At 40.9% G+C, this 72089-nt stretch overlaps 1 long non-coding RNA gene across 1 annotated transcript; it reads right to left on the bottom strand.

Moving 5' to 3' along the window:
* Nucleotides 1-36748: 36748 nt before the first annotated feature.
* On the bottom strand, nt 36749-67771 carry LOC138762755 (uncharacterized). Its single transcript, XR_011357120.1, has 4 exons — nt 67709-67771; nt 39478-39584; nt 38602-38683; nt 36749-36836 (listed from the first exon to the last, which is right to left on the bottom strand). It is a non-coding gene; the product is annotated as an uncharacterized lncRNA (long non-coding RNA).
* Nucleotides 67772-72089: the final 4318 nt, after the last annotated feature.

The raw sequence follows: 72089 nt of genomic DNA, 5'->3' as shown, positions 1-72089 counted from the left end.
CCCAACTCCTAACTGGCCCCTGGGTCAATCTCCTCAGGATACATTAACAACATTCTGAGGATTGTTGATGTTAACAATGCTCTTGTTGAGGCATGAGGCCAATGGTGCATGTGCACTGTACTTACTTGAGCAACTGAGAAAACCAAAATAATGTTCTAAGTTTTGGTGCTAGAACAGTCTGGCAGGGGTAGTGGTGGAAGCAGATAGGACAGTAGCCTTTGGAGGGAACAGAGGGATATGTATCATATGCAAGCAATAGAGTTTTAGATTAATCTACCACAGATATGTGCCATATTCTTCTGTTGTGGGTGTCATGGTTGGGGTAGCAGTTAGTGCAATGCTGTTGCAGCGCTAGCGATCAGAACCGGGGTTTGAATCCCGTGCTGTCTGTAAGGAGTTTGTGCATTCTCCACAGGTCTGCGTGGCTTTTTCCTGGTGGGTTCCAGATTCCTCCCACCATACAAAACATACTGGGGATGTAAATTGGGTGGCACAGACTCATGGGCTGAAATGTCCTGTTACCATACTGTACATCTAAATTTTAATAAAAAATAATTTTATAAAAGGCCCATCCTGATTTTCAAAAGACTTTAAATGACAGCTCCATTCAGTTCAGAAGGATGCCCTGAAATTCCAATTGGCTATCACTTGAATCTGCCACCCATTTCCAATCTGACCTCCTTGTCTTTGGCATCCCAACACTGTTCCAGTAAAATTCAATGCATGTTCAAGTAACAGAACCTCACCTTCTGACTTGGCACATCATCATTGTCTGATCTCAATTATTTCAGATAATTAACTGTTCTGATTTTGTATTCCCAGCATTCTTTTGATATTTCAGATATATTTTTATCCTCCTATTTGCATCTGTTCCAGGTATCCGCATCTGTCATCCAGTCCCTCCTCACCCTACACATTACTTTCTTTATGTTTTCTCTGCTCCATCCCCTTTCTCTGGTCCTTAAAGCTGATTTTATTTCTAACCTTTCCCAGTACTAATGAAAAATCTCAACATCTCAACACCCTCGATACATTCTGTGAAATAGGATATTATGTGATTTGGACATTGTGCAAACACCATATTATGTACTTAGCAAAGCTACATAGGATACTGTAGTGCACTAGTATTGACTAAATAGCCAAGATACTGTACACATACTGATCTGTGTTTCAGCTAATGTATCTGGCAAGGCAATATGTGAGTTAAGAGGGCTAATACTGTAGAATATTATAAACATTTTATTTGTAAATAGGGATAGTTCACATTAAAATAATGACAGTAGGACACTACATACATAGGAGAGTAACATAGGTGTTTATTATGACTATCAAGACATATATCATAGGTTATATATGTACTGTACCATTATACCTGAGGCATAAACAAGATACACGTGATGCATGAGGGAAGCTGTTGCATTCATTACATCCAGTTACGTCCACTATGTCCCATTCTCCGATTGGGATTTCTGAACTCTATTGTAACCTATGGGACCACGGACATATATGCGGTTGGCCATTGTCGAAACGGACATTATGTGGCATGTGACTGTACTGAACCAAAGGTGGCACTTAATCTGATAATATTCTCACCATTTTCTGTTTTAATTCCAGATTTCCAGCATCAATAGTGTTTCCTTTTGTACTATTTACTCCTATTCCACTGAAATTACCAATAATAATGGTCATATATTCTAACGAACAGCATCAGCAAATGTTAGCAGGAATAAAAGAAAAAATGCATGGTTATAATAGCAATTACCGCAACGCTATCACAGCACCAGCAACCCAGTGCTGTCTGTAATGAGGTTGTACCTTGTCAGCGTGGCTTCCTCAAACATACGGGGACTGGAGATTAATTGGGGCATTTGGGTGGTATGGGCTTATGGGCCAGATGGGGCTGTTACGATGCTGTGTGCCTAAATTATAAAATAAAATAAAAAAAGGGATGGTATACATTCCAAAACAATGATCATGGATAAAAGAAAATAGTAACGGGGGAAATCACATGACTCGGAGGACATAAGACGTGGTATCTTAACCCTCCCTGGGGGAAATAATAAAAAAGAATATTTAAATGAAGTACAACAAAATTTAACAGGAGGAAAAATTGAAAGAAGTCTATATTTACCTTTTGAGACGGGGGCAATGGGGTCGGGAAACCTGCATGGGCAGCAGGCGACTGGCTCGTGGGGACTAGGTGTCGGAACCAGGATTCGAGAGGATGCTGAAGGCAAAAGTGGCTCCAAAAGGGCCTTAGGAGCTGAAGGCTTACTGATTATGATGGAGCTTTGGAACTGGAACTCAGGTTGCCTATAGATTGAGCAGGAGTTTGTGTGGCTGCAGAAGTTACAGGAGTGCTAGAGATGAATCCATGGTTACTCTCTGGCTACTCTTTCTCTCTGACTGTAAAGGCACCAGGCAACACTAATGGCGACTCTTTGTCTGCCTTACAGTAGGCAAAAGGCAACTTATTACATGTTCTGTACCATTACATGACAATTAAAGGATCTTAAATCTATCATTTTGAAGGAAAACACAAGCCCACGTTATTCCTTTGGTAGATATATACAGGTTGTAGATCGTAATCTGTACGAGTTTGGATGCTCCTTTCTCCCCTGGGGCTCCCTATTGGCTCACCTCTGCAGCAGGCAGCAGCAATCCTTTAAATCCATGCTAGAAAATGCCATGGAGCTGTCTAGGATGTGAAGTACTGTCAATATGTTTTGGAGTACCAAATGAAATCTTTGAAACATAAATTCAATTTATGCATTTATATTAAGCAATGAAACCCTATATAAAACTTAATTTATGAAACCTGATCCTCTTGGAAACATATTATAATTATCTACAATTCATTTATTTCAATGGATTGAAGGGAATTGCAGTGGCATGAGAGAGGAACTGGCAAAAGTAGATTGGAAAGGGGAAGACACCAGAGCAGCAATGGATGGAGTTTCTGCAAGAAATGAGGAAGGTGCAAGATACATAGCAAAAAGAGTATATATTCACAGGGAAAAAGGTCACAACTGTGGTTGACAAAGGAAATCAAAGGGCATACAAAGAAGCAAAACTTAGTGGAAAGGTGGAGGACTGATAAGTTTTTAAAAACTTGCAGAAGGCAACTAAAAAATGCATAAGGAGGGAAAAGATATGAAAGTAGGCAAGAAAATAATATCTAAGAGGATACAAAAAGTTTCTTCAAGTATATAAAGAGAGGTTATAATAGATATAGGATCACTAGAAAATGACGCTGGAGAAATAATAATGGGAGTCAAGGAGATTGTAGAGGAACTAAATGAGTACTTTGCCTCAGCCTTCACTAGCAGTTTGCCAGACGTCAAATCAGGGAAGGAAAGTGAGTGAAGTTGCTATTTCCAGGTGCAAGGTCCTCAGAAAGCTGAGTGGTTGAAGGGTGGATAAGTCTCCAGGACCAGGTGGATAGCACCATTGGGTTCTGAAAGAAGCAGCAGTAGAAATTGTGGAAACATTGGTAATAATCTTCCAGGAATCAATAGATTCTGAAATGGTTCCCGTGGACTGGAAATTCGCAAATATCACCTCACTAAATCAAGAAGGGAAAGAAGTAGCAGAAAGGAAGTTGTAGACCAGTTAGTCCGACGTTAGTGGTTGAGAAGACACTGGAGTCAATCATCAAGGATGAGGTTACGGAGTACTTGGGGGCACATGACTAGGCCAAATCCAGCATGGTTTCCTTAAGGGAAAATCTGGCTCGACAAACCTATAGGAATTCTTTGAAGGTGATGTGAAGCACACAATAATCACATCGACATGATGGAGTGATTAAATGGCTGAACAAAAACCTGAGCATTATTGATACACTACTTGGTCAGGTTCCAGGAACAGGAACAAGAGGGGGTAAGTCCAGGCATGGCAGGCTTTATTGGGAAATTCAGGGAGGAGCCAAGGAAGGAATTAGGGAAGGCCAGGGTGGTTTGGACTGGCCAGTCCATACATCTATGCAAATACCTTTCACCACAGGTGTCAAGCAGGCTGGATAAAGGATTTGCAGTGGATGTTGTGTATTTGGATTTTCAGAAGAGATTTGACAAGGTGCCTGTATTGTGTGAAAAGGGTTCATTTTTGGTAGCAGCAGGCACAGTCTGGACACAGTGCGATGCAACAATGCATATGCTTTATTAAAATAGTACATAATAAAAGGGCTGTGGGCCTGCCCCAGAGCAAACACAGTTAATCGACAACAACACCTACACACAGGTTAAACTAAACAAGTTCAAATACAAGCAGCTTCACACCCCCTCTCCCCCCCACCCCACCCCACAGACAGGTAGAGGTTACTAGCTCGCACCCAACCTTGGAATCCCAACTGAGAGAAGGGACTAAGTGACAAAGGAGTATGCAGGAACCCTCACCCAGCTTGGGGGTAATGACCCACGGGCAGGGGGTTCTAACTCCTGATGAGGAGTCCTAACTGGCTACCTACGGGGAAGAAACGCAGTCTCTAACCCCAAGTAAACAGAGGACTGTGGCTATAATGCCGGTATCTACTGGGTTGCTGGTGATACCCTGATCGGCCTAAGTGTTGCTAGCCCCTTACCTGCATTCCTGTTGCATTCACCGTGGCAGCAACAACCTGGAACGAGTGCAGGACTTGACCACATGCTCAGGTTTAAATATCCCGCTCTGCTGAGCAGGGGCTGTGATGTACAGGACAAGCCAATGACAGTGTGTGTTCCGACTGAAGGGCAAGCACACACCTGATTGGCAGGCTGGAGAGGCTGGGCAGTGCCTAAGAGATGATGGACAGTTCTGTGTGGCTTCCGATATCAGAGGTATGGTTACTTATAATGGAATGTGAGTGGAAAGAAAAAAGGTTGAGAACTACTGTACTAGATATTAAAAAATGATTAAATAATCCCATCCTTTTGAGTATCTAAGTATTTTGCCTTTATGTGATTGAGGATGCTTGCACTCGTGTATTGGTTCTGAGGCCAATGCACGAAGCACAGAATCTGCCATAGCAGGAATAGTGGGTACATAATGGGTTGAAGGGCTGATTCAAAGGTGCTTTTATGTTGGTATTCTCATAGCCACCACAAGTGGTCTCAAAGTTCAGCATGTCATGATGAATGCTTCTCCTTGATTCTGAGCAAACTAAGGATTCTCACAAGTCAGTGGGGAATTAACATTTTCTCTTTGAGAATGTTTTTGTACTTTGTCCTCTGTCCACCTCGTAACCTCTTGCAGTGCTGGAACTTGGTACAGAGTGACTATTTTGGGAGTCTTGCATTGATCTGTGAATGTCATTTGTCCATTGGAATCTAATGAGTGGAAACAGACCATCGCACCTGGGGTTAGCCTAAGAGAGGTCACACATATTGGTTTATTTATCTTACCAGTGGATTTAGCAGATTTTACAGAAGCGGCATTATTGGTACCTCTCCAATTCATCAAACTGCCTGTTGTAGGTAATCCATGTCGCAGAATCGTATCACTGCTGCCTAGTAAACAATGTGATCTGTGTAAGTTTTAATGTCTGATCTCAAAAATATTATTTTTCTCAGATGGTGCACAATTAAGCTGATACAGTGAAAAATGTGACAAATTGTCATATATAAATTTCAATGTGTTTGCTTTGTGGCGATATGACTTCTGAGGTAGTGAAAGTGGTTCAGGGTCCCATCATAAACCTTTATTGGGGGAAGTGTTGTTTGCAGTGACCAGTACAGATTCATTCTCCAAAATGATTCAGGGAACAATTCAATTATGACCTGAGATTGAACTCTGAAAGTGTACATATGAAAGTGTCAGCTGAGCACCTTCATTCCGTCCACACCAGAGACAGAATCTTCCCAGTCGTCAACCATTTCAGTTCTATGCCACACTCCCGTACTCATTATCTGTCCATGACCCTATGCACTATCCCACCAAGACCACCCATAAACTGGAGGAACAACACCTGATTTTCCATCTGGGCACTCTCCAGCCAGATGGCATGGTTTCTACTAACCTGCTCTCCTCTCCCCCTTCCCTTTCAGCTCTCCTCCACCCTTACATCTTTATTCTCCTAGCCATCCCTCCTCCCCTCCCTCCTCAATCTATTACCTCCTGCCTTTGCAACCACACCTCACCCCTACTCTTTGTCTGGATGGCTGCCGACGCTTTTGCACACCTTGATGAAGGGCTCAAGCCTGAAACATCAGTTTTATATTTTTTACCTTTGCTAAATAAAGGACAATGTTTGACCTTCTGAGTTTCTCCAGCATTGTGTTTTAACTTCAACCATTGTATCTACAGATTTATGTGTTTAAGTATCATCTACTGCCTTGTGCTTGATGATGTAAACTGGGGTGACCTTGAAAATAATTATATATTGCAAACACTGGAAATCTGAAATAAAAACAGGAAATTGTGGAAACACTCTGCAGGTCAGACAGTAACCGTGGAAAGAGAAAGAGAATTTGTGTTTCATTTTGACGAGTCTTTATCAGAACTGGGAAAAAAAAGAAAAAATAAGTTAGTTTCATATTGGAGAGAAGATGGCGGAAGAGACTGATAGGATAAAGGTTCTATCTCTGATAGTGTGAGACCAGGTTGGTTGGGAGGGACAAGATGTAGAGGCCCACTGGTTAAGTTGGCTAATGGGGCCTGTTAGAAGATGATCGGACATTCAACGAAGCATGATGTGTTGCAAATAGAAGGGTTGTGGGGAGTGATCATGTTGCTGAGGTGGAGCTAATGTAGGCTGAACAGTGTCCTACTGTCTTAATTAGTCTGACAGAGTAATAAATGAATCTATTAAAAAATATTTATATATACATCCAAAAGGGATTCTTAAGAGTCAAACTGCATCATCTCTGAGCTTGATCTTGCAGTTCAATACAATGAGACATTTCTATTTACTGACACAATCTATATAACCAAAGGATGTATATTGTTAACATAAGTGGCAAAGAAAAGCAAGTTACCTCTGGGTTATTCAAAATCATGGAATTCCTGTGAATGCAGTAGATAATTAGACACACCAGAAAACCTATTAAACACAAATGAATATTAGGAAGAGTATCACAAACTTATAGAAATATATGATCTTCTATATACTCCATATTATTTTCCTACTTTCACATATGCTCAATATAACCTCTACATGTTTGTGATTCAGAAGTAAGATCAGCATAGACAAAAGTTGATTATGCTCTGAATTAAATATTTAACTCCAATTTATAGAAGTTTGAAATCTTAGATTACTTTGAGTGGGAGCATTGACAGCCAACATCAAGGTTGAAATAGAACAGATGGGCAACAAGTAATGGCAACACATTTTTCAAATCATACCTTCCATTTGGATGTAATTGGAATGATGGGCAAGTGAAAGGTACCCACATCCTGTCTTCATTATCAAAGTACTAAAATGATACAGGATGATCCTTGTGCCATGAACGTAATAAAAATGATAACATATTTATTGTCATATATACAAGTGCAATGTACATAAGCAACAATTCTTATTTTCTGCAGCCAAACAGGTACTTTGCTAATAAAAAAAAACATTAAATAGAAAGTATGGAAAGGGGTAATGTATAAAAGAGAGATACTAAATATTCAGTTCAATAATGGAAGAAAAAAAGGCCTTTCAATAGTGAGGACAGGCATTTTTATTGTGCTGGAGAGGTTCATGAGTAGAGTAGTCAGAGGAAGTTCAAGAGCTTGATAATTGTTAGGAAAAAAAAAGTCCTGAACCTAGGGGGGGGCTGATCTTCAGGGTTCTTTCTGTACCTTCTTCCATTTGAAGCAGGTGGTGACCTCAGCTCATAGTAGTGAGAGGTTGCAAATGTCTGCAAAATCTACAGCCAGTTAGCTGGCACAAGTTTTCAGGATGTGACTAGGTGCACCATCTGGGCTGGAAGTTTTCCAAGGATTAATTCATTCTCCTGAAGTTTCTTTTCACGTCAAGTTCAAAATCAACGTTCAAAGTCAACATTCAAATTTATTATCAGAGTACATACATGCATCATGTGCAACCCAAGAATCTTTTTCCTGCAGGTCAGGCAGAATGTTTAATTATCAATAACTGTTAACTATACTTAAGAAGAAAGAAATGTATACAAAAGGGAGAAATGTAAACAAACTGACTATGCAAATACAGAAACCAAAGGTTCAGTAATAAATAAGATGCAAAGTTAGAGTCTTTAAAAGAGTCACTGAATGAATCTGTTGTTCAACAGTCTGATGGTGGAGGGGTAGCAACTATTCCTGAACTCGAAGGTCTGAGTCTTGTGGCACCTGTATCTCTTTCCTGATGGCAGCAACAGGAACAGAGCATGACCTGGGTGGTGAACCCTGATGAATGCTGCTGCTCTCTGATAACAGCACTCCAGGTAAATGCTCTTGATCGTTGGGGAGAGATTTGGCTGTGACACACTGGGCTATTTCCATGACTTTTTGCAGGGCTTTCCACTCAGAGGTATTGGTTGCCTCCATGCCAGGCCATTATGACTCATGATGCAGCTGGTCAGCACATCTCCTCTACACACCGGTGGAAGTTTGCCAAGGTTTCCAATAACATACTGAACCTCTGCAAATCCTGAGGAAGTAGAGGCACTAATGAGCTTTCCATTTTTTTTTTGAATATTTTATTTTTGATTTTCCAAAGACACATGCAAATCAGATAAACAAAATATCATATTCTCTTTCCACATAATATGATTTACAGAGTCCTTTTATCCCCTCCTTACACCCTCCCCTCCCTAAACCTTAAGTTATACAAATACCAAAATATATAACAGTTTACAGCATGGAAACAGGCCATATCGGCCCTTCGAGTCTGTGCCAGTTATAAAAATACAAACATACAAAAACCACCTAAACACAGGTACCGACAAAGACAACAATCCTCCTCAAAGCTAGAGGACCTCGGATATTAAATAAAAACAGGTAGGGGAAAAAACACATGTTGTCTGAATTGCATTCCCCATTTCATACTCTTAATCCTTTACCTGCTGGGATGGATTGTTTCTATTCTCTTATTCAGGGAGGTGAGGACGGTGTAAATTCTATCTGTGCACCTATGTGCCTCAGATACAGTTGCCACACTTCAACGAATGTGTCATATCTCTTCTGTAAATTGTAGATGATTTTCTCCAGTGGAATGCAACATTGCATTTCCGTATTCCATCGTGCGATATTTAGCTGGGAGTTGGACTTCAACATAACTGTTATACACTTCCTGACGAGCTTTCTTCATGATGGGTCCAGGAAAGGTCTTCCGAGATTGTGTCTCGCAGGAATTTTAATTAGCTCACCCTCTCCACCTCAGATATCCCAATGATCATGGAATCATATGCTTTTAGTTTTCCTTCCTTAAAGTCTACAATCAGCTCCTTTGTCTTGGTCACATTTAGTGCGAGGTTGTTGTTAGTACACCATTCAGCCAAGTTTTCAATCTTCCTTCTCTATGTTGACACATGGCCCCTATTTATACAGTTCATTATGATAACTCCTGTACTGAGTATAGGAGTTGGGATATTATGGTAAAGTTGTACAAGACATTGGAGAGAATAAATTTGGAGTATTGAGTGCAGTTTTGGCCACCCATCTACAAGAAAGATATCAATAAGATGAAAAGTGTGGAGGGGTGCAGTGAACTGAGATTCACTGGTGAAGGGTTGTGCAGATGACTGGCTCCTCCCCGGGCTATGCCCCCATCTACATATAAAACCCAGGTTTCCTGCCTAAACCCAGAGCCCTACTGAAGACCCTACCCTTTGTTTTAAACTAATTAAAGCGTGTGTTCTCTCTCCAGTCGTGAGAGCTTTTATTTGCACTAAAATTTTATTAGCTTATTAACAAGAAGATGGAGGTGTTGCTCAAGCTGTGTATGCTTCTGATCGACCTTCTGTACCCAGAGTTTGCTTACTGGCTGGACTGCTTCCACACCTACCTGAACATGACCAGGGACATGTTCAACATGAGGTCAGCCCTCATTTCCAGGTTAGGGACTAAGGGGTATGCAGTCATTTGGGACTGTGCAACCTATGGTGGTGCCATTAAGGCTTTGAAGGCTTGGTACCTGAAGTCGCAAAACGAGGTTCTAGTGAGGCATCGACTTGCTCTACGTCGACAGCAGCCTGGAGAGACCATCAACGACTATCTGCTTGACATGTAGACTCTTGCCAAGAAGTGCCGGTATGAAATGGCTACAAGCCATGTTCATGAGGAAAAGCAGATCTGGGATACCCTAGTTGCGGGGGTCTGCTCGAGATACGTGAGGCAGCGACTACTTGAGTTGGATAAGAAAGACTTGGCCAGGTACGTTGAACTGGCCAAACACTTGAACAAGCCCAGCTCGAGACCGACGACCTTGAGGCCAACAATAACGCTCTCCCCTGCGAACTCTTCCCACTGTCCAGAAGCCCCCACTGCCCTTGCCCTAACGGCAGCCGACTCCCATGCTAGAGAGTACTCACATGCTAGGGAGTGCTTCTTCTATGGTAGAAGCCAGCATCCTCCTGCTCAATGCCCAGCTAAGGACTCTGTCTGCTCCAGCTGCGGTAATAGGGCGAGGGTCTGCCGCGTGAAGGGAAAGCTGGGGAAATCCACAGCCTGCACAGCTCCCGACTCCAACTCCAGCCCCAAGCCATCACCCTCAGCCCTGAACTCCCCAAAGCCTACCTGCTGTGCTACTCACTGAAAGAGGGTGGCAGTGGGAAAACGGCACAAAAGGTCTCGGTGGCCATCTTGCCATGATTCGAATTTGAATTTAGTGTCATCATCAAGATCGGAGGAAGAAGGGCGGTCCTTTTGCTATGCCACGAGGTCGATGCCATCTTGGCTGCCGGCGCATCAGGAAGAATGGGGCTGCTTGAGCGAGGAGGACTAGGGAGTCTCCAGGGTCTTAGCATCGATGGTTCTGGACCAAGACAGACCACATCAACTCAGCAACTCTATAGTGACTGTCAAGGTAAATGGACAACAAACTAAGTGCTTAATTGACACTGGCTCTACAGAGAGTTTTATAGACTGTTCGGGAATACAAACTTAAATGGTATCCTTCCCATTACCATATATTCTGGTGTCTCAATCGCATTCTCCTCGGATCCAAGAACATTGTGCTGTACATTTGTCTTTTGAGGGGAGGAATTTTGTAAACTTTGGTTGTATGTGATTAATGATTTGTGTACTCTGGTACTGTTAGGTCTTAACGTCTTGTGTCACCTTAAAGATGTGACCTTGGCCTATTCTGGTCCCCTTCCTCCCATAACGGCTCAGAACAGAGTGCCATTAAAATCGGAACCCATATGCAGCCTTTCCACACTTAATATCGATCCCCCCACCCCAGTTCTCTATCCATATTGCAAGCCGATTGCTACAAAGAGCAGGCGGTGCAGTACTGTTGATCGGGAGTTCATAAAATCTGAGACTCAACGCTTGCTCAATCAGAAAATCATTGAACCTAGCCCTAGCCACAAGTGGTGAGAGTAAAAGGGGAAAATAAGTCCAGGCTAGTAATTGACTATAGCCAAACAATTAATCATTTCACACTCCTGGATGCATACCCCCTCCCTTGAATACTGGACATGGTGAATGATATTGTGCAGTATCGGGTCTATTCAACATCAATGAAGGCTGCTTATCACCAGCTGCCAATCTGTTCTGAGGACCGTCCCTATACTGCTTTTGAAGCAAAAGGCCATCTCTATCAATTCCGGAGGGTCTCTTTCCGTATCACGAATGGGGTTTCTATCTTCCAGAGGCAGATGGGCAGAATGGTGAATGAGCATAGGATGAAGGCTACCTTCCATTACCTCAATAACATCACCATCTGTGGCCAGACCTTGGAGGGTCATAATGCCGACCTTTAGAGCTTTCTCCATGTGGCAAAAGCCCTGAACCTCATTTAAAACTCCCACAAGTGCGTGTTTAGGACTAAATGACTGACTATCCTGGGCTATGTAGCACAGAATGGTATTATTGGTCCTGACCCCAATAGGATGTTACAGCTCCCTATTCCAAGGACCATGAAAGTTTTGAGGAGATGCCTGGGGTTTTTCTCATATTACACCCAGTGGGTCCCTCAATATGCCGATAAGGTTTGCCCCCTCTTAAAATCCACAACTTTTCCCCTCTCAGCTGAAGCTCAAACGGGTTTTACCTATGTCCGAAGCCACATTGTGAAAGCTGCCATGCACGCGGTGTATAAGAATGTACCTTTCCAGGTGGAAAGCGATGCTTCGGACGCAGTCCTGGCCACTACTCTCAACCAGGCGGGCAGGCTGGTTGCATTTTTTCTATTGGATATTACGAGGTCATGAGCTCCAGAACCCATTGGTGGAAAAGGAAGTCTTGAGCCACTGGAGACACTACCTGGCTGGTAGGAAATTTACACTCCTCAATGACCAGCACTCGGTCGCATTCATGTTTAATAACATCAAGAGGGGAAAAATCAAGAATGACAAGATTGCTAGGTGGAGGATCGAGCTCTCACCTACAATTATGACGTTGCCTATCGGCCAGGAGCCCTTAATGACCCTCCAAATGCCTTATCCAGAGGAAGCGGTGCCTTTGCACACACCGGCCAACTGTGGTCTCTACATAATGAGCTCTGCCATCCAGGGGTTACCCACATGGCTCATTTTGTCAAGACATGCAATCTGCCCTGCTCCATGGAAAGTGTCAGGGAAATTACCAAATCCTGCCAGGTCTGCCTGGAGTGCAAGCCATACTTCTACTGCCACACAAAGGTGCACCTGATAAAGTCATCCCAGCCCTTCGAAAGACTCAATGTTGATATTAAGGGTCTTCTCCCCTCCATGAATGGGAACACATTCTTTCTCTCCATCAATGAATAGTACTCCAGCTTTCAGTTCGCTATCCCATGTCCAGACATGTCCACTTTGTCAGTCATAAAGGCACTCGACTCTATCTTCACCCTGTTCGGGTATCCTGGCAATATTCATAGCGACCGGGGCTCATCATTTATGAGCGAGTAGCTATGTCAGCACATGCTGGTGAGGGGAATTGCATCCAGCAGGACGACTAGCTACAACCCCCGGGTGAATGGGCAGGTTGAAAAAGGCAATGCCATGGTCAGGAGAGCCATCAAATTGGCCCTCAAGCCAAGAGGCCTTCCAGACTCATGCAGGCAGGATGTCCTACCCATGGTGCTCCAGTCCATTTGGTCACTACTTTGTACTCCTCTTGACTCCTCATGAGCTTTACCTCAATTTTGAATCTAGATCGGCATTGGGATCCACACTCCCAACCTGGCTCACCACACCAGGTCTGGTCCTTCTAAGAAAACATGCGAGGAGAAGCAAAACCGACCCCCTGGTGGAAAGGGTGAGCCTGCTCCATGTCAATCCCACATATGCCTATGTGGAGTACCCAGATGGCAGGGAAGACACTGTCTCTATCAGGGACCTGGCACCCGCCCAAACAGGGAATCCGTTGCCTCAGGTGACCCACGAGTTCCAGAACTCTTTCTCACCAGCTCCAATCTGGGCCTCAGGAGATTCAGTTAAGGAGGAAGAATCATCCCCCTCCATCATAGAACCAGAGACCCTACCACCCATCGTGCCTCCCCTATGAGGGGACCAGGAGACCCAAGGAGCCCAAGGCCCAATGGTGCTGAGGCGGTCCTCCAGGATTTCCAGACCCCCGGATTGTTTAAATCTATAAATAACTATATAATTCTAATTATTTTTGTTGACTCTGTGTTCTCTGTCTTCATCCACAGGCCCTAATTCTGCAGGAAGGGGTAAATGCAGTGAACTGAGATTCACTGGTGATGGGTGGTGCAGATGTCTGGCTCCTCCTCCAGGCTCCGCCCCATATACCCATATATAACCCAGGTTTCTCGCCTAAACCCAGAGCCCTACTGAAGGCTCTTGTAAGTCCCTACCCTTTGTTATAAGCTAATAAAAATGCGTGTTCTCCCTCCAGTCGTGAGAGCTTTTATTCGTGCTGCAAGGGGGTATGGTGTGTTGGCATAGGATGAAGACGTGGAAAAACGCCTGTCCTGGCAAAATTAATTAAAACCCAAATAGAATTTTTTAAAAATAAAATTACTGTAATTAAAACTTCTCTTAAATCATACTAACAATGGCTATGAAGAAATCTCAAGTTGTGAAAAAAATGACTACTAAAGAGGTTAGTATGATTAAAGAAAAAAGGCTACCTTCCTGACAGAGCCTGATTTTTCTCCCGCAGCGGGCAACTCGTCAAACATCAGTTAAAGTCCATGTTACTCCAGTGCCACTTTTCCAGGCAGCCAATGAAGATGGCGCTGGAGTGCGGAAGAGAATTCCTGAAGTGACGTCACATGAACAGCACATGCAAGGGGCTCCATGCATGCGCGCTATTACTGAAACGGCTCTGGTATATCAAACTAGTCGACCTTGTCGACTAGCATTCCTGGTCAGACCAGGGCAAAACAAAAGGCCCGTAGGAATGTGAAGCCTGTCGCTACATCTACAGAGGAAGAAATAAGAACAGAAGAAGAGCCTTCACAAGAATTAGAAGGAGAGGAATTGGTAGAATATAAATACAGGCCCCAACTTCAATAGACTATTTAAGAAGGTAAAATGGTACCTCTGTTGATCCTTCAAGTCAATTTAGCTTGATTTCTCAACAAATTCAATCAATGACTAATAAAATGAAACAGGAGTTTACATCTGTTAAGGCCCAATTTAATTCATAATTTGAATCCATTAAAGCTGAAATGACTATTATTAAAACTGATATTGCAAAATATGCCAAAGCTGTGGATAAAATTAAAGTTCAAAAAATTGAAGAAGACTTTCAAGACTGTCATTTTGATGTGGAACAATGTAAAGATACAGTTAATAAAATGGAAGATTCCTTTACAGCTTGGGATGTTCAAAGGAAAGATCTTTTACAGAAAAATTATGTATTGGAGAATCAAAATCGTAGGAATAATGTTAAAATTGTTGGATTACCTGAAGATTTCGAAGGCTCATAAAGCTATTAGAAAGAAACCATTTCCAGGATAGACGCCACACTCTATCTTAATCAGATGTTTGCATTTCAAGATAAAGAAATGCAGTCCAAAATGCTAGAAAACAACAAGCTCCATTGATGATTGGGAATAACAGGATGGTTTTTTTTATGTACGCTTGAGTCAAACTATTGTTAAGGGAGGGAAAGAATTTAATCCGGAAAAATCAGTTTTGTGGAAGAAAGGATATAAATTTGCTTTTCGATATTTTACAACCTCAAAGGACCCCAAAACCCAGCAGCAATAGATATTCACCACGGCAAGTAGTTACTTAGACAAAAGTTGTCTTTAATTATCTTTAAACATGAAAACAGAATCAAACTTTAACTTATCTCTATTAACTTACCTAACCCAAATTAACCCCCTTCTAATTCTAAGCGCTCGTGTATGATGTGTGTGTACATTTAAGAAAAGTTCTTTGGTTCACAGTTCAATCTCACTTCTCATTCTTCCAAGTTCACTGGCTGCAGGTAATATGTACACATTGCACAGAATTTAATATATATCAAGTTCACCAGGCTTTGGTGCTCGGAAGGTAAATGTTTACTGCTCAGGAAGGTTCTTTGGAGGTTTGCAGATAGAGATCTTTTGTTCCAGGATTTCCACAACTGAGGTACCTCCATTAGTCACCTCAATGTCTCACTGATGAAACTTACCCCATCATGGTTCTCCAGATGATAACCTCTTTCTTTCATACTATCACAGAGTTCCTTTCTGTTCCACTTATTCCAAGAGAAACGTCAGAGAAATAGCACTTCCAGCCATCCACCACTCTGGACCTTTCTGTTTCAATTCCCACAAGCTTTTCCTGATTGCTTCAGCTGTGACTGTTCAGTCTTTCCCTCTCTTCATCTTTCAACTGCTAGAAAGCCTATGTGACTCTCTCACTTGCCACAAAACCCCGCCCTATACAGCAAACAATAGGAGTTAGTCTTTTCCTCCCATCTGTTGTCTTAGGTAAACAAAACTTCTCATTGGCCTTTGAGTGACCCCTATGCAGAAAAGTCAGAAGCCTTGTAAAAATGTTCAACACAGACAACCTGCCTCCAGTCGATTCATTTGATAACATAATTTCAATTAGCAGCTATTTGTGGAATGTGCATAGTATTCTCCATAGTTTCTGTACTGTTAATGAATATGAATTCTTCAGTATTTCAAATAAGATCTGTTTTAAAATGTGTGTATGTATGTAACCTACTCTAATTTTACCAAATTATCCCAAATATATGTACATTACAATATCCAGCCGCATTTAGTTTTTTTATGGAGTTTCAGTCACAGTTTTTTACTGATGAAGATGAAGCATTGATGTCTGCTAATGCATTGCATAACAATAAACAAAATGGCAACCAAAGTTATTCTTCTCAGCAACCTAAAATGAGTCAAGATAAATCAAGTGATGGATCTCAGATGTTGGAATGTCGAGAATCGATTGAGATCGAGATTGATGATGATGAAGTGAATAAAGATCTGAAGCAGCTTATCATACTTGATAGACTGATAAATAAAGTTTTTCTGTATTCTGTCTGGGTGGAGGGGGGCAGGGGGCTGACTTTCTGTCTTCTCCTTCTGAAGTCGAGTGCTTCTTAGTGATGAAGGCCACTTCCCATACTTCCCATATAGTAGAGGGAGGTAGTACCGTTTTTTTAGTTCTTTTTTTAGTTTTTCTTTCTTTTCTTTCTATGAATAGATGTTACTTACTTTTGGAGACTGCTGTGGAGCTGGGACCTACTGGGACGGGTGGTGAGGGTTGTGTATTTGTAACTCATCATGACAATGGGCTCAATAATCAAATTAAGAGAAAGTAAATTTTGGCTTATATTAAAAAATTGAGAGTTGATATTGCTTTTTTACAAGAGACTCATTTAACTGAAAAAGAACATCAAAAACTAAAAAGGGAATGGGTTCGTCAAGTTATAGCTTCATCTTTTAATTCTAAAGCAAGAGGAGTTGCTATTTTAATTAATAAGAAATTATCTTTTACATTTCAATTTACTGTTTTGATTCTGCAGGGAGGTTTGTTTTAGTTAATTGTCAAATTTATTTGGAATTTTGGACACTTATGAATGTTTATGCTCCTAATGCAGATGATGAAAAATTTATTCAGGATTCCTTTCTTAATCTTGCAGAAACATATGAAAATGTGAGAATTGGTGGTGATTTTAATTGTTGTTTAGATCCATTAATGGATAAATTGCAAAAATCAATAACAAAAACTGCAAAAGGAATTTTAACTTTGATGAAAAATTTGAATTTAGTTGATATTTGGAGAAGGTTGAATCGGAAGGAAAATGATTATTTATTTTATTCTTTTAGGTTTGATTCTTATTCTAAAATAGATTTCTTTTTAGTTTCAGCTCATTTACAAGGATGAGTATTTCATGCAGATTACAAGGCTAGGATTTTATCAGATCATTCACCTTGATTGATTTCATGTTTAAGATCTGCAGAAATTACTTCAGTTTATATCATTTGTTTTCAAGAAATGTTGATTTTTGTAATTATATGAGAAATCAAATTCAGGAATATTTGGACATTAATACTGATTAAGATGATAATGAATTTGTTTTATGGGATGCTTTAAAAGCTTACTTGAGAGGTCAAATATTATGTTTTTCTAGTAAAATTAAGAAGATTATTTTAAAGAAGTAGATAAATTGGAGAAAGAAATAGAAAATTTAGAGAAATATCTGCAGAAAGATTTGTCTGAAAAGAAAAAGATCAATTTAATAAATTAAAAATGTATTATAATTCAATATAGACATAGAACAAAGAATTTACTTCAGAGAACGAAACAGAAATATTATGAATTGGGGAAGATGGCTCATAAGGTGTTAGCTTGACAATTGAAAATGGAATAGGCTTCAAGAACTATTAATGTTATTAAAAGAAATTTAAAAATTACTTATAAACCTCAAGATATAAATGATTCTTTTAGAGATATGCTAATCTATGTACATCTCAATTTAATAATGATGAAATAAAGATTATTTTTTAAAATCTAAAGTTCATCTTCCTTTCTTTAAATTGCCAAGATCGTAAAGAATTGGATTCCCCATTTACAATTATATAGGCTATTAATGCATTTAATTCTATTCAGAATGCTAAGTCACCAGGCAAAGATGCTTTTCCATCTGAATTCTATAAGAAATGTAAAGATTAATTAATGACTCCATTAATGGAGATATTGAAACAAGCAAAGGAAGTCCATTCTTTACCGGAGTCATTTTCTGATGTAAGAAAGATAGAGACCCATTAAAGAGTGAATCTTATAGACCAATTTCATTATTAAATGTTGATTATACGATTGGAGCTAGAATTTTAGCAAATAGATTGGCTAAATATTTACCAAATTTAATGCTTTTAGATCCAGATTTGTTCAAAAATGATATTCTGCAGATAATATTGATGTTGATTAGTTTAATTCAGGCTTCTCAGATGAAATCTGATTTAGCAATGGTTTTATCATTGGATGCTGAAAAGGCATTTGATAGATTACAGAGGAATTTTTAAATTTAAGGTGTTAGAAACATTTGGATTTGGATGAATATTTATTAATTGGATTAAAACTTTATATAAAATCCTTATGCTAAAGTGGGGACAAATATCTTCTGCTTTTTCATTAACTAGATCAACTAGACAAGGATGTCCTTTGTCTCCAGCTATATTTGTTTTAGCCATTGAACCTTTAATAAAATTAATAAGACAAGATATTATTATTAAATGAATTAAAGTTAATGCTGATGAATTTAAGATTAATTTGTTTGCTGATGATGTTTTGATTTATTTGACAGATCCTGAAAATAATTTGTGTTTGTTGCATATGAGATTAAAGGAATATGGTGAAATATCAGGCTATAACATTAATAGAGATAAAAATGAAATTATGCCTTTGGTTGAAGGAAATTGCATTCAATGTAAAAAAATGTTCAATTAAAATGTTCCGATAATGGAATTAAATATTTGGGTATTAAAATTGATAAAAATTTAAATAATTTATATAAGTTGAATTATTTACCATTATTTAATAAAATTAAAGAGGATTTGAATAGATGGAATGATTTTCCAACAACTTTAATAGGTAGAGTGAATTGTATTAAGATGAATATTTTTCTGAGGATTCAATATATTTTTCAATCAATTCCTTGTAAAATACCTTAACAATTTTTATGGATTTAAATTTAATAATTAGGAAGTTTTAGTGGAAAGGTAAAATGGTGAGAGTATCTTAGATAAATTAACTTGGAAATTTGAATCAGGAGGTCCGCTGCTTCCACATTTTCAAAATTATTATAAAGCTGCTCAATTGAAATTTATTAATGGCATGTTTGGCTTAGATAAATCTTTAATATGGGCTAATACTGAATCAGCTAAAATAGGTGAAAAATCTATATTAGAATTTATTTATTGATTGGTTATAATGATCTACCTATAGTGAAACATTTAATTTAATTATGAAAAAATAGATTATGAGATAGGTGGAAAAGGTAAGATTTCTTGTAAAACATCTTATATTAAAATAAACCTTTTTCTTTTACTATTAATAATCAATTTTTAAAAATATGGAGTCAAATGGGGATTAGAGTGCTACAAGATTGTTTTAAAGCTGGTTATTTTATTTCTTTTCAATGAATGAAAGAAAAATATAATACTCTAAATAATACCTTTTTTTGTTATTATCAAGTTAAAGCATTTTTAATTGATGAATTATGTCAAAGTTTAAGATTACATAGACAATCTGAGTTAGAAAGTTTGCTTACAAAAGGGGTATTAATAAATTTATTTCAGAAATGTATAAATTATTTCAAAGGAAAATTCCTGAATTGGATATTCATAAATCAAGATTGAAGTGGGAAAATGCTTTTGGTAGAATAATAAATCAAGATGATTGGAGAACATTATGTAAGGAGAATATGACTAAAATTATTAACATAAGACATAGACTGGTACAATATAATTTTTTGCATCAACTATATTTAACACCTCAAAAATTAAAAAGATTTAATTTAATTTCTTCAGAATTATGTTTTAGATGTCATAAAGAAATAGTTTCTTTCTTTCACTTGACTTGGCAGTGTATTAAGGTTGTCTTTTTGGATACAAATTAGATTTTTAGACAAAGTGTTAAAGGTTAGAAACTATTAAAATATATAGTTTAAAACTAAGATTAACTATGTATCAAATTGAATTTTTATGATTGGCTTTAGCTGTTTCGAGGAAATGTGTAGCTATTACTTTGAAGTCCAATATATACTTAGGGATTCAAAGATGGCATACTGAAATGAGATCTTGTATTCCTCTTGAGAAAATAACATAATTTACGTGATAAATATCATTCTTTTTTGAAATTTAAAACAATATTTAAAACAAGTACATTTGAAAATTTAAACACTCAGTAATTCGTCAAGGAGAGTAATTGGCTCCATGGCGGCTAATTAGAATTTATATATTCATTGATAATCACTTTTCTTCTTTCTTTTTTTCTTTGGGGTGTTTTGCGGGGAGGAGGATGGTGGGGAGGGAGGGATAGATATACTACATGTATTCTTTTATGTGCATAATCCTTTATTAATTGAATATATTGTATATTTCTTTTAAAAAATCCAAAAAAATGAGTGCAGAGAAGATTTACTAGGATGTTGCCGGGACTTCAGGAACTGAATTATAAGGAAAGGTTAAACAGGCTAGAACTTTATTCCCTGGAGCAAAGAAGAATAAGGGGAGATTTGATAGAGGTATTTAAAATTATGAGGGAATAGACAAAGTAAATGTATAAGCCTTATTCACTGGAGATAGGTGAGATACTAACTAAAGGGCATGGGTTAAAAGTGAAAGGGGAAATGTTTAGGGGGAACATGAGGGGGAACTTCACATAGAAAGTGGTGGGCATTTGGAACGAGCTTCCAGCAGGCTCAATTTTATCATTTGAGAAGAATTTGGACAGGTGCCTGGATGGGAGAGGTATGACAGTCTGTTGGCTAGGTACAAGTCAGTGGAACTAGGAAAAGAGATGATTCGGAACAAACTAGAGGGATCGAGATGGCCTGTTTCTGTGCTGTAATTGTTTGTAGAGGTACAGTGAATAGAGCAGGGGGCTAAGTACGCAACCATGTGGAGCTCCGGTGCTAATGGATATTGTGAAGGAGACATTCTTGCCAATCCGCACTGATTGGGGTTTGGAGGTAAAGAAATCAAGATACAATTACACAGTGCGGTGTTGAGGCCCAGTTTTGCTGATTAATTTTGATGGGATGATGATGTTGAATGCTGAACTGTAGTCAATAAAGAGCATTCTGATCTATGCACCTTTGGTGTACAGGAGTTCCAGGGTTTTTTGAAGAGCTAGTGAGATGGCATCTATCAGAGACTTATTGCAAAATAGGCAAATTGGAATGGATCCCTGCTGCCACTCAGACAAGAGCTGGTATGGTTCAATACCAGCCTCTCAAAACAATTCAGCACTGTAGATGTGTGGCACTGGTTGATAATTGTCTAGGCAGGTTACCACACCCTTCTTGGGCACAAATACAATTGAAGCCTGTTTGAGACAGGTGGGTACCATTCTCTGTCAGAGTGAGATGTTGAAGATATCCATGAATACATTTGCAAATTGGTCAGCACATGTTTTCAGTACGCGACTAGGTACACCATCCAGACTGGTTTCTTCACTTGGATTCACTCTCCTGTGTGGCGAAGAGGAGAAGAACTCTGTGAAAAGAAACTGGAAAGAAGACAAGTTTCTTCCAGAAGATGCTCCTGTTTGGGGTGTCCAACAAGCAACAACCATCTCTCTGTAACCCTCCACAATTTTCCTGCCTGGTAATTTGAAGTAAAGCACTGAGGTTTGCTTGAATGTAATAACTGTTTGATTCTGTGCACAGGATTGAATATTACTGGAAATTGTAGCCCTTAGAAATGTGGACAGTGGAAGAGTGGCCTGTAAAAATGACTTTCTTGAAAACACAATACACACACCTGTGCTTAGATTAAGTTGGGGCGAGGGATTGTGTAAATAACTTGTGTTGTTAAGTTAATTATTGATCTGGTTGTTCTATACTCAGAGAATTAAACTAATTTTGTTTAAGGAACCATTGCTTTGGTATGTTTCTATTGCTGCTGGTATATGGGGTTCACTGAACTCGTAACACTTATTACTGATGAATCACCACCCACTCTTCATTTGCAGGAACATCAAGAGGCCTTCATTTCCTCATTAACAATTCACACTTCAAGAAATATTCACAGGCCAGTTCTTCAATCTCTTCTTCATTTATAGCTTTGTCCCTTAAGTCAACAAGTTCAGCATCTTGCTTTCACTGCTCAATTAACTCTTTCCTTGACAAAGAGAAATCCTGACTCACAATTAACCTGCTTCTTTAGATCTATTTCAGAAGTACTGGGCAAGTCTCTATCAACTGGATCTTCCTCAGCTCTCATCATTTTCTGAGACAAAGACCTTGTTACAGCACATGCAGGATATATCTCACAACCTTCTTCACTCTCATCCTAACTAGGCTTATTTGTTAATCTCAAAACTGACTCAACTTTATCCTTTGCCAAATCATTCCTTAATAAAAAAGAGATTCCTTGCATGGGTAACTTAGAAATAACTCCTATTGCAACAGGTCCTTTAACTAATTCTGAATTCAACACTATTTTGTGCAGATATTGACTCTATCTCACCTCCAACACCTCTAATCAAAATAGTCTCTCCCGTGTCTGTCTTGTGATCAAGAGTTAAAACATTTTCCAACAATAGTGACTGGCAGCCCCAGTATCTCTAAGAATTTTAACTAGAACCAGTGACTTTTTATCCTCTACTGAAACCAAGCCCTCTGACACAAAAGGTTTGAAAACATCCATAACATCCTTACTAGGATTGGAACATCTGTTCTCATTAAATTCAACTGTCTGATTACATGCTTCTGCTAAAATCTCCTTTTCTCATCTCTTTTTCAACACAAAACAATTAGCAATAACATGACCAGGTTTCTTACAAAAATGACATACAAATCCAAAAGTTTTGTACTTTCCCACCTTACCTTCATCTTTTTTCTTAATATTCTCCCCGGACTTAATTTCAGGTTTAATAGTCTGCTCCACATTAACCTTCTGAACAGGCTTACTAATCTGAAATTAGTTTTTGTGAATTAGGACATATTCATCTGCTAACCTAACCATTTGCTGCCACACCCCCACGTCTCTCTCATCCAGATATAACTTAATCTCATTTGGAACACATCTTTTAATTTCCTCAATTAATATCAATTCTCTAAATCTGTCAAAATCATTATTTATTTCTTTTGATGTGCACCAACACTCAAAACATACAGATTTTCCAAAAGCAAAATCCATATAAAATTGGTTCTGTAGCGGCAGCTACACTACTACTGAAAGAACACACAACCAGATGGGTTGAGTTCAGTGAGCAGAACTCATTTATTGCAGGCTGCTGGGCTTGACTTGTAATCCCAGCCCAAACTTGGCTGAGAACCGCGCTGTGGGGCGCTGACGTCACCCGGGCGTCATGTGGTCCCCCAGCGCTGGCTTCTGAGCCCTGTACTGAGAAGAAGGGGAAATCCCTGAACGGCACCATTTTGGCCTATTGCCCCGCCGCATGGATTACAAGCAGGGCACCCAAATTGTTGGTGAGGTGATTCGAAATGCCGAACCGGGCGACTCAACCGTGCAACAGCGCTCGGGAGCAGGAGTCCATGGAGGCGTCTGGCATCGGGATCGCCTCGGGCCAACGAGTGGTGCAGTCCACCACCAAGAACAGGTAATGGTTGCCCCGGGAAATGGGTAAGGGCACGACTATGTCCACGTGAATGTAGCTGAACCGTTCCTGGACGAGCTCGAACTCTTGCACAGGTGTCCTGGTGTGCCCATCTGGCAATGGGTGCATGTTCTGGCCCAGCCCACGATCTGCTTCTGCAGCCCATGCCAGATGAACCGCTCTGCCACCATCCAGACCATGGACTTGATGGACGGGTGCGTAAGGTTGTGGATGTGGTGGAAGATTTACCTGTGACACTGCTGGGGAACCACTGGCCATGGGATGCCCATGGAGACATCGCACAGGACGGTGCTTCCTACACACGGAGTTGGGAGGTCTTGGAACTGCAGGCCCGTGATGGCAGTCCTGAAGGCTCGCGTCTCCTCGTCGGACATCTGGTTCTGGGCGAAATGGTCGAAGTTGAGGCTGGGTGTCAGTGCACAGATGGCCGGTTGTGAGAGTGCATCGGCAACCATGTTGTCCTTCCCCGCCTTATGCCAAATTTCGGTGGTAAACTCCGACACGAAGGAGAGGTGTCACTGCTGGCAGGCCAACCAGGGATCCTTTGCCATCAGGATCGCCTGAGTGAGAGGTTTATGGCTTATGAAATTTGGTAAAAGTCGTACCCTCCAAGAAATAGCAGAAATTCCACACCACCAGATACATGCTCAGTAACTCACAGTTAAAAGCACTATACTTGCGCTCTGGTGGGCGGAGAAGTCAGTTGTCCATTCACCTGCTGCTCCAGGATGGTACCCATGGCTGTGGCAGAGGCATCGATGGAGAGTACCATATGCAGGTCGGTGTGCGGGTGGGTGAGCATGGTAGCCTTCTCGAGGGCATCCTTGGTGGCCTCGAATGCACTGCAGACCTCTGGGGTCCAGATGAGCATTTTGTACTTGGCTGGGATGAGGGCAAATAGCGGCTGCATGATGTGTGCAGCTCCCGGGATGAATCGGTTGTAGAAGTTGACCATACCCGCGAACTCCTGCAGCCCCTTGAGATTGTCCAGACGTAGGAACTCCTTGATAGTGGCGACCTTCGTAGTGGTGGGCATGGCTCCCTCGGCCGTGATGGTATGGCCCAGGAACTGCATGACCTCTTTCCCAAACTGGCACTTGGTTGGGTTGATGGTGAGGCCAAAGTCGGCCAACCGGGAGAAGAGGGTGCGCAGGTGAGCCTTGTGTTGCTGCCAATCCCTGCTGGCAATGAGGATATCATGTAAGTAAATGAAGACGAAATCCAGGTCCCTGCCCACTGAGTCCATGAGGCGCTGGAAGGTCTGAGCGGCATTCTTGAGCCCGAACGGCATGCGAAGGAATTCAAACAAGCTGAAGGAGGTGATGATGGTTGTCTTGAATATGCCTTCAGGATGCACCGGGGTTTGGTGATATCCGCACACCAGGTCATCCTTGGAGAAAACCCTCGCACCATGCAGGTTGGCCATAAGGTCCTGGATGTGTGGGATGGGGTAATGGACAGGAACTGTTGCCTCTTTGAGCCGTCGATAGTCTCCACAGGGGCACCAGCCGCCAGAGGCTTTTGGGACCAGGTGGAACAGTGAGGCCCAAGGGCTGTTGGACCACTGAATGATCCCCAGCTCCAACAGATGCAACAGAAGGCTCCTCCTTTGCCACCTGGAGCTTGTCAGGCAGGAGCTGGTGTGCCTTGGCATGAACCGGTGTGCCCTGGGTGGGGCACCCCATGGCGCAGTGAGGCAGTGGAGAACTGTGGCTTGAGGAGGGTCGGAAACTCGTCCAGGATTCGCTGGAACTTGTCTCTGGGCATGCTGATCATGGCCATCTGCGGCTCCTCTGTGCGGGAAGTGTCAAGGCGAAATGCCTGGAAAGTATGGATGTCCACCAGTCAGCTACCCTGAATGTCCACCCAAAGCCCTTGGGCGATGATGAAGTCAGCATCCAGGATGGTGGGTGGAAGAGATGAGACAGTGAACCTCAATGAGAATTTTTGTCAACCAATCTGGAAGTGGACTGTCTTGTCTCCATACGTCCTGATCGCTGTTGCGTTGGCTGCACGGAGGGGAGGTCCTCGAGGTCAGTTACCAGACTCAATGGCTGTGGCTGGGATGACGTTGATCTGGGCTCCAGTGTCGACGAGAAACTGCCGGCTGCTGACTGAGTCCCGCAGGTAGAGGAGGCTGTGTCCTTGGCCAGCTGAGTTTCCCTGGAACGAGCCGGGCTGACGGCACTTCCGAGCCTTAGCTCCCTAGTGCTAGTGATAGAAGCAGAGGCCTAGAGTGGATGTCGTGCCCCTGGTTATACTCTTGTTGGCCCCTGCAGGGGCTGGATGCTCTACCACAGTGCTAGGGGCAGGCTTGGCATGGTTATGCCCATGCCTCGTGACCTGCTGGACCACCGAGGCCTCTGGGAATAGCTTGAGCCATAGCTCTAGGGCCTTATCAGCGACCCTCCTCGGGTTGGTAAAGCTCTCTTGGGGCAGTAATGGCCGGATGTCCTCAGGCAGATGGTCGAGGAAAATGCGCTAGAAGAGTGGGCAGTTGGTGTGATCACCGATGAGCATGAGCATTTCGTCCATCAGCTCCATCGGGGACCTGTTCTCCGAAGGAGTTGAGGTGAAGCATCCGAGCGGCTTGATAGGCCGAGGGATCTGGTGAGCACTCGCTTGATGGTCTCGAAGTTATCTTTAGTGGGTGGGTGCTGAACGAGGTGCAGCACACGTTTGTCGGTGGCCTGGTCTAGGGCGGCGACCACAGTAGAATTTGGTCACATCAGATGAAATCTGGCGGAGGTGAAACTGAGCCTCCGCATGGCTGAACCAGGTCTCCAGCTTCTGAACCCAGAAGTTAGGCAGCTTGACGGTTTCAAAGACATTTGAACCAGTCGGAGTTACCAATTATAGCGACAGCTACACTACTTCTGAAAGAAAACACAACCAGACAGTTTGAGCTCAGTGAGCAGAAGAGATTTATTGCAGGCTGCTGGGCTAGACTTATATTCTCAGTCTGGACTTGGCTGAGAACCGCACTGGGGAGCTTTGACGTCAACCGGACGTCACGTGGTCCCCCAGCATGGTCTTCTGAGCCCTGTGCTGAGAAGGAGAAACCCCCGATGGCACCATTTTGGCTGGCTGCCCCACCACGTGGATTACAAGTGGGGCCGGTTCGCCTGCCTAGTGGTGTGCCGCCACAGTTCCATGTTTTCACCAAACACCTAACTTTTTGTCTTTATGCTTATGGAACCAACTCATAGGTTTCAATACTGCTTATTTAACAGTATCATAACTTGCCATTTGCTCTGTAATCAAATTAGCAAATGCAATTTGTGCTTTTCCCTTCAATACATTTTGGATCATAAGAGGCCAGTTTTCTTTTGGCCATCTTGAACTCTCAGCAACCTTTTAAAAAAGTTCAAAATATGTATCTAAATCTCCCTGATCAAAAGGAAGAACTAAATTTACCTGTCTGCTAGCCAAAAACCTGTCCCCAGGAGTTACAGCCTCAATTCTCTCAGTTGTTAGACTTTGAAGTTCCTTTGCAAAGCATTTCCAAAGTAGTTTTCATTGTCTTTGCAAAGGCTCTCAGTGCCTCAATGTCTCATTTTCAGAAAAGCTCTTGCATTTTAAATGAGATGTGAAGTGTTAATCTGTTTGTGGTGACCTACACTAAACCACCCCCCCCCCCACCACAATCTATCGCTTTTAAAAAACATATTTATATATAATATAAAATATAACTCGTCACACTGGATTCAACTATTGCCTGAGAAACCTGTGCCAGCTATTGCATTTGAGAGGAAACTGAAATTGAATTGGAATTGCTTTTTATTGTTATGTGATGAGATGGAATGAAAAACATTGCTTTGTGTACTATCCCAGCAAGTCATCCCATACTTATGTACATCAGGGAGTCCAAAATAAAATAAAACTGAAGAATGAGTGATTGCATAGAAAAATGTGACTAAAATAGTGCAAGGGTAGCAGTGGGGCAGATTGATAAGATCAAAAGATAATTTTACAGACTAAAAATGCGTAAGGGTGATTACAAAGGGAAAGAAGGTGAAAGAAGGTATATATTTCCAGCTTTGAAGGCTAATGTACCTAATTTTGAATTGTGTCATTTTATTTAAATGTTAATTGTTTAAAGTGCTTCTTTTCCACTTCCATTTACTTTTATTAATACTTTTTGTTAAAAAAGAATTTGTTTAGTTTTCAATTATTTCAAACGATTTCAGATTTTTAGATTTCAGGCTTATTGTCAGAGTACATACATAATATCACATACAACCCTGAGATTCTTTTTCCTGGCAGAATTACCACTTATTGGTAGTGCAAAAAAAATGTAGAGGTGTAAACAAATAAACAAATGTAAACAACTGACTGTGCAATACAGAGAGGAGGGAAAAAAAGAAAAGAAAAGCAAGAATCAATGAAGTGCAAAAGTAAAATTCCTTAAATGAGTCCCTGATTGAGTTTGTTGTTGAGAAGTCTGCTGGTGGAGGGGTAGCAGCTATTCCTGAACCAGGTGGTGTGAGTCTTGTGGCAGCTATACCTCTTTCCTGATGGTAGCAGTGAGAACAGAGCGTGTGCTAGGTGGTGTGGAACCTTGATGATTACTGCTGCTCTCGGGTGGCAGCTTTCCCCGTAAATGTTTTTGATGGCTGGAAGGGATTTGCTTGTGATGTCCTGGGCTGTGTCCACTATCTTTCGCAGGCGTTTTTGGTGTCCCTATAGCAGACTATGATGCAGCCAGTCAGCACACTTTCCACCAAACAACTGTAGAAATTTGCCAGGGTTTCCAGTGTCATACCAAACCTCTGAAAATTCCTGAGGAGGCAGAGGTGCTGATGTGCTTTCTTCATGATGCTATTGGTGTGTTAGATTCAGGAGAGATCCTATGAGATAGTGACTCCCAAGAACTTAAATTTGCTCACGCTCTCCACCTCTGATCCCCCAATAATCACTGGATTGTATTCCTCTGGGTTTACCTTCCTGAAGTCAACAATCATCTCCTTGGCTTTGGTGACACTGAGTGTGAGGTTATCATGGGTGCACCATTTGGCCAAGTTTCAATCCCTCCAGTATGACTCATCAGCTCTTTTTATACAACACACTACTGTGGTATCGTTAGTGAATTTGTAGATGGTGCTGTTGTCGTACTGAGCCACAGTCATACATATAAAGCGAGTAGAGCAGGGGGCTAAGAACACAGCCCCCTGATGGAGATTGTGCAAGAGATGTTCTTACCATTCCTCACTGATTGTGGTCTGTTGGTGAGGAAATCGAAGATCAATTACACAATGGAGCGTTGAGATCCAAGTCTTGGAGTTGGCTGATCAGTTTTAAGGGGATGATGGTGTTAAATGCTGAACTGGTGTCAATAAAGAGTATCCTGATGAATTCATCTTTGCTCTCCACGTGTTCCAGGGCTTTGTGTAGAGTCAGTGGGATGGCATCCACCATAGACCTGTTGCCACAATAGACAAATTGGAACAGATCCACATTGTTGTTCAAACAGGAGCTGATATCCTTCAACACCAGCCTTTCAAAATACCATCACTGTTGGCGTGAGTGCCACTGGTCAATAATAATTTAGGGAGGTTACCACACTCTTCTTGGGCACTGGTACCTAACATACAAAGTTCTGAAATTAATCCCTCAATAGGTCGTAGTCAATTTTGAAGTGAAAGCTGTAATATTGTTAAGCACACAGACAATTCTTTCACTTAATGATCTGCTCCATCAAATGAAATCAATACCGCAACTGGTTGAAAGCTTTTAATTTTATGCATGTTTGGTACAGCAGTGGGGCAAGGTTTAAACTAATTTGGCAGGGGTATGGGAACCAGAGTGATAGGGAAAAGGGTAGGGAAGATAAAGTAATGGCCAGGAAAAGTAAAATAGGAAAAGTAATGTTGGGAGGAGAAAGTAAAAAAATCAGATGGTGCAGTGAGTTTTCGGGTCAATGTTAGTGTTAAGAAAATTACAAAGAAAAATAGTGGGCAGAAAAATCAAAAGAAAAGGTTACAGAAGTCACTAGATATTAAAAGGACAAAGAGCATAAGGGCACTTTATCTGAATGCCCGCAGTATTAGAAATAAGGGTAGTGAACTTGAGACGCAAATCGGTACCCATGCCTATGATTTGGTAGCCATCACGGAAACATGGCTACAAGGTGACCCTAAATGGGAATTAAACTTTCAAGGGTATCAGGTGGTGCAAAGAGATAGACAGGATGGTAAGGGAGGTGGAGTTGCACTCTGAATCAAAATGAGCTCCAGGCAGTAGTGAGGGATGATATAAGATCTAAAGAGCATAATGTTGAGTCCATTTGGGTAGAGATAAAGAATAACAAAGGGAAAAAATTATTGGTGGGTGTTATCTATCGCCCACCAAATAACAATAGTTTAGAGGCACAGGAAATAAATAGAGAGATAAGTGAGGCATGTAATAATGAAACGGCAGTAGTCATGGGGGACTTTAACTCCCACATAGATTGGGAAAATCAATTTGGTTGTGGGAGTCTGGAAGAGGACTTCATAGAATGCATCCGCGATAGCTTTCTTGAGCAGCATGTTAAGGAACCAACAAGAGAAAATGCTCTCCTGGATCTAGTGTTGTGTAATGAGATAGGTAGAGTAAATGATGTAATAGTCAGAGACCATCTGGGAAATAGCGATCATAGTATGATTGAATTTCTCATTCAGGTGGAAGGGGAAATAGTTAGATCTAAAACTAATATATTATGCTTTAACAGGGGTGACTACCATAGGATGAGGGAGGAATTGGGCAGAGTGGACTGGGAGCACAGGCTAATTGATGAAACAGTTGAGGAACAGTGGAAGATTTTCAAATAAATATTTTGTAATGCTCAACAAAAATATATTCTGGTCAGGAAAAAGGGCAGCAAGGGAGGGAAAAATAAACCGTCGTTAACAAAGGAAATAAAGGAGAGTATAAAATTGAAGGTGCAGGTGTACAAAGCTGCAAAGAGCAGTTGGAAACTGGAAGATTGGGATAACTTTAAGAGACAACAAGGGGTTACAAAGCGTAATAAGAAATGGGAAAAAGGATTATGAAAGTAAATTGTCAAAAAATATAAAAACAGAAAACAAAAAATTTTATAAATATATAAAACGGAAGAGGGTGGCCATAGTTAACATAGGATCCTTGGAGGATGAGAAAGGAAAACTGGTAGCAAAAAATGAGGAAATGGCCAAGGCATTGAACAAATATTTTGTGTCAGTCTTCACGGTGGAAGACAAGTCCAGCATGCCCAAATGCGGAGTTAAGGATGCGAATGTTGGGGAGGGCCTTGTTACAAAGGAAGTAGTGATGGAGAAACTAATGGGACTAAAGCCAGACAAATCACCTGGTCCTGATGATATGCATCCAAGGGTTCTGAAGGAAATGGCAGAAGTTATAGTTGATGCATTGGTGGTCATATACCAAAATTCCTTGGATTCTGGGCAGGTCCCGTCAGACTGGAAGACAGCAAATGTCACACCACTTTTTAAGAAGGGATGTAGGCAGAATTATTGGCCAATTAGCTTGATGCTTGTAGTTGGAAAAATGATTGAAGCCGTCATTAAAGATGAAATAGTGAAACTTTTGGAACATAAGGGTCCAATCAGGCAGATGCAGCATGTTTTTAGAAAGGGAAGATCTTGTTTGACAAACTTGTTAGGATTCTTTGAGGATATAATGGGTGCGGTGGATAGAGGGGAACAGGTTGATGTTGTATATTTGAATTTCCAGAAAGCGTTTGATAAGGTGCCGCACAAGAGACTTATCAGTAAGTTACAGGAAAGTGGAGTCTGGGGAAGTATATTGGCCTGGATTGAAAATTGGTTGTCTGACAGGAGGCAGAGAGTCGGGAAAAGTGGGAGTTTTTCAGGTTTGTTGAGAGTGGTAAGTGGGGTGCTGCAGGGGTCAGTGTTAGGCCCACAACTGTTCATCATTTACATTGATGACTTGGAGGAGGGGACAAAATGTGGTGTAGCCAAGTTTGCGGATGACACCAAATTGAGTGAAAGAGCAAATTGTAATGAGGATGTGGAGAGTCTGCAGAGGGATATAGTTAAGCTGGATGAGTGGGCAAAGGTCTGGCAGATGGAGTACAATGTTAGTAAGTGTGAGGTTATCCACTTTGGCAAGAAAAATAAAAGAGCTGAATATTATTTAAAGGGGGAAAAACTACAGTATGCTGTTGTGCAGAGGGACTTGGGAGGGCTTGTGCATGAATCGCAAAAAGTTAGGTTGCAGGTGCAGCAGTTATTAAGAAGGCAAATGGAATGTTGTCCTTCATCGCGAGAGGAATTGAATTCAGGAGTAGGGAGGTAATGTTCCAACTGTATAAGGTACTGATGAGTCCACACCTGGAGTACTGTGTCCAGTTCTGGTCTCCATATTTGAGGAAGGATATACTGGCTTTGGAGACGGTCCAGAGGAGGTTTACTAGGTTGATCCCTGGGATGAAGGGTTTGACTTACGATGAAAGATTAAATCGTCTAGGATTGCATTTGCTTGAGTTCAGAAGATTGAGAGGAGATCTTATAGAAACATATAGGATTATGAAGGGTATGGATAGGATAGATGTAAGAAGGTTTTTTGAGCTGTCTGGGGAAACTAAAATGAGAGGACACAGTCTCAAGATTCGGGGGAGTAGATTTAGGACAGAGATGAGGAAAAATAGTTTTTCCCAGAGAGCAGTGAATGTTTGGAATTCTCTGACCAGGGAAGTGGTTGAGGCTGCCTCATTAAACATATTTAAAATTCGGTTAGATAAATTTTTACATGATAGAGGAATTAGGGGATATGGGGAGAAGGCAGGTAGGTGGAGTTAGGTCATAAATTAGATCAGCCACGATTGTATTGAATGGCGGAGCAGGCTCGATGGGTCATTTTTGGCCTACTCCTGTTCCTACTTCCTATGTTCCTATGTTATGGGTAACACAGGAGATTAAAAGAGGGAAAAGCTAAGACATTCAGAAGTGGCAGTAATGCTAAGACTGTAAACATTTTAGAAATCTGGAAATTTTTCATCTAGTTGGACACATTTGAACCTGCAGCTAAACTCAATGTTTCCACAGTTTTAAAAAAAAGATGCTGTAGTTTGAATATTAATATTAAGTAGATTGTGGAGCTTTTATTTTGGCGAGATAAATAACCATTGATACGGTGACGCATGGCATGATCCCATTCCATGCCCTTCACCATGTTACATTCAGCACACTGTATGAGAGAAAAGGCAAATTATATCAAAAGATCAGAATGGCACAAATTCAGAAGTTCCAGACCCTAAAAATAAATCTCTAATATTATGAATGTAATTAAAAATAAAACTTTCCAGGATTTTTCTCCCATCAAAGAATGTGAATGGTTTGTTCAGCCTCCTAGATATCCCTTGGACTGGTGGGTAAAGACGCATTGACTCCTTTATGCACATTGTGTTGTAAGGCATTTTGTTGAGCAGGTCCCTGCCAAAGAACAGAAGGAAGTGTCTGTGACTTTGGAAGAGAAGGGTGACTTTTTGAGCAATCCCAAAGAACCCTAGTAAATGAATAGATCACATTAGACACTTTTAAGCTGTAGCACCTGAGTAGCTCTCCTGGGACCCAGGTGCGATTAGTGGGGCAAAGGTATTTCCTGCACCTTTAAAGCTTCAGGGGGATCGACGCATTAAATCGCCAACCTGCTGATTTAAGGGGGATCCCGCCCTGGCAATGACGCGGTAAGTAACTCGTCACGTACTCAGGGGAACTATCGGTAAATCTCCTCTGCCTCTCCACTGGTCATCAGTCACCCCCCCCCCCCCAGCCTTCTGTCCCACCCAGCCCATCCATCGCGGCCCCCACCCCCTCAGCAACGCCCCACTGCCACAAATGTTGAGCTGTCACAACCAGAGTGGCATTAGGAGCAGTGGCAGTTCGTGGCCCCCCACTCTTCACCCCACCACGCGGCAGCGACCCCTCTCCTCTCTCCCGCAGCAGCGACGCCTCATCTCTCCCTTATGGCAGCGACCCCTCTCCCTCGGCAGTGCTCCCTCTCCCACCCGTAGCAGTGATCTGGCACCCCCCCCTCCCCACCACCACATGGCAGCAACCCCTCTCTCTGTGGCAGGCACTTCACCCAGGGGTTCCCCTGAGACACCAGCATGCACGCTGGTAACCTGGTCAGCCATTTTCATTTTTAAGTCACCAGTGGATGAGACCTAGTTAAGTTTAACTGGGTTCCCTGACTACCTCTGAGGTAGGTCAGGGACCCAGTTGTATTTGGACCATACTGACCAGGCCGGACTCTTTCAAGCTGCCATGTGAGGGGTCGCCTAACCCCATTTTACACAGCAGCTTGAAAGGGCTTAATGTGTGCTTAAACCAGGAGAACTGGGATTCAGGCCCCATTAAGTAGTTGGCCTGTCTGAAGACAGGAATGTTAAACTGCTCAAAATTTTAATTGTGAGTTCCTGAGTTCAAGAGTTCCTGGTCTTCTGCTGTCCCAGTGGCATGTTTATTTTTTGGCCATGATATATTCATTGACTGCTAAAGAATTCTGGGAAGAATCCCAGATCAGCTCCTATCCACTCACATGCTCAATTACCTACAAGCATGCAACCTCCTTCATGATAATAAATTACCAGCCCAACTAAAACTGACAGATTCTGCACAGGTCTGGACTAAGAATCTGGGCTGTCAGGATACAGGCTGAGAGTTTAAGGGTGATTTTAACTCTTTTGTCCTCTCTCTATTGTTAGATATTTAATGGGCAGAATGCCACCTCAGATGAGTGCAGACCCCAAAGTACCTCAAAGGTAGGCTCACAGACTCTCAGGTAAATGGACAGGGGAGCATTTGGGAGGAATAATTCATAGTAGAGAAGTTAGAAGTGAACCAGGGCCATGGACCTGGTTTTGTACATCAATGTTTTCCCTAACAATGTGGGATCCTTCTCTGCAATATGTAAACAATCATACCAACTCCAGCCACATTTTTAATACTTGCTCAGAAGAGCAGAATGATATTGAAGATAGGATCTATACTTATATCATTGGACAAGTGTCAAGCTTCTTTATATTTATTCATCATTTTTGGATCTGGGCATTGCTAGCAGTTATCATCTATTCCTTCATTGATTTAAACTATCTTAAAGGAAGTGCCTTCCCATTTGCTTATTATGCAAGTAAAATTTTAAACTGAACTTGAAGCATTTAATGGAACAAAAGAAGCATAATAGAAAAAACGCAGTTATGCCGTCCATCAGAATTGTGTTGGCCATCAATAAGCATGATCCTCCATCTTAATACTACTTCCCCACTAATCAGCTCCATCCTCTCTTGTTTACCTCTGGCTGTGCAATTATCACTTGATATATGCTGATCACCTGCTTATATGAATGATTTATATCTTGCTTCAATGCAGGCATTTATTGTTATTTTTAATTTCCCTAAAACTGGGCAGGCAGTTTGTAATCATCCACATTTCAGAGTCTAGAGTCATCAGCAGGCCACATCAGGTAAGGGTGGCAGCTTTCTTTCCCCGAAGGACATTAGAGAACCAGATAGCTTTTCAGATCAGGCTATTATTACAAAGACCAGCACTTGTTCTCCCAAATTGTATAATTACTTGATTATGTGAATTTAAATGTTGGAACTTCAGTGGAGATTTGAACTCGTATCACTAGTCCATTCTACGCAACATTTCCTTGATATAACATGAGCTCGCTTGCAAATTCATCGATTCCTTTAATGCCCAAAATCTGTCATTTCCATCAGTGACTGAGTCTCTGGGTTAGAGGATTCCACTGGACAGGATACGTGATAGTCAATATGTATTAAGAACTTCAAACAGCAGTTTAGATGTGAGCACATACTATTTTATTAAGTGGTGTAGGTGAAGGGGTAAACCTTGACCATGATATTTTGGATAATTCTCCTACTCTTCTATAAAGTAATTCTTCAGGGTCCTTTACAGAAAGTCTCATTTGAAAGGGAGCACTGGATGTGTGATTTATGGAAAAACTAACACAGATATAGACATTTTATAACAGTAAAAACATACGCTACAATGAATCTGATCTGCTGCTTTATGGAGTAAAACACAAAAGTCTGCAGATGGTGTGATTAAAGCAAAAACACAATGCTGGGGAAACTCCTCCTCCTCGTCGTTGTTGTTGTCGTTGTCCTCCTCCTCGGAGGCTTGGTCAAACAGCATATTTTATATAGCAAAGACAAAGATATATAACCAGTATTTAGGTGCCTGCCTACGTTTTGCTAATACCTTGATCAAAGGCTCCGGCCCAGATTATTGGTTATGTACCTTTATCTTTGCTATATAAAATACGATCTTTGACCTGCTGAGTTTTTCCAGCATTGTGTTTGTACTGCTGCTTTATGGATTGTTTTAGTCATAGAAATTCTTCCAAATTCAGTACAGAGCTGTCGATCATCATTTGAACAATTGTTACATAGCCTATGGTTCATAAGGGAGAATACTGCACCATATATAGGTTTAATCCAGTGACGTTGGGACCTGGCCATTGCCAGACTACAGAAAATGACAGAAAACAGAAATTGTTCCCAAAAGGAACCTGCTATGTAAACATATCAAAGGTAGAACAAAGCTTAAAACAGGAAATAATACTGTGGAGTGGTACGGTTAGTGCCACGCCTTTACAGCACCAGCGATTGGGACCAGGATTCAAGCCCCACGTTGTCTGCAAGCACTTTATAATAACGAAGCAGATTCAAATGTGCTGGTCCATGGAGTGCCGGTTAAAAGAGGTACTTGAAAATGTTCTTTGACCAGCTCATTCCGCAGAATCATGCATTTTGCACAATCTCCAAACCTAGGAAAGTGGTTTTCTTTCCTCTTTCCATGTAGCAACAGCCATAATATTTATTTAAACTCACCATTCAATTTGTTTGTGTTGCTTGATTTCTTCCCTACACTTTTGCTGGTGTTCTGGGTTTTGGGCCAGACAGTACAGGAGCCAAAATATTCCACTTGCTGTCATGTCATGACCTTCAAACATGAAGGTGTCGACCTCTGCTCGGATCTCTTCATCAGATAGTCCTTTCCCATCCTCATCCTGCAGCACATTAGATCTTAAATGAATCTCCCCAAATCTGTGCTTGAGTTTTATGACCAGGAATAGTTGCTACATAATATACCAGAGTGTAACCCAAAAGTCTGCAGACACTGTAAAAACACAAACCTGTTGGAGGAACTCAGCAGGTCACAGAACATCCATAGAAGGTAAAGATGTATAACTGATGTTTAGGCCTGAGCCATTTTTCAAGGTAAGAGTGAAAAGTAGGCAGGTGCCTGAATTAAACATTTGGGGATGTGACGGCAGTAGGTTCTCCACTTGCACCCACACTTTAGTCTTTACCTCAATTTGGGGCCCCAAACAGTCCTTCCAAGTGAAGCAGCACTTCACTTATGAATCTGCAGGGATCATCTACTCCTGTTGTGGTCTTGTTTACATTAGAGAGGCAACTGGGAGATCACTTTGTTGAGCACCTTGGCTCTATCCGCTGCAATAGCAGTGATCTTGCCGTGACCACTCATTTCAATTCCCTGCTCCATTCTTTTGCTGACATGTCTATCCATGGCATCATGCACAGCCAGACTGAGACCACCCACAAATTGGAGAAATATCTCATATATTTGACTGGGCACCTTCTAGCTGGATGATATTAACATTGACTCCTCTGATTTCTGTTAGCCCCAGCCTCCCACATTTCTTTCCCCATTTCTTTCTCCTTTCCACAAGATCTCTCTCCTTTCCAAAAGATCCCTCTCTTCCCCCCTCCATCTCCCTCTCTTCCCTTCTCCCTCTCTCCCCCCTTCCCCTTCCCTTTCCCCAATCTCTGCTTCCACAGATCCACAAACAACTCCACTCCCCCAGTCACTTCTCACCTTTCCTCTCTCCTGTGTCCCATTTGTACCAATTAACACCTTTTGTCTGTTGGTGTGCCTTCACCCCCCTACCCATTCTTCCCTCTGCAGGTGCCTGTCCGCTTGACTCTCATAAGTTCACGTAGGGCTCAGACCCAAATTGTTGGATGTGTATCTTTACCTCCAATGGACGCTGCATGACCTGCTGAGTTCCTCCAGCACTTTTACTGCATAATAGTAAGGATATAAGCATAGGGAGCAAGAAATTATTCAGCCTGAAATTAATTTTATTGCCCAGAAACCTTTATTAATCAACAGTTCCATCACCTTTTGACTTTAACTAAGCTACCTCAGTGAGTTTCCTCCAAATGAGCAATTGATTATCTCAGTAGGAATGTAGAGGTGAGAACATTTTATTTCTTCTTGTGCCTGTGTTATTGCAAATGCAATTTCTCACAGTTTATTTGCAGACAAAATCCATATTTTCCCCATTACCAAAAAATTATACACTTGAGTGTACAGCAAATATTTGTCAGTTAGTACTTTCAAAACATGACAACATGATTCATGACTTGGCAAAAATAATTTTTTGAAGGATGGGGATTTAGGACTCTTTGGATGAGGCAAAGAAAAGGAGTTAAGGCCATAGGTAGCACAGGTTTGAGGGGCCAAGTAGCCGAATCCTGCTTTTATTTTCTTGAATTCCTCATTTTTTTGAATATTTTATTTAAAATTTTAAAACCATAATATATAGTTAATAAAACAATTAATGCATAATATATAATGCTAGTAAATGTACATGGTATATAGCCCCAAAAAACCCACTATCCCACCCTTTATCAATATGACCCTTCCCCCTTATCTAATTCCACCCCTAAACTACCAACTATCTATTCCCTCCAACAAAAAAAGAGAAAAAAGGAGATGTAAACTGCAATAACATAGACAATTACCGTGGACTGAAGTGCTTCCACACAACAAAGCTGAAGTTTTCAAAATTTTTAAACCCATGTAGTCCAAATAAGGGCTCCAAACCTTCCGATTTAAAAAAAAGATAATTATCTCATAAATGTTATTTTCCAATGGTATACATGATCTAAATTCTGTATGCCATCTATGTAAATTCAAATCAAAATAATTTTTCCAAGTAATCGCAACACTGTTATTGCTAATCTCAAAAATGCTAGTTGAAATTTATTTAATCAATTCCAAACAAATCTTTTTTGATATTAATTATTGATTGTATAAAGAAAGGTGATGAATCAGCAAACAGAAGGGAGATTGAAAATTTGCACAATGTCAGCAAAACTAAGGATATATCTCTATCATTATACAGTAAATGCTTTGTTATTCATCATTATGAAAGTCTTAATGTGAAGCTATGCAAAATGTTTATCCATTTTATCAACGAATTAAAGCTGCATAAAGTAACAGCCAGGTTTGGAGTTTGATTTATTGGATTACAGAGATCGAAATTTGGACCTCTGACCCGTTATGGATAGAAGGATCTCATCTTAACCATTTCTAAGTTCATCATATCACGACATGCCAGGGAATATTTCAGTCAAGGTTATCGAGTGTCTGCTGCAAGAACAATGAAACTAGTTTAATCAGATGATGTATGCTGATCATGTATCAATATCATTATTGATACATGATCAGCATATCAATATTAGTATTGTTAACAATATAACTATACATACTTTGCTATTAGTACATCAAGACTATAAGGAAAGTCTGAAATCACCACAAACATTCTGTACAGAGCAGGAAACATCTACTGAAGTCTTGACTGGGATAATTAAATGCTTCTGTGCATGGACACTTACCTTTGCATATATCAGAATGTCCAAGAAGTCCAAATTCCTCATGACCGTAATCTTTTCCAATTCTTTTCCATCTTTCAATGTCTTCTTTCTTTTATTTCTCACTTCCTCTATTAGACAGAAACCTCATTAGGAGTTAATGTCCACAAAAATAATTAAGATTATAATTAAGATGATGGTTTATTTCATGGAAATAATAACTGAGCAGAAATGCTTCCATTTGTTTCCTTTTTGAATGCTTGTGATTAAAAGTGTTCTATGTTCTAATCTGTTTGGATGCATTTTTGCAACATAAATTTAAGGGATGTTAATGTTGAGAAAGAAGCAAACCACTGTTGTTTACTAAATTTTTGAACATTCTTTTCTCCTGATAGCATATGTAGCATGATATTTATGTGATATGTTATTTATAAAAGTTTCTTTATTTTTCATTTGCATCAATACACACATATAAATTCTTCATCATATAACAATACAATAAAAATGATATATAATTTTTCTTTTTTATCCCCCTCCCTCAAAGAAAAATAAAAAGAAAAGAGAAAAAAGAGAAAACATCTGAGTTTATTTATCATTTCACTATTCATATATTCCTAACAAATTATTCTACCTGTACACATAAATTGGGAGGAGCGAATGTTATGGACTATGCAGATGTTCTCTTACTGATGAAATCCATATATGGTTTCCAAATCATATAAAAATTCTCAGTTGATTCCTTAAATTATAAGTAATCTTTTACAAAGGTATACAATTTTGAATTTCCATATGCCATCTATCCAACCTTATAAAATTATCTGACTTCCATGTTACCGCCATACATTTCCACGCCACCACTATTGCTACACTCAAACATTTTATTTTTTTTAAACTTTATTTATTCACTCAAACATTTTCATTGATATTTGTCTAACTTCAATTTAGTCTCAATGTCTTATAAATCACCAAGCAAAAATATTCTGGGATCTCTTGATATCTTTATCTTCATAATTTGTTCCAATAATATATTCAAGTCTTCCAAAATTTTCCCATTTTTTTTCACAAGACCAAACTGCATGTAATAAGGTTCTTGTTTCTTTGTTATATCAGAAACATTTGCCAAAACAATTTGAATTAAGTCCACGTAATTTATACGGAATGTAGTATAATCGGTGTAAAAAAAATTGTACCATTTGATATCTAACATTAATTGTATTAGTTACACTCTTCTGGCACAACCTTGACCAGGCCTGATCATGAATTTGTATATTTAAATTTTTTTCCCATTTAAAAAAATGTAAATAGTTCATTTTGCTGCATTGTCTTGTAATTGTATATACATATTGTAATACATTTCTCAGTAAATGTATGAATTATTAATTACTCAAATGGGCTCTGTTCCGGAAGTCTTAAATATGATAGTATGAAAAAAAATTTTATTTGGTATATTGTATTTCTCTTTCATTTGTTCAAAAGTCAAGGAAAAAACCTAAGAAACAATCTTTTACCCTCTTTAGCTCGTTATTGTGCCAGATATCAAAGAAAGGGTTATTTAAAGTAAAAGGAAAAAGTGGGTTCTGCTTTAACATCATTTTAGCTATTTGGTGGTTCTTAATTCCTCTTTCTATATGAATTCCATTCCATATCTTGAATAAATGTTTTAAAATTGGTACTCCTTTCAAAAGTTCCTTGTTCCATTTATATAAAAATGTTCTGGATTAGTTTCTCCTATATTATTCATTTCAATATGTACCCACGCTTTCTTCTCCCCGATTTGATAACTGGAGGATAGAAATCTTAATTGTGTTGCTTTATAATATTTTTTTAAATTCAGCAACCGTAATCATTCATCCCTGGTCAAATTTCCAAGTTAATTTTTACAAAGCTATCCATAGCATTTTATCGCGCCAAATAAATTTTCTTACACTTTTATTTAATTCTTGAAAAAAATTTGTTGGTATAGGAAAGGGTAACAGTTGAAATAAATATTGCAACTTCAGAAAAATATTCATCTTTATACAATTTAGCCTTCCTATTAAAGTTATTGGTAAATGTTTCCATCTCTTTAAATCTTCAATAATTGTTTTTGCAATGGTAGATAATTCAATTTAAATTATTTAAATTTCTATTGATATTAATTCCTAAACATTTAATTGCTTCCTTTTGCCACTTAAACATCATCACCTGCTTACTTAATGTATAGTCCTCATCATTCTTAAGTGTCACTTCACTCTTCTTTCCTACATTCACTTTATAACCCAATATCAAACCATATTCTGCCATTCATACATTTATTTTCTTCAATGATATTTCTAGTTCTGTAAGATATAATATATAATCTGCAAACAAGCTAAATGTTATGTTCTCTATCTTCTATCATAAAGCTTTAATCTCATTATCTCTTCTTATCACTTCTCCCAATGGTTCTATAGCCAATGCAAATAAAAATAGTGATAATGGGCATTCTTGTCTAGATAACTTTTCTAATGAAAAAGGTTTAGACATTTGTCTATTTGTGACCACCTTAGCTTTTGGATGATTATACAAAGATCTTACTCAATTTATAAAATCATTTGGAATTCCAAAAACATTTAATATTTTATATAAAAAGTCCCATTCTAGTCCAAATCTAAAGCCACCACTTCTGCTGGTATTTTTTTTTTAATTTCTGGGCTACATTAATAAACTTATAAATTTAACTATATTGTCCTCATATCTTCTATGTTTAATAAAGTCAGTCCGATCCACTTCTTAATAAATTATTATAATTTATTAATTTAGGTAAATATTTAATTAATCTGTTATCTAATAATTTTGATACAATTTTATAATCTAGATTTAATAATGATATCAGTCTATAAGAGGATGCTTAATAAAGGATCTTTAATTTTTTTGGAATAACTTAATAATACTGTTTTAAAAGATTCTAGAAGTTGTTAGACCCAAAAAACTTTTGACCCAAAAGTTCCATTAAAAACAGGAATTAACAACTCCTTAAATTTTTTATAAAACGCCAGAGAGAAACTGTCCTCTCCTGGTGCCTTATTATTTGGCAAAGACATCAAAATATCAATACTTCAACATCGGTAAAAGAATTTGATAATTTCATTTTTTCATTGACATGTAATTCAGGCAATGTAACTTGTGATAGATATTCTTCTATTTTTTCCTCTTCCTTTAAAGATTTGGACTAATATAATTGTTCATAAAATTTCATAAAATCATCATTAACTTCTTGTGTTTTATATGTAATTTGACCAGTTTTTGTTTTTGTTCCTATTATTGTTCTTGATAATTAAAAAATGTTTTTGTTGTAATTTAGTCTTGTAAATAACCAGCTCTATGGCCCAGAGAAATGCTATATCATTTTCACTGTACACTGTATAAAAGTTTGTGATTTGTGGTTGTCTTATGACCGTCCCTTTAAGGATAAATTGTTTTTGTATAGTTACCATAGTTAGTACGACATCATATGTGGTAATATCTGTGTGGACTGGGAGTTCTCTTCTCATTCTTGGAATAACCATGGGAGGAGAGTAAGATTGAAATACTTTTGTTTGAATTTGTCATCTTATCATCTTATTAGTTTTAATCATTTCTTATATTGTTATGTCTAAATATAATTGAATGCTTTGTTAATTCATTGTTATGAAAATCTCAATATGAAGTTATTCAAAATACTTACATTTATATCAATGAATTAAAGGGTACATAAAGCTGCAACTACAAAGTTTGGTTTATTGGAGTGCTAAGATTTTAATTCAGAATATCGAAGCTTGTGTTTCTTTATTAAATGTAGATTACAAGGTAATAGCTAAAATATTGGCGAATAGACTTTCCAAATAGTAACCTCAATTAGTGGATGCTGATCAGGCAAGTTTTATTAAGAAGAGATATGCTTCTGATAATATTCTTAGATTGATTACGTTGGGTAATGCATCAAGTTAGCAACCCAACCTACCAATGGTGGTCGCACTTGACGCGGAAAAAGCATTTGACCAAGTTGAATGGAATTTTTTATATGAAGTGTTAGAAAAATTTAAGTTTGGGCCGTTTTTTACTGGTTGGGTTAAGGCATTGTATAAAAATTCAGTTGCTAGGGTGATGATGAATGACCAAACTGCTTTGTCATTCAAGTTAAGACGATCAACATGTCAAGGCAGTCCATTGTCATCAGCCTTATTTGCATTGGTCATAGAACCGTTAGATCAAGTAATCAGACAAAATAATAATATTAAAGGGATAGAATTGCAGATGATGAATATAAGATTAATTTGTTTGCTGGTGATGTATTGATATATTTAACACATACAGAACAATCTTTAAAACATTCACAAAAATGTTTGGAGCAATATGGTGTATTATCTGGGTAAAAGGTAAATTGGGACAAAAGTTAAATATTGCCAATTTCAGATGGGGATTATGGTGAGTGTAAACAGATTACAAAATTACAATGGTCTGATAAAATTAAATATTTAGGAGTAATGGTTGATGCAAAATGTCAATCGTTATATCAATTATGTACTATTATTGAGAAAGATTAAGATGGATTTAATTAAATGGAAAGATCTTCCATTGACATTAATAGGTCAGATAAATTTTATTAATATGAATATTTTCCCACATATTCAATACCTTTTTCAATTGATTCCATGTTTACTTCCAAAAGTATTTTTCCAAGATTTGAATACAACAGAACGGAAGTTTCTATGGAAGGGGAAGTTGGCGAGAGTAGCATTGCAGAAATTGACATGGAAATATGCTTTAGGAGGACTAAAATGAGGCAATTGCCTCATTTTCAAAATTAATATGAAGCCGCACAACTAAAATTTATTAATAGAATGTCGGATATTACTCAACCTCCGAGTTGGGCTAAAGTGGAATTAGCTTGTATTTCTGAGTCTCAGGTTCACCAGTTTATATTTAAGTGGGATTCTCATTTATTACAGGGATATAATATGCCTGTTTTAAAACATTTATTAGGGATTTGGACTAAAAGGAATTTTGCAATAGGTATGAAGGGTAAGATATCAATTCAAATTCCATTATATCAAAATAGGGTTATTCCTTAAATGAATAATAGGCATCTAAAGGCATGGGAATCTGAAAGTATAAAGGTGAAGGTATTTTGAAGGACAGTTTCTTTTAATCAACTTAGAGAAACATTTGGAATATCAGTTAATTCTTTTTGTGTATTATGAAGTTCAAGCTTTGGTAATGGATAATTATGGAAGAGAAATTAAATTACATGAACTAACAAAATTCGAGTTTCTGATTTTGCATAGGTTAAAAAAGGGCTTTATTTTTGATATGTATGCTTTGTTGCAAGATAGTATGGATAAACCAAATCTAAATGAATCTAGAAATAAATGGGAAGGTGATTTATCTTATGATATACCTCAAGAGGATAGGGAAGTTATGTGTCAAAATGGGGGTGACTAAATTACTTAATGTAAGATATAGTTTGGTTAATTATAATTTTTTACATCAGTTGTATTTGACCCTTGAGAAACTGAAGAAATATGGATTTAGTAATTCGGATTTATGTTTTAGATGTGGACTACATTTTTACATGCAGTTTGGCTTTGTGATAAAGTCCAACAATTTTGGGAAAAAATTAGAGTATTTTTTAAGATTAAATTGCCATTAGATCCAGAAATTTAATACTTAATTTAATACTCATTCCCATAGATCTTGCAATTACAATATGACATTTATGAGAACCACATACAGTATTAGAAATAGTTACTTTGGTAAGAAATTGATAATTTTTAAATTATGAATTCCCATTCTTTCTGTTATGCACAAACTAGGGGTGGCAAGAACCAAGGTTCAGGTCAGAGGCTGCACCTGACATTAGACACATTTACATTTTAGAAAAACTCACTGTATTCATTGCAAAATTGTATTACCTCAGGGAATGAATGGTACCATTCACTCTTCACTAATGATCTAAGTAGAATATTGGGCATGGTAGTAATCACTAACATTCAATGAACACACCCTTTATGCTTGTGGACAGAGGAAGTGGGACCATGCATTTCTTTCTTGGGTGTAATTTCAATAATAACAATGACTGACCTACTGAGTGGGTTGTGTGACCTGGTTCATCAGAGAGCTGCTGCATTAACTCCTGATTTATGTTTTCATTCACCACAGAAGATTAATAATTTTTGCTATTTTGCAATTTTTTTCAATGATAAATTAAACCAATTCAATTACACTGGACAATGACGATTTTGCTTCCTGAACACTTTTGGGTATATTTTATCAGAATTTATTGTCATGAACAAGTCATGAAATTTGTCATTTTATGGCAGCATCACAGGGCAAATATTTATATAAATCACCTTACAAATAAAAATAAAAGTCAAAGTAAGTAAGTTCATGAATCTGATGGCAGCGGGGAAGAAGCTGTCCTTGTGCTGCTGAGTGCTTGTCTTTAGGCTCCTGTACCTTTTTCACAATGGTAGCAAAGTGAAAAGGGCATGGCCTGAGAGGTGGGGGTTCTTGAGAATAGTGGCTGCTTTCTTAAGATTTACTCTTGTAGATGTTGTCCTTGGACAAGTTTTTTTGTTGTCGCACTGAGCATTGGCACCTCCGTACCAGACAGTGATGCAACCAGACAGTATGCTCTCCATGGTACACATGTCGAAGTTTTCGAAGGTCTTTACTGACATATCGAATCTCCTCAAACACCTCACAAAGTGTAGCTGCTGGTGAGTCTTCTTTGTGATTGCATTGTTACGGAGTCCAGAGGATCCCAAAAACCAGAAGCAATAGATATGCACCACAACACAGGGTTACTTAAACAAAAGTAGTTTTTAATTATATTTGAACAAGAAAACAGAATTAAACTTTAACTTATTACTATCAACTTACTTAACCTACTTAATTCCCCCTCTAATACTAAGCGCAGGTGTGCGTAATGTGTATATAAGCTTAGAAAATCTCACTGGTTGCAGGCGATTCTTGTACTGTGCACAGAAGTTAGCATTGATAAAGTTCACCAGGCTTTGGTGCTTAATAGGCAAATGGTTACCACTCGGGAGGGATCTTGTTGGTTTTCAGAGAGTGATTCCTTTTGTTCCAGGACATCCGCACTTGATTCCTTTCCAATCACTCTTGCTGACGAAACTTGCCCCCTTCAGGGTTTTCCAGGTGATCCTCTTTCTTTCAGGTCACCTTTCGGACAGCTGGTCTTCTCCTTTCACCAGGCCGTCTTCCAAAGTTTGCCAGCTTGTCCCTCTGGAACCCAAGTCTGTGCATGTCCTTCTCTCTCAGCTCCCTCCCTCCTTCTCTGTGAGCAAAGCTGTTCTCCCCTCTGCCTGCAAAGTTCACGTTCCCAGGCACGCTGCTGAATGTTGATACTTTGTTGCTTTCTGCAAAATAGTACTTTCCAAAAGTCCTGCAAAAATTCTGTGTTTTAAAATGTTTGTGTGCAACGTGCTCTAACAATTCCTCCCAAACCACCTCTAAATACTCTGTAACAGCATCGACATGGAGGCTCCTGAACAGGTCCTCGACGATGTTGACATCCAGGGGCTGGCACGGACACAGGTCTAGGTGCGCTGGCTTGAGGTGGTCAATGGTGAAGCTCTCCTCATGCCACTCAAATCAAGGATGCACGAGTTCTGTTCTGACACACCACCTTGTATGGGCCCTTGTACGGCCACAGGAGTGGAGTAGATTGTTTTTCCTGGAGATGTGTTTGACGGTGGTGATGTACTCCGAGATGTATGACAGGTGGCATTGCTGCCGTGCCGACCATTGATCCAGCACTTTGGTGAATGCGAAAATGAGGGGTTTGTGGTACATGAAGACCGTGAACTCCTGCCCCTTCAAGAAACACCAAATTGTCAGAGGGCGAGGTAGTGGGCAAGCAGCCCCTTGTCAAAAGTGCTGTATTTCAGCTCCGGGGGTCTCAGGTGCCGGCTAAAGAACATGAGTGGTTTCCATTGACCCTCAAATAATTGTTCCAGCATGCCGCCAACTGCTGAGTTGGAAGCGTCAAACGTGAATGCTGTGGGCACATCCACCCGCAGGTGTACCAGAAGGGTGGGATTTACAAGGGTGTCTTGTTGAAATCCACTGCTGACATGAAGCCAAACAGGACTTGCATGATTCGGACTGCTGATGGTAGGAATCAGTGGTAAAAGTTGATCATGCCCATGAACTCCTGTAGGCCTTTGACTGTACTGAGCTTGGCAAATTGGCATGCGGCCTCTACTTTTGCCAGCAAGGGAACCACTCCATGCTGGTCAATGCAGTGGCCAAGGAAATCAATGGCTGACAGCCCAAACTCGTACCTTGCGGGGCTGATGGTCAGGCCGTATTCACTCAAGCAGCGGCAGTGTTGGTGCAGGTGCGTTAAATGCTCTTGGTGTGAGCGGTTGGAAATCAGGATATCATCTAAGTAGATGAAGACAAAATCCAAGCCATGCCCCACTGAGTCCATGAGCTACTGGAATGTCTGTGCCGTGTTCTTGAGTCTGAAAGGCACCTGCAGGAACTTGAATAGGCCTAATGGGGTGATGAGGGTTTTCTTGGGGATGTTGCTGGGGTAGACAGGAATTCGGTGAAATCCATGGACTAGATTGACTTCTGAGAAGATGCGTGTCCCATACAAATTGGCCGTGAAGTCGTGAATGTGGGGCACTGGGTAGCAGTTGGCTGTGGTGATGTCATTGAGCCACGTGTAGTCGCCGCATGGCCTCCATCCTCCAGCCGACTTGGGCACCATGTGCAGCGGAGAGGCCCATGAACTGTCTGAGTGCTGGACAATCCCATCTCCTTCATTTTCCAGAACTCCTCCTTGGCGAGATGGGAGTTTTTCGGGCAGGAGTCTGCGTGCCTGAGCGTGTAGTGGGGGTCCTTGAGTGGGAATATGGTGCTGTGCACCATGCTTAGGGGCATCTGTGGAGAACTGTGGCCTAATAATGGTCGGGAATTCCACTAGTATCCTGGCAAATACGTTGCCTGACAAAGTCACAGAGTCCAGGTCTTGGCATTTACTAGGCACTGACCCTTGAGGTCCACTAGGAGGCAGTGTGCCCAGAGGAAATCTGCACCCAGTAAAGGATGTGACAATGCTGCCAGTGTAAAAGACCAGGTGAAACAGCTGGAATCGAACTGTAGTGGGATGGTTCACGTGCCATATGTGTGAATACTGCTGCTGTTGACAGCGGTGAGCACCAGTCCTGACTTCCCACCATGGGTGTTGTAGCTCGAGGGGGGGCAAGACGCTAACCTCCACCCCTATGAATATGAGGAACTTTTGCTTGGAGTGTCAGTCGCTCAAGTAAAGGAGGCTATCACGGTGATCAGAGAGTAGCGACAGCTGGCCCCGGCGTTTCCAGGAAAAGGACAGGCTGGGCAGCAACGGTGGGTTCAGTATTATCAGAGAGTAGGAAAGCTCCAACTTCAACAAGACTGTCAGCATTAGGGGTCTGAACAGACGGCATCCTGCGGATACCGTCCTAGGTAGATAGGGGTCTGCACGGATGTGGGATTCTGCGGATACCACCCAAGGTAAATAGGAGTCTGCACGGACGAGGCGTTCTGTGGATACCACCCTAGGTAAATAGGAGTCTGCATAGACGAGGAGTTCTGTGGATACCACCCTAGGTAAATAGGGGTCTGCACAGGCAGAACTGGAAAGCTAGATAAAATTAGGATCAATTGGACAATACAAAACCACAAAGTGGTAGAGAAAAAGTAGAAGTAGATTTGAAAATAGCAGAGTAACTGCAAAGAGTGGTCAGGTCAGAACAAAAAGACTACAACTGGACTAATTGATGAAGTGTGCCAAACAAAATAGTGCAACTGCAGTTTAAATATTAAGTTAAAAGTTCCCAGTTTTTAAAATCAATTATCGTAAAAACCTCTGAAATTCGGGAAATAAAAGAAAAAAAAGCTGTCAACCCAGTGGCCGAGGGTAGGGCACCTTTGACATAAGCATGTGTGATGAAATCGAGGTACTAATTAGGAATTATAAACCTAAAGATAAACCCGATATACGAGAATGAAAGGGAGAGCAGGAGGCGGAGAAACTGAAGCTTTTCAGGACAGGAAAGAGTCTGGGGGAAGCGCGTCAGGCAGTGACGATAACTGAAGAAGAAAGTAAAAAAAAAACCAGAGAAACTGTCTGAACAGGAGGAGAATCAGGAAAAGGAACCTACATAATGTGAAGCAAATGTAACTCAGTGTTCTTATTATTCAACCTTGATACAGGGATATAGGGGAGGGGCTATAAGGGTTGTGATTTGCCTTGTATGTAGAATAATGATGTAATCTTTTAGTTCAACTTGTTTTCTTGAGTGTATAAAAGTTGATGCATCCCTTTGTTAAATAGAGACTGCCAGAGACTGCTTTCAAGGCTGAAAGCAGTAAGAATTCTCTCAGGTTAACTTGGTATCCAATAAAGAGTTAACTGTACCAGTTCTGTGTGCTGTGTTCTTTGCATTGGGAAGTGGCAGTTTCAAAACAACATTTGGCAAACCAGCCAGGAGTTCAGGATTGAGGAATGCTTAATAGATGGTGTCAGTGACCAGCTGGATTAGCATCTAAAGAACGGGCCCGCAGAACATTTTCCTAGTTCTTCTCTTAAGGTGTTAGATCAACTGATCCCTCCCTCCCTATACCACAACACTGACGGACTCCAGATGAACTAAGAGTGTCGCTCCCAAGTACACAGAGGATAAAAGCTTGAGGATTTGCCCGGTGAGGGGATAAAAGTACCATCCAACATAACATGTTGACCTAGTTCTGACTCTCCGCCTTGGACTGGTTGTTAAAAGGGGAAATCCCCCACGCAAAGGTCAGGACCCTGAAGTGGGTGCAAAGGAACAAAAGGACAACCTGGGAAAATGTTGGAAATGAGTGATGTGGGGACCCCGGGACAGCCAAAGTGTTATTTATATCTGAAGTATGGGTAATTTAAAAAAAAATTGGACAGTGAGTTGTGCAACTCAGAAAAAAATTATAGTAATTGAGCAGGAGGCCAGGAAAGGGCTGTCCAGGTAAATTTAAGATAGAGTTAAAAAGGTAATGATATATCTGAAAAGGGACTGGTCCCATCCATGTTCCAATTACACGGAGCAGGAGGAAGAATTTATAGTGGTAGTAATACAGCTGTGGGAAAACGACTAATGTGGACAAACTAAGAGTTGGAGGGATAATGGGAGCCAGAGGGGAGGACACTTTGGGGTCCTCAGCTTCGTAATCAATGTAAACTTAATCCTGATTGGCAGCTCCCACCCTGTCTGTGCAGTATTTTTGTTAAGGTTGAAATTAAACTTTTCTCCACATAAGATGTGTAATAAAATTATATTTAAATAAGGAACAGACCAGCACCAACTACAGAATGTGAAACTGATTTAGCATTTCAGATTAAAGATATGATAATTACGATTAAAATGGTAACACATTCTCTTGCCCACACCCCTACACTAGAGCGAGAGAGATTTTTCTCTGCTAGCCATTTGTAACTGACCCAAGCCTCTGTTCTGCTAATTTTTCAAAACGGCTCTGAGCCCACATTAAATGTTCTACTTAAAACTCTAAAACATGTTAATGGTCTAAACTGAGCCAGTAATCCTTTGCAGAGTGCTATCTTGCAGCAAACCAAAAAGTAGCAACCTTCAGCAGTGTGTCTGGGAGAGCATGTGATCTTTGCAGGCAGGAGAGAACAGCTTCGCTCTCAGACAGGGAGGGAGGGAGGGAGCTGAGAGAGAAGGAGAGGCACAGGCTTGGGTTCCAGAGGGACAAGCTGGCAAACTTTGGAAGACGGCCTGGTGAAAGGAGAAGACGAGCTGTCCGAAAGGTGACCTGAAAGAAAGAGGATCATCTGGAAAACCCTGAAGGGGGCAAGTTTCGTCAGCAAGACTGATTGGAAAGGAATCAGGTGCGGATGTCCTGGAACAAAAGGAATCACTCTCTGAAAACCAGCAAGAACCCTCCCGAGTGGTAACCATTTGCCTGTTAAGCACCAAAACCTGGTGAACTTTGTTAATGTTAACTTCTGTGCATAGTACAAGAATTGCCCGCAACCAGTGAGATCGGATTGTGATCTAAATAACTTTTCTAATCTTAAATATACATTATACACACCTGTGCTTAGTATTAGAGGGGGAATTAAGTAGGTTAAGTAAGTTGATAGTAATAAGTTAAAGTTTAATTCTGTTTTCTTGTTCATATATAATTAAAAACTACTTTTGTTTAAGTAACCCTTTGTGTTGTGGTGCATATCTATTGCTTCTGGGTTTTTGGGGTCCTCTGGACTCCGTAACAGTACCATATTTACTATGTATTCATCATTATATTTACTAATTTACAAAGTAATAATTTACACATGCTATATTACAAAAGTAATAATCCATTATGTATTTACTGCACAAAGTCACAGTAAATGTGTAGAAGATAAGAGTAGCAAAGGATAATAAGAGTAAGTTAAAGTTAAGGCACCATGTGGAGGGATTTGATGAATCACGTGGTTCCAAACATGATTAGATTAATGGGTGGAAAATAATGAAAATAATTGTGGCGAGCCAAAGGATGACATACTGCCAAGATATATGGTTATGAATGATTGGGTGCAGAAATGTAATTAAGTCAAGAATGCAATATAAAAAGAGGTCGTGTACAGTGCTTGGTGGGCAGTCAAGTCACTGGTTGTTTTGATTGCCTCAGCCTTTGGTTGCAAATAAAGCTTTGAACTTCTTGAAGATTTCCGTTTCTAGACCTCATAAACCACAACAGTGGACATGCTCTGGAGAGCGAAGAAGGACAGCAGCACCAATCGTAGACCACATCAGCAAGCCCCACGAACAGCCCCTGGCAAGATCAAGGCCAGCGGAGAGGCAAGTGAACTCAGGACAATTATGCTACTATCACCATCGATGGGGTGGAGAGGCCCGCTGTTGGTGTTTTCGAGATATGCCCGGGCCAACTATCCTTGTGATAGCCTCCTCCACATCTGGACACGCATTTCCTGGTCGACACAGTTGCCGAACTAAGCATTCTACCCCTAGCAGGCCTCGACACCCACTGCGGCAAGCAGGGTCCAACACTGAGGGCAGCCAACAACTCCTGCATTTGAACTTTCGACACCTGTACTATCCCCCTTCATTTTGGCAACAGCTGCTTCACATAGATCTTCACCCTCACAGCAATGGCACAACCACTCCTGTGGGTTGACTTCCTTCGGGACCACTGCTTGCTTGTTGACCTCAAGGGACAACACTTGGTGAATGCCAAAACCTTTCAAGCTCTACCTCTGGGAGAAGCCAAGCTACTCCCCCCCCCCCACTCTTTGACAATGAATTCACCTGCAACCTGGTGGTGTTCTCCTCGATAGTGACACACCACAGTTCTCCAGAGCTGAGCCAAAGCATCACATACAAAGGCCCCCCGCTCCATGCCAGGGCATGCTGACTCCCACTTGAGAAATTCAGTCTGGCAAAGGAGAAGTTCAAAAAGATGGATGAGCTTGGGGTTGTGCAATGCTCTGATGGTCCCTGGGCCTCTTCCCTCCATATAATGCCCAAATTAGCACGGGACTACCACCTCCTCAATACGGCCACCATATCCGACAGATATCCTGTGCCTCACATCCAAGATTTGGCCACCCACCTGCATGGGGTACAGATGTTCTCCAAGATGAACCTCATTTGAGGGTACCACCAAATACCAGTTCACCCTCAGCATGTCCCCAAGACTGCAATCATAACCTCCTTTGGTTTGTTTGAATTTCTCGCTATGGGCCAGAGGACCCAGCAGCAATAGATATTCATCAAGACGCATGGTTACTTAAACAAAAGTTGATTTTAATTATCTTTAAACATGAAAATAGGATTAAACTCCAAATTATTACTATTAACTTACTTAACCCCCTTTTTATTCTAAGCGCACGTGTATGTAATGTGTGAGTAAGTTTAGAAGAGTTCTTTGGTTCACAGTCCAATCTCACTTCTCATTCCTCCAAGTTCACTAGTTACACTGATGCACTGGCCAATGCTACCTTCCTGGTCCACTCCATTTCGGAGACACCTACTGCCCTGACAGTCAATACCTCCAGCACAGCAGTAGTTCATTTCCTGGCTGGTCTTTGGAGGGCCTGTATATAAATGCTAATTTATATACCCTTGATCATTTTACCCTTGGCATTTCTTAATTCAACCATATAGCAGTTTACAGCACGGAAACAGGCCATATCAGCCCTTTGAGTCAGCGCCGGTTCACTTGAACAACTCCACTAGCTTCCGCCCTCCCATTCTCTGCCCATAACCCTCATCTCCATGTACACATCCAACATTCACTTAAATGACAGAAGGGACCCTGCCGCAACTATCTCCTCTGGAAGATCGTTCCACTCTGCCACCACTCTCCGAGTGAAGAAGCATCCTTTAACATTCCTTCTAAAGTTTTTCCCCCCTTACCCTTAACTTATGCCCTCTTTTTCCAACCTCTCCTGCCCTCAAAGGAAAGGGTCTACTCACGTCTAATCTATCTATTCCCTTCATAATTTTAAATACCTCTATCAAATCCTCTCTCAACCATTCCAATGAATAAAGTCCTAGTCTCCTTAATCTTTCCCTGTACTCTCGATGTTGTAACCCAGGCAACATCCTTGTAAATCTTCTCTGCACCCTCTCCACCTTATCTATATCCTTCCTATAATTTGGAGACCAGAACTGAACACAATACTCCAAACCTGGCCTCACCAATGCTTTAAATGGTCACAGCATCATTTCCCAGCTACTATATACTATGATTTATGAAGGCCAGCATACCATATTCCTTCTCAACCACCCTGTCTATATGGGAATCCACCTTCAAGGAACTTTGTACCATAACTCCAAGATCACTCTGTTCCTCTGTATATCTCAATGCCCTCCCCTTAACTGCATATGTCCTATTTTGGTTATTTTTTTTTTCCAAAATGCAGCACCGCACACTTGTCTACATTACTATTTGAATGGCAATAGATTAAGAGATGGGGAAGTGCAGAGAGACCTAGGGGTACTTGTACATCAATCTCTGAAGGCGAGCATGCAGGTACAGCAGGCGGTTAAAAAGGCAAATGGTATGTTGGCCTTCATATCAAGAGGGTTTGAGTATAGGAACAAGGATACCTTACTGCAGCTGTACAGGGCCTTGGTGAGACCCCACCTGGAGTATTGTGTGCAGTTTTGGTCACCTTATCTAAGGAAGGATGTTCTTGCAGTGGAGGGAGTGCAGAGGCGATTCACCAAGCTGATACCTGGAATGGCAGGAATGACTTATGAGGAAAGATTGCGCAAATTGGGATTGTACTCGCTGGAGTTTAGAAGATTGAGAGGGGATTTCATAGAGACATATAAAATTCTGGCAGGACTGGACAGAATGGATGCAGATGGGATGTTTCCAATGATGGGAAAATCCAGAACCCGGGGCCATGGTTTGAGGATAATAGGCAAACCATTTAGGACCGAGATGAGGAGGAATTTCTATACCCAGAGGGTGGTGAATTGTGGAATTCATTGCCACAGAGGGCAGTAGAGGCAGGTTCATTAAATATATTTAAGAGGGAATTAGATATATTTCTTCAGTATAAGGGTATTAAAGGTTACGGAGAGAAGGCGAGGACGGGGTACTGAACTTTAAGATCAGCCATGATCTCGTTGAATGGCGGAGCAGGCTCGAAGGGTCGAATGACCTACTCCTGCTCCCATCTTCTATGTTTCTATGTTTCTATTAAATTCCATCTGTCATCTTTCAGCCCACTCTTCCAAACAAACCAAATCCTTCTGTAATCCAAGAAAACCTTCTTCACTATCCACCATTCCCCTTATTTTTGTATTGTCTGCATATTTGCTTACCCTGTTAACCACCGCCTCCTCCAAATCATTCTTTCTTTGGCTTGGCTTCGCGGACGAAGATTTATGGAGGGGGTAAATGTCCACGTCAGCTGCAGGCTCGTTTGTGGATGACAAGTCCGATGCGGGACAGGCAGACACGGTTGCAGGGGAAAATTGGTTGGTTGGGGTTGGGTGTTGGGTTTTTCCTCCTTTGCCTTTTGTCAGTGAGGTGGGCTCTGTAGTCTTCTTCAAAGGAGGTTTCTGCCCGCCAAACTGTGAGGCTCCAAGATGCACGGTTTGAGGCGTTATCAGCCCACTGGCAGTGGTCAATGTGGCAGGCACCAAGAGATTTCTTTAGGCAGTCCTTGTACCTTTTCTTTGGTGCACCTCTGTCACGGTGGCCAGTGGAGAGCTCGCCATATAACACGATCTTGGGAAGGCAATGGTCCTCCATTCTGGAGATGTGACCCACCCAGCGCAGCTGGATCTTCAGCAGCGTGGACTCGATGCTGTCGACCTCTGCCATCTCGAGTACTTTGACATTAGGGATGAAAGCGCTCCAATGAATGTTGAGGATGGAGCGGAGACAACGCTGGTGGAAGCGTTCTAGGAGCCGTAGGTGATGCCGGTAGAGGACCCATGATTTGGAGAAGAACAGGAGTGTGGGTATGACAACGGCTCTGTATACGCTTATCTTTGTGAGGTTTTTCAGTTGGTTGTTTTTCCAGACTCTTGTGTAGTCTTCCAAAGGCATTATTTATTCTGTTGTCTATCTCGTTGTCGATCCTTGCATCTGATGAAATGGTGCAGCCGAGATAGGTAAACTGGTTGACCGTTTTGAGTTTTGTGTGCCCGATGGAGATGTGGGGGGGCTGGTAGTCATGGTGGGGAGCTGGCTGATGGAGGACCTCAGTTTTCTTCAGGCTGACTTCCAGGCCAAACATTTTGGCAGTTTCCGCAAAACAGGACGTCAAGCGCTGAAGAGCTGGCTCTGAATGGGCAACTAAAGCGGCATCGTCTGCAAAGAGTAGTTCACGGACAAGTTGCTCTTGTGTCTTGGTGTGAGCTTGCAGGCGCCTCAGATTGAAGAGACTGCCATCCGTGCGGTACCGGATGTAAACAGCATCTTCATTGTTGAGGTCTTTCATGGCTTGGTTCAGCATCATGCTGAAGAAGATTGAAAAGAGGGTTGGTGCGAGAACACAGCCTTGCTTCACGCCATTGTTAATGGAGAAGGGTTCAGAGAGCTCATTGCTGTATCTGACCCGATCTTGTTGGTTTTCGTGCAGTTGGATAATCATGTTGAGGAACTTTGGGGGGCATCCGATGCGCTCTAGTATTTGCCAAAGTCCTTTCCTGCTCACGGTGTCGAAGGCTTTGGTGAGGTCAACAAAGGTGATGTAGAGTCCTTTGTTTTGTTCTCTGAACTTTTCTTGGAGCTGTCTGAGGGCAAAGACCATGTCAGTAGTTCCTTTGTTTGCGCGAAAATCATTAATGTAATGATAAACAACAGGGGACCCAGCACTGATCCCTGAGGTACCCCGCTCGTCACAGGCTTCCATCCTGACAGACAGTTGTCCACCATGACTCTTTGCTGTCTATCTTCCACTCTGAACCCATCTCACTCTCTGTATTAATCCCTAGTGACTGAACCTTCCTTGCTAACCTTTCATGTGGAACCTTAGCAAAAACCTTACTAAAATCCAAATAGATCACGTCAATCACCCTACCTTCATCCACTTTTCTTGTCACCTCTTCAAAAAACTCAACAAGAATCATCAAACATGACTTTCTCTTCACAAACCCATGCTGGGTGACTCTGATCAATCCTTGCCTATCCAGATATTTGTACATACTATCTCTAAGAATACCCTCCATAATTTTTCCCACCTCCGAAGTCAAACTTACTGGCCAATAATTAATTGGCCTGCACCTTGTGTCTTTTTTAAACAATGGAACTACATTTGGAACCCTCCAATCCCACAGCACCACACCCTCCTCCAGTGATCATTGAAAAATCACTGTCAGAGCCCCTGCTATTTGCTCCCTGACCTCCCTTAACGTCTTGGGGAAAAATCCCATCAGGGCCAGGAAATTTATCCACCTTTATTGACCCTAGAAGCTCCAAAACCCTTTCTTTACTAATCCCTATCCTTTCCATAACTAAGCCATTTGCCTCACCGATCTCACATAGTCCAATGTCCCTTTCCCTATCTCCCCCATCTCATACGGTTCCTCACATGACTATGTTACCATTTTCCAGTGGACCCACTCTATCCTTAACCCTCCTTTTACTATTTACGTATCTGTAAAATCCCTTAGGATTCACTTTCACCTTATTAGCTATGAACACCTCGTACATTCTTTCTGTCTTTCTAATTTCCCTCTTAAGGTTCTTTCTGCAATCTAAGTAATGATCATATATTTCATCAATCTTTCATTTCTTATATTTAGCATAGGCCTCCCTCTTATCCTGAAACAACTTCAGAATTTTCCTAGAAAACCACGGCTCCCTCGAACTTTTGGTCTTGCCTTACGGCTGGACTGGAACATAAAGATCCTGTACTCTCAAAATCTCACCTTTAAATACCCTCCAATTTTCCTCTACATCCTTTCTGGCAAAAAGATCAGCCCACACAACTCTCTGCAAATCCCTTCTCATTTCTTCAAATCTGGCCTTCCCCCATTCAAAGGAGGATTTCAATGCCTCAGTGGTGGAGATGGTCTACAGCACACCTCTAATTATCCCCGGGGAGTTCCTGGCCGCTGATAAATGCCCGAAAGGCCACATAGTGAACCTTGAGAGCCTGTGGAGAAAACTTGTGTCCTTGGTCCCACAGCAACCCCCACCACTCAGCCAGCCAAAGCATAGCTTCCTGAATGACCCAAGGACTTGGCGGTACAAATTCATGAGGAGGGGCGCACACAGGCCACCATTATAATGAGGCTACAAGGGGCCCTACAAGGTCATTAGAGACAATGGTTTACCTTGGTCCTTGTCATCAGCGATAAGGCCGAGACTTTTACTGTTGACTGCCTGAAAGTGGCATTATCTGGATTGTAACAAGCAGACCTCCACCCCGCCCCTGCGGTGCAGGAAAGCTATGGACAATGCTCTGGTCGCTGGTTCTGGGGGAGGGGGATGGGTCATGTAGTGGCCTGTGCACAGAGCTGTGAACCAACCCACAAAATGGCCGACGAACGCGGTGACCACGTGGTCCTGAGTTGGGGGGGGGGATGGGTGACACCCGGCTGTCATCCAAGGTGACCTTCCCACAGTGGGAAGACCGAGAATGCTGGCCAACCAGTGGTCAGTGCTCCGATGACACGGGGCCCTGACGTCAGCACTAGAGGCCCATATAAGTAGAGCTGCCAGTGCAATAAATCAGTCTTTTATTTTGACTCCTCGTATCTGTGACTTCCTTCCACACTCATTGTAGTGAGCACGCTGCACAGGACCCCGATCACCCCGCACACAGTATCTTTCAACTACACCCATTGATAGAGGTATTTAAAATTATGAGGAGGATAGACAGAGAAAATGTAGATAAGCTTTTTCCAATGAGGGTAGGTGAGATGCAAACCAGAGGATATGGGTTAAGGGTGAAAGTTTAGGGGGAACATGAGTGAGGAACTTCTTCACATGAAGAGTGGTGGGGGTGTGGGACGAGCTTCCAGCTGAAGTGGTAAATGCGGCCTCAATTTTAACATTTAAGAATTTGGACAAGTACGGATGGAAGCGGTATGGAGGGCTATGGGCTGGGTGCAGGTCAGTGGTACGAAGATAAAAGAATTGTTCGGCACAGACTGTAATCATTCTATGGTATGATGCCCACAAGACTTTGGAAACATCAAAAATGGTTTCATGGACACACACAAAAACACATGCATATCCCATGTCACATTGTGGAACATTTCCAGTCTTAATTTTCTTCAACATTTATCTGTATATCTGCAGATTTAGCCCTTGGCCATGTATTAAGCCCAGGTTATTGCAACAGACTTCTAAACAGATATTTGATAAAAATGCTCAAGCAATTGAAATAGAAAACCTTATGTATTGAATGCTTACAGGAACTGGGCATAACCTTATCTTTTACTGTTTTGGCTGAGTACATAAGAATCTGTCAAAGTTTAACCTGATGTAAATTCATTTTGAACAAAAGACAAGCAATGAGTAAGTAATTTTCATTTGATAGTTACAAAATCCTAGCATGGTCTATTCTCTAATTCAAGTAAAAAAACAAGGTAGATGGAAAATTAATATCAAAGTTGTCATTTTGCAAATACATTTCATTTATGCAGAGTACTTTTTGAAAAACTGTAGTTGGACAAAATAAATTGGATTGCTAGGCCTGCTAGGAAAACTTTGCTAGAAGAAATGCTCTCCTATTAAAACCATGAGTTACAGTACCCGACAGAAACCCAGCTTACATTGGGAAGAATCATGTTAGTGTGCCTCGAGAACTCATCTCATTTCCATATATTAGCGGATCATCAAATGACTGCCAATGTGGCAGGACAGTGTGGCTGCTTGGTAGCATTGAGCCATAGAAACTTGACTGGGAGTTCTATTCCATTAGAATCTCCAGGACATTAACATAATGACCAGAGATAGTGCAACATAGAATACAAGAGCACTGAAGTGATGCTAGAACAATGCACGATGCTTGTTAGGACCAGCAATGTGTACTGTGTGTAGTTCTGTACTCCACAATACATAATAGATACAATTGTCACAGAGAGTGTAGAGATTTATGATGGCATTGTCATTACCAGGAAGCTGTGGCAATGCGAAACTACCAGGTTGGGACAAATGTTCCCCTCCTTTTTCACAGAAATTATATTACAACCACACATCATTTGCACTCACCCGATCAGAGATATTTCTGTTGTTTTATCCTTCCCTTACCCACCTTCTTGGCTGCTCAAAACTAACTAGTTTTCTCTCTTATCGAGTTCTGATGAAGGGCCTTTGACATGAAACGAACTTTTTTCTCTTCCCACAGATGCTGCTGGTTCACTTACATTCAGTAAAGTACTTGGATATCTTTCATGAAATAAATGCAAGTTTTTTTTTGGTCCTGAGCAATAGGAAGGGATTTCCTTCAACTAAATATTTGTATTGTCCTCCGTAAATCCATGCACCTCATGAATAACCAGGAATTTGCTTGCTTATTATGACAGAGAAGTCTGCCAGTTCACCCATCGGGTCCATTTCAGCCCATTAGTCCCATTACTCTTTTTAAAAACCTTTGTCCTTTTGTTGCATTCCTAAAATAAGAGGTAAGCTACAGTAATTAATCCACAAGGAAAGGGGAGTAAACCTGAGTACTGGGGGACACAGGGAGAAGCCCCATACAGACAGCACCCAAGGTCAGAATAACATTGGGCAGTGGAGAGCAATGAGACAATATCCAGTTTTGCCATTTTTGCAAGTGTGAGCAGAAAATGCTGGAAATATTCAACATTAAGCAGATTCTGAACAGAGAAACCTATTCTATGAGTTTTCTTACCTTTCCAGTTCTATGAAACTGAATATCAAGAGGGTTACTAATTTAGTTATCCCATCATTTGCAACATTATAACATAGATCAATGCACCACAGAAATAGGCCATTTGGCCCATGAATCTGTGCAGATTGCACAGAAAGAAAAACAAAATCAATGATGAAAAAAAGCTCCAGCTTCGCCAGCCACTCCAATGGATAGCGTGGGTGAAGATGCCTCCTCTTCCCAACAAATGCTATATCTGGGAACTCTGTTGCAAGAATTTGGAGGTCTGGGACAACGTTTCACAAATGTGGAGATTCTATTAAAGAGCTTACCACTTCAGTGAAAGAGGTGAGTGAAGTCATTAGCGATTTAACTGAAAGAATGGATAGCGCTGAGAGAAATCTCGGCAAACATGACAAACAAATTCAAGAATTGCAAAAGGAAGCTGAAAATGGGTGCCAGAAAAGCAACTTCTTCTGGACAAACTGCATGGAGAACTTCAGTCAGGGAACAATGTGAGAATGGTCAGCCTGAGAGAAGGTGCAGAAGGCAAAGATGCTGTGAAATTCTTTGAGATCTGGATTCCTCAAGTCTTTCACACTGAAGAACTCGGCAAACGAGTCCACATTGAACATGCTTACTGAATGCTTGGACTGAGGAGAATGGGTGAAGCCCACCCTCAATTCGTTTTGGTGAGATTGCTGAGCTTCAAGGATAGAGAGGTGATCCTGATAGTCGCTTATGAAAATACATGGCATTCTTGTCCCCCAATAAAGTGGGACAATGCAGAGATCAGGTTTTTTCAGTACTTCAGCAGCGTGGTAATTCAGAAGAGAGTTCGACATGGTCAAGAGGTTGCTCCGTGAAAAGAAATTTAAGTATGCAATGTTGTACCCAGCAACACTGAGAGTGGAAATCTCTGAAGGTAACAGAAGATACTTCAAATTGAAAGAGGAGGTGAAAGAGTTTATTCAACAACTATAAAGAGGAGCAAGAAAAAGATAGATCCAAGAAAGGTTGACTGAAAAGACTGATGTAAATAAGATATTTTATGGACATAGTAAAGTTTTTTTGTGAAGGTCACCTTAATTTTATTAAGAAATCTATCTACACTTTTCGGGGAGCTCTGAGATTTGTAAGAAGGTACTGAAGGTAACAGCACGGTGCAACTCTGGTTTAAGGGGGGGGGGTAATGGCGTCAGTAGGGGAGTTTAGTTTTCAAGATGGTAATTTATGGTGGGGTTCTTCTTTCTCATTCTCAGAGGCTTTCGCAGGCTTTTCTTTGTGGGCCTCAGGGACTTCCTGTCTATGTCACCATCAGAGGAAAGGTTGCTTAATTTTTAGGGTGAGGGTACAAATCATTGAACTGTTTACATATTTATTTATCTGCACAGAACTTATAACATGCTGCTATGGATAAAATATTGAAGTTTATAAGTTTTAATGTTAATGGCTTGAACGGGTCGGTCAAAACGAAAAGAATACTCACATATTTAAAAAAAGATAAAAGCCAATGTGGTATTTCTCCAAGAAACACATCTTATTAAAGCAGAACACGACAAACTGAAACAGTTATGGGGAAGGGGGGGGGGGCATGTCTTTTCTTCATCATATAATTCAAAAGCAGTGGGAGTGGCAATCCTGATTAACCAAAATATTTTGATTACCATCGAAAATATTTATGCGGAATAAGCGGGTAGATATATAATGATAAACAGCAAAATTTATTCAGAATCTTGGACGTTGATGAATATTTACACCCCAAATTATGATGTTGAGGCCTTTTAAAAGCAGTAGAGGAAGACAAAATATATTGAACGTTGGAGCCTTTAATTTTTGTTTCAATCCAATTCTTGATAAATTGGCAAAAAAAGTAACAAGAGCTAAGTTAACTCTTTCATACATGAAAAAATTCAACTTGATGGATGTGTGGAAGCAGTCCAACCCTAAGGAAAGAGAATATTTCCGTTGAGTCGATCAAGTAGGCAAGGCTGCTCCCTCTCTCTGGCCTATTTGGCGATAGAACCTCTAGCAGAAATGATTAGGGGTAATCCTGAACTTAAAGACTTTGAGGTTGGGCGAGTCCAACACAAAATTAGTTTGTTTGCCAATGTTAAAATGTTAAACATGTCTGAACCCGAAAGGTCAATGGAAAAACTGTAGGAAATTTAAACAAAATGTGGAAGAGTATCAGGATACAAGATAAATATGGATAAAAGTGAAATTTTACAATGAACAAATCATGACTACGAATGTTTTAAAACAAATAGTATGCCTAAATGGAAAAGTGAAGGGATTAAATACTTGGGAATTATGCTCGATAACAACTTGAATAACATGTATAAGTTGAATTCAAGCGAGGAGTCGGCATCGGAGTTTCAGCGGCGTTCAGAGGAGGAGGAGGAGTGAGGAGAGTGTGACGGGGTTAATTGGTCGAGGGCCGATAAAAAGAGGGTAAGATAAAGGAGCAACCAGCGAGGAGCAGCCCAGCTAGTGAGTGGGGCTTTGAGGGTTTGGCTCGCGAGGCTTCGGCAAGCAGGGGCTGAGGAGAGCAACTGCTGTGACCGAGGTAAGGGAAAAAGATAAGTGCAGTCGAGGGTATTATTCTACAAGATAATGGAGTCAGCTAAAGCTGTGGATTGCTCCAGCTGCATGTGGGAAACTGGGGACAAAATACTTGTCCCAGACAACCACACCTGCAGGAAGTGCATTCAGCTCCGGTTCCTTACTGACAGAGTTCGGCAACTGGAGCTGGAACTGGATGAACTGTGGGTTATTCAAGAGGCCGAGGCAGTCATAGAGAGGGATTACAGAAGTAGTCACCCCAAATGGACAAGACACAGGCAGATGGGTGACTGTCAGGGGAGGTAATGCACATTTAATGCAGAGTACCCTCGTGGACATTCCCACTGACAATAAGTATGCTGTTTTGGATACTACTGGTGGGTGGTGGGGATGATCTACCAAGGATGATTCAAGGAGTTTACGTCTCTGTCATAGAGATTGACTCCTTGGCTCAGAAGGGAAAGGCTGTGAAGAGGAGAGCATTAGTAATAGGGGACTTGTTAGTTAGGAGGCCAGACAGGAAATTTGCTGGGATACAGAGACTCCCAAATGGTATGTTGCCTCCCAGGTGCCAGGGTTAGGGATGTCTCAAATTGTCTCAGCAGCATTCTGGAAGAGGAGGGAGAGCAGCCAGGTGTTGTGGTATACGTGGGGACCAATGACAGAAGCAGAGGTAGAGACGAGGTCCTCAAGAGGGAATATAGGGAGTTAGGTAGAAAGTTGAAAGACAGGTCCTCGAGAGTAGTAGATTGCTGCCTGTGCCATGTGCTAGACAAGGTACAAATAGGAAGTTATGGCAGATGAACGCATGGCTAAAGAGTTGGTGTAGGGGGCAGGGCTTCAGATTCCTAGATCATTGGGATCGCTTCTGGGGAAGGTCAGACCTCTATAAAAAGGATGGGCTGCACCTAAACTGGAGAGGGACCAATGTCCTGGCAGGAGGGTTTGCTTGAGCCATTGGAGAGGGTTTAAACAAGTTTTGCAGGGGGAGAGAAATCATAATGAGAGCAAAGAGAATAGGATAGCAGTGTCAGGGAGTTACAGCAGAGGAAGGATTAAAAGTAAAGAGGTGGTCAAAAATGACATAAAGTAAAGGCAGGTGAGCAGACAGGGGAAAGAGCTGTTCAACAGGAATACAGCATAAACAACATTGATAGCAGGCTTACGGGCACTATACTTAAATGCATTTAGCATCAGAAACAAAGTAGATGACCTGGTCGCTCAGATTCAACTAAACAGGTACAACATCATGGCCATTAATGAAACATGGCTCAATGAGGTGTGCGATTGAGAGCTAAATATCCGAGGATACACAGTCTATGGAAAAGATAGGCAGGAGGGTAGAGGTGGAGGGGTGGCTCTAATAATAATTAATTGACATTAAATCAATAGAAAGAAGGGACATAGGATCTAAAGCAGTAGAATCAGTATTTGTTTATCATTTATATTAATGATTTAGAGGAGGGTGTGGTTAACTGAGTAAGCAAATATGTGGATGATACGAAATAGGGGGAGTGGTGGATAGTGAGGTAGGTTTTCTTAGATTACAAAAGGATTTGGTTTGTTTGGAAGAGTGGGCTGAAAGATGACAGATGGAATTCAATGTAGACAAGTGTGAGGTGTAGCATTTCAGTAAAAATAACCAGAAGAACATATGCAGTTAAGGGGAGGGCATTGAGGCACACAGAGGAGCAGAGGGACCTGGGGGTTATGGTACATAGTTCACTGAAGGTGGATTCCCATGTAGACAGGATGGTTAAGAAGGCATATGGTATGCTGGTCTTCATAAATCATAGTATAGAGTATAAGAGCTGAGAATTGAGGCTGTGGCTGTTTAAGGCATTGGTGAGGCCTGGTTTGGAGTACTGTGGTCAGTTCTGGTCTCCAAATTATAGAAAGGATATAGATAAGGTGGAGAGGGTGCAGAGAAGGTTTACAAGGATGTTGCCTGGCTAACAGCATCTGGATTACAGGGAGAAATTAAGGAGACTGGGACTTTATTCATTGGAACATAGACGACTGAGAGGGGACTTGATAGAGTATTTAAGATTATGAAAGGAATAGATAGACTAGATGTGAGTAGACTCTTTCCTGAAGGCAGGGGAGGTTGGAACAAGAGGGCACGAGTTAAGGGTAAGGGGGAAAAACTTTAGGAAAAATATTAGAGGATGCTTTCTCACTGAATGAGTGGTGGCAAAATGGAATGATCTTCCAAATGAGATAGTTGCGGCAGGGTCCCTTCTGTCATTTACGAGAAGGTTGGATGAGTAGATGGAGGTGAGGGGGTTGGAGGGTTATGGGCGGAGTGAGGGAGGTTTGAGCTAGTGGAGTTATTCTAGTGCACCGGTCCGGTCTCAGCATCTTTTCCATATTCCATCGTGTGGTATTTAGCTGGGAATTGGACTTCCAGAAAACCGCTATAAACTTCCTGGCTACCGCCAAAGTAATCTTCTCAAACAAAATTTGGAATTTATTCAGTCTAAACTACACTTCTTCAATATCCCCCAAGAGGAACAGCTCCAGGCCCTGTGGAAAATCCACTCGTAATTTTTTTTTTTTTTTTTTTTTTAAATAAAGGATTATCCCCTAGGTCTTCCCAAAAAGGTCTCATCTTTGAGTACAGCCAGGTAGAGTGGATGACAGTTCCTACCTCCACACCACATCTAAAACACATTTTTGAAATCTCAGACTTTGACCTGTGTAGTTTCTGAGGTGTAAGGTACAACTGGAGCAGGACGTTATACTGCACCATTCTGCATCTGGCATTGACAACCCCATCACACAGTCCAGACACAGGTCCTGCCACCATTCTTCATTAATTGTTGTACCCAAGTCCAGCTCCCATCTCTCCCTCGACCTTATCATTACAGATCTTTGATAAGGGTCGTATGCGCCATGTGTGGGATTGAGATAAGTTTTTGGAATGCTTTCGCTGTGGTGGGTGGGGGAGGGGGGCATGAGTTGGGTCAAATATGGACTTTGGGTATGCATATGTACATGAATATCTTTGTTTATTGGATTTGGTAAGTCTGTGAGAACTAAAAAATATTCAAAAAAAGAACAATTCATCGTAGACAGAAAATGCCCAGGATTATTTTTGTTAATTTTGTCATTTGAGTTATTTCAGAGCAGTTCTACATTTATTAACATATTGTGTGTCATAGACCACCTCTGTGTTAACCAAATCTTTGAATTCTTAGGGCTGCTGGGTTCTTTGGAAATGATATATAGCAAAGTTTCCAGCACTTATCCTCCTGAAACCTGCACCAGCCCAAGTAACTTCCTTTCAGCTCTATGTTTCTGATTTGCTATTCATTCTGCAATTTGCCTTCTGACTTCAAATGTTCTGACTGTTTTATTGGAAAACTTAAACATACTTTTCTCTTTTATTCTCTCTTTTCTTTTCTCTCTTCCCACCTCTCTCACACGTGAGACATTTGATCTTGAAAGCCATTGAGAAGCTAAAGAAAGAGATGTTGTAGAAACAGAGCGAGAAAGATAAAGGAGTTGTTTTTCCTTACAGTCCTAAATAATAGCAAGGTGTTTATCAAGGACAAATGGGAACAACTTTGCAGTGAAGGAAATAATACCGTGGAAATTACCCAGCACATCAGCCTCATGTCATTGGATAGTAGTTTGAAATATGTCTTCAGTTACCATAGCAACTGCCAGACTGAAAGGTCAGTATTTGAGTTATTACAAAATAAATTGCAATCTTGTCATTTTTACTTTGAAGAACTATATTTGGAATAATGTAAGTGTAAGAAGGTAAAAGAGCAATGTTATTTGAATCTATATTAACATGCACATACAAAAACATCAGGCTTATCAAAATTACACCTCTCTTTGCAGTGTTCCTGCCATAACTCTGTCTAATTTTCAGTGGTTAATTTTCTTGTCAGCAGATTCCCAATGTTACTATCATTCTGTAAAAATGTTGCAACATTCTGAAGTAAAAAGGCAGAATTTTTTTTGGTCCAGATACCAGCATCTGCAGTCTCCTGTCTTTCGGTAGAAGTGAGTATCTGGAGAAACATACCAGACATCATGACTATCCTTCTGTACCTGAACCATTTTGGATTTCGGGAATGTCTGATGTCTCGCAGCAAAAGATTCACAAATTTTGACCCCATTTAAGTGGCTTTGATTGAAGTCCACCAAGAACCTAGTCTATCTGTGCAGAGAAAAGGTTTTCTGAGGGGCACACTCCCCAGGTGGTTGAAGGTAGTGAGACCACAATTTTATTTACTTCTCTTGATATCTTGTTACTGGAGCACACTCAATGAACTCACCAGGGCAGCCAAAGTAACAGAACAATCCACCTTAACAAATATCTTGCATTCCCAGCCACCTTACCTTCTGCATACCTGTAATAAAGAAGACAGCATCTTTCTTTCTTGTGTGTGCTCCTTCAAAACCTAATGCAAAAATAAGTGGTGAAAGATAATCAATAAACTGTTTCTCTCTCCACAGATGTTGCCTAATCTTGTTTTGGATTTTCAGCATCTGCATTATTTTTAGATTTTTGATTATTATTAATCAAAGAGCAAAACATTTTTTTAATATTTTTGTTCCCTCCATTAGAGTTGTTTTTTTATTACATTCACTGAGAGCTTTCCTTCTTCATGTGAATTCAGTCACCTTCAATAACAGCAGTCGGTTGCTTGAAAGAATTATTGGCATCAAAAGCAAACACTGTGACAGGAAACTGTGCCTGAACTCATAAGTCTTCTTCCATTAAGGTACATTTGCCAGCACATCTGCAATGATTGAGGATAAAATGGGAGGATGCCAGTGAGGTGAAATGTTTTTCAAATAGGGGGCAACTTGTCCACTTGCGTCTGAAAAAAATAAGTGGGTAAATTATTCGGTAAAACCATGGTGGTAGGATAATTTATAACGACCTCGGTTTTGGGTGAAGTCTTGATAGCACACTCATTTCATTTTCCACTCCATAAATTTCAATAAAATATTCTAGACATTTTTCAGTACTGAGATTTCCCCCAGTGATCATTGCATCATAGACCTTTGGTTTTCCCCGTCAGCTCCAGGATGTTGCCAAGATGTTGTCTGGATTAGAGAGTGTGCATTCTTTCTTTTTTTGAATATTTTATTTTAACATCTTTTACATAAATATAGTAAAATACTCCATGTACTGCTTGCATACAAAATAAAAATCCTTTAAAAATACAATTTTTCATAAATATTTGCAACAAAAATCAACCAGAACAATAAAATATCCAACCCCCCCCTCCCCCACCATTACCCCCTTCCCCTTAACTTAAACAGAATAAACGGATATAGGGTCTTTCCAAGCACCATCACCAGACCTTACTGTGTATTTTACTAAACAAAAAATAAAAATAGTATAAAATCGAGGGATGATCATAAATTTACCACAGCAATATTATACTTGTGCACCAATATAATTCAAATACGGTTGCCAGGTCTTGAGGAATGTATCATGTTTGTTTCGCAAATTATAAGTGATCTTTTCCATAGGGATACAACTGTCCATTTTTGATATCCATCTTGCCAAAGAGATCGGTATATCTTACTTCCATGTGACTGCCACACAGTTCTTGGCTATTGTTAGTGCAATCTTAGTAAATTATATTTAATATTCTGTAAGATGATTACTAATATCTATAAAATCCCCAATAAATATACTTCCAGGTTACCAGGAAAATTAACTCCAGTAATCTTTGTTAAGACTTCCAACACTTCTTGCCAGAAAGAATTGACCTTGGTACGTGACCACACTGAATGTCACATCGAAAATATCTATCTGATATTTCTGGTTTTGATTTGTGCAATCTTTGCGGAGTCAAATATAATTGAACCAAAAAATGATATTGCACCCAACCATACCTCACATTGATAATCAAGGTTACTCCATCTTTACACCATTTAGCCCAAGATTTTTCTAATATGTTCACTGCCAGATCTGCTTCCCATCTTTCTCTCGACCTATGTATTCCAGACTTCTTCCTGTCCATTTGCAGGGCATAATATATTCGAGTAATAAATTTAGGTATTCTTCCCATCCATAATGTACGCTCCAATTGACTCACTCCCAGGGGAGTCCTATTATTTCCCCAAGTTTCTCTTAGAAAAGTCCTTTGTTGTAAATAACAAAGGAAAGTGCCATTTGGAACACGAAAAGTTTGTTTCATTTGTTCAAATGACATTAAAACCCCATATTTGTAACAGTCAGAAATGTAGCAAATCCCTTTCTGTCACCATATTTAAAATCCTATTTCCATTATCAAAGGGCAACATCAGATTATTACATCATGAAGATATTAAAGATATTCCAGTTTCCCTTCCTATATTGTCATTAATATCTTGCCAGGCCTTTATCAAACTAATCATTATAGGGCTTGAGGTCTTTCTCTTAATTAATTTCCAATTCCATCTGTAGATGAAATCTTTAGGCAATGTTTCATCCATCTCCTGCACCCATTTTGGTGAATCAGTTTCAAAGAAAAAATGCCAAGAATCTCAATTGTGAAGCCAGATCATATATTTTATTAAATCTGGGAACCTTAATCCCCCTAATTTATGATCCCGTGTCAATTTTTCTAACTCTATTCTAGGTACTTTGTTATTCCATAAAAACTGTCTTTAAAAAACTTGTTTGGTAAATATATCAGTATTGACTGGAACAGGTATTGAATCTTTGACATAATCATTTTAATACAATTAACTTTCCCTATTTAACGTTAGGGTCAGGTCCTTCCATTTCTATGTCTTTTTCTATTTCCGCCAGCAGAGGGGAGTAAATCCCAAGATCACACGATAAAGGAACAGAAATAGGCCACTAGGCTCATCGAGCCTGTTCCATGACTACACCTAAGCTGAACTAATGCTCACACCTAGTTCCAATTTCCAGCCTTTTCCCCACATCCCTTGATACCCTTATTAATGAGATGCTTATCCATTCTCTGTTTAAATACTCTCAGTGATCTGGTCTCCACTGCTTTGTGTGGCAGCAAGTTCCACAGTTCCACAACCCTCTGACTATAAAAGCTCTTCGTCCTCTCTGTTTTAATTGGATAACTACTAATTTTAAGACTATGACCCCTTGTCCTCGATGCACCTATCAAGGGAAACATCATCCGTCAAAACCTTTTAATATTCTCCAACAACATCACATCTTTTCTAGAATCTCTTTGGCTTGGCTTCGCAGTCGAAGATTTATGGAGGGGTAAATGTCCATGTCAGCTGCAGGCTCGTTTGTGGCTGACAAGTCCGATGCGGGACAGGCAGACACGGTTGCAGTGGTTGCAGGGGAAAATTGGTTGGTTGGGGTTGGGTGTTGGGTTTTTCCTCCTTTGTCTTTTGTCAGTGAGGTGGGCTCTGCGGTCTTCTTCAAAGGAGGTTGCTGCCCGCCAAACTGTGAGGCGCCAAGATGCACGGTTTGAGGCGATATCAGCCCACTGGTGGTGGTCAATGTGGCAGGCACCAAGAGCTTTCTTTAGGCAGTCCTTGTACCTCTTCTTTGGTGCACCTCTGACACGATGGCCAGTGGAGAGCTCGCCATATAACACGATCTTGGGAAGGCGATGGTCCTCCATTCTGGAGACGTGACCTACCCAGCGCAGTTGGATCTTCAACAGTGTGGATTCGATGCTGTCGGCCTCTGCCATCTTGAGTACTTCGATGTTAGGGATGAAGTCGCTCCAATGAATGTTGAGGATAGAGCGGAGACAACACTGGTGGAAGTGTTCTAGGAGCCGTAGGTGATGCCGGTAGAGGACCCATGATTCAGAGCTGAACAGGAGTGTGGGTATGACAACGGCTCTGTATACGCTTACCTTTGTGAGATTTTTCAGTTGGTTGTTTTTCCAGACTCTTTTGTGTAGTCTTCCAAAGGCGCTATTTGCCTTGGCGAGTCTGTTATCTATCTCGTTGTCGATCCTTGCATCTGATGAAATGGTGCAGCCGAGATAGGTAAACTGGTTGACCGTTTTGAGTTTTGCATGCCCGATGGAGATGTGGGGGGGCTGGTACTCATGGTGGGGAGCTGGCTGATGGAGGACCTCAGTTTTCTTCAGGCTGACTTCCAGGCCAAACATTTTGGCAGTTTCTGCAAAACAGGACGTCAAGCGCTGAAGAGCTGGCTCTGAATGGGCAACTAAAGCGGCATCATCTGCAAAGAGTAGTTCACGAACAAGTTGCTCTTGTGTCTTGGTGTGAGCTTCCAGGTGCCTCAGATTGAAGAGACGGCCATCCGTGCAGTACCAGATTTAAACAGCATCTTCATTGTTGAGGTCTTTATTGGCTTGTTTCAGCATCATGCTGAAAAGAGGGTTGGTGCGAGAACGCAGCCTTGCTTCACGCCATTGTTAATGGAGAAGGGTTCAGAGAGCTCATTGCTGTATCTGACCCGACCTTGTTGGTTTTCATGCAGTTGGATAACCATGTTGAGGAACTTTGGGGGGCATCTGAGGCGCTCTAGTATTTGCCAAAGTCCTTTCCTGCTCACGGTGTCGAAGGCTTTGGTGAGGTCAACAAAGGTGATGTAGAGTCCTTTGTTTTGTTCTCTGCACTTTTCTTGGAGCTGTCTGAGGGCAAAGACCATGTCAGTAGTTCCTCTGTTTGCGCGAAAGCCGCACTGTGATTCTGGGAAAACGTTCTCGGCGACACTAGGTATTATTCTATTTAGGAGAATCATAGCAAAGATTTTGTCTGCAATGGAGAGCAGCGTAATTCCCCTGTAGTTTGAGCAGAT

This window comes from Narcine bancroftii, chromosome 5 (assembly GCF_036971445.1).
Source record: "Narcine bancroftii isolate sNarBan1 chromosome 5, sNarBan1.hap1, whole genome shotgun sequence".
NCBI classification, from domain to species: domain Eukaryota; kingdom Metazoa; phylum Chordata; class Chondrichthyes; order Torpediniformes; family Narcinidae; genus Narcine; species Narcine bancroftii.
Note: the sequence above shows the minus strand (reverse complement) of the source record. Positions and strands in the feature narration are given on the sequence as shown.